Below are 72,089 nucleotides of genomic sequence, written 5' to 3'. Positions count from 1 at the left end.
CCCATGGCTTTTCTCATTGTGCTGTCACTGGGCTGCCTCGATTCCTTGCAACACTGCATGGCGGCGAACACTGGGATATCATGCAAATGAGCCCACGTTGAATAGTTCTGCGGGGGCTCAGCTCAGGGCTATGAAAGTGATTTGGCTGAACAAAGAGACAGGCTACTACCACCAGAGGCCAATGCGCCTACCCTCCATGAGTACCGGCACTCTCCACAGCTGTAGAGAAGTGCCGGTACTAAGTGTGCTAAAGATAAGAAGTGCCGGTACGGTATACGGGTGAGTACCGGCCCATTTAAAGCACTGCCAGTGTCTCGCCATCGAAGGGATGATGCCGGCGGAGACAGGTGCCTCTATGTCGTATGTCAGCTGCATGACGGAGACCATTGTCTTGATTTTGAACGTCATCAGGTTGACATCAACGGAGATCGATGTCGAGTGCCGCTGGGTTGACATCAACGGAGACCGATGCCTCAACGTTGAATGCCAACTAAGGGTGCTAGGCCGACGTCGATCGTTGTCACAATGATGCCATACCAGGATCTTGCGCTGGCGGCGAACACAGATGATGAGATGACATTGATTTTACCACTGTTCTCGATGATGAACGCTTTGTCGTGGAGCGGTGCACCGGCGAATGTTCTGCCGCCATTTTCGACATCGGTGGCAAGGTCGATACCTGTGACGTCGGTCTGCTCTTCTTCGCTGCTGGGGGGATTTTTGATGGAGAACATACATGATCTCACTTTTGGAAGTAGATCTGGTTCTCTTTTTCTTGTGTTTAGAGGGTGACCTTCCTCTGGATCCAGCAGCGGACTTCTGTCTCTCCAGGAGACCATACAGGGGATTCTAGCTCCATCTTTGAGTGCACCTAGATATATTCTTACAATGCTACCAGTACCACGAAGTATATTTTGACAAAAAGTTAAAAAGAAAAGAAAGGGAGAGCTAGAAGTCCTGACTGAAGGAGCCAGAAAGAAAACCTGACCTGTCACCCCTGAGGCATGATTGAAGGTAAGGGGTCATGGCTGCCTTAAAGGCACAGAGCCAGTTCTTTTGTTTTTTTCTTCTGTTATGTGTTTCAATACAGCCTATGAGCTAACAATGACTCTCCTTTTCCATTGCAGTTTGTGCTGCTCTATAAAGGGACTATGGATAGTCTCTTTGCGCACCTGCTGTTTCTTTCTATAATTAAGATTTGAAAGAGTTGAAAGCACATATATGTTTATTGAAACAAATGCAATTTATGGACGCACGGTCTAGCCTTTTAGGTTAAGACTGCATTTTTTTGTTATGTAAAAAAAAAAATATATTTTTAATGTACTACGGGGTCCCCGCACATGGGTGGGAATATTCATTGCTTATGACTACTGAGGAGAAACCCCTGGAAGAGAATCAAATCATAAACAACCAGTTATTAATATTACTAGGAGAGTCAATGTAGGAGAGGGAGGTCTTTGCTGTGGTTTGGGCCCTGAAGAAGTTGAGGCCATACTTGTTTGGTACTCACTTCCTAATTCAGACAGACCATAAGCCCCTCTTGTGGCTCAATCAGATGAAGGGTGAAAACCCCAAACTACTCAGGTGGTCCATTTCCCTACAGGGGATGGACTTTACAGTGGAGCACAGACCAGGGACTGACCATGGTAATGCAGATGGTCTCTCCAGGTACTTCCACTTAGAACATGAAGACTTATCTTGTCACGGTTAAGTTTAATGTCCCTGCGTTTGGGGGTGGTTGTGTAGGAGAGTAGGGTCTGCTATCCTATGGTCACCCCAATTTTTGCTTTTTGCTTCACTGGTTTTCGACTTATTGTGGCCGTGGGCCTGCTAATCAGACCCACAGCCTGCTGTTCTCTCTCTAAATTCACAGACATGTACTATAGGTACATAACCAATTTGGTACTGGACACCTTATCAGCCCCTGTACAGTGCACTATAGGTGCCCAGGGCATAGATGCATCCAAGGCCTACCAGGGGCTGCAGCATATCTTTTGCCACCCCTGGCTGGTACTTAAATCGACACAACTGGCTGTTCACACAGCTGGTGCAAGGTGGTGTACTCACCCCTTGCTTAGATATAGTATACCTATATCTAAACCTATATCTGGACACATATATACCTATAAGTCACTCCTATGGCAGGCCTTTACAATCCTGGAGGCAGAGTGCTTGGTTTTATGTGAGATGGTGCTCTAGCATGAGCTGAGCCTGTCTGTAGTGTTCGGAACCATTTCCTTACTGCTGTTCCAGTGATACTGCCATACCATATACTCTTAAGTGCATTATAATCCTCGCGGTTAATGCTAACTTTGGTTTGGCTTTATCAAAACATGTCGTGTTTGGTGTCCTACACTTTGGAATACTACCCCCCTCGCCAGTTCTCGCGATGGGGGTAGCATTCCACCCTTATAGAGAGAAAAGCCATGTGACTTTACTTTAAACGCTGTTAATCCTAACCAGAGCCTCAGCATCACAAAATGGATGCTGCTGCCCCGACACAAGTCTGACCTCCTGCTGCTGACCGAAACTTGGCAGGGGAGGCCTGGACAAAGGGTTTCCTGTCACAGGGAGGTGTTACACCACCCCAGACAGGAGATAGTGGATTGGAGCAGGGAGGGTTGAAAGAAACTAGACACTGCCTGGGGCACACAAGGTGTTCCATTCGAAATCCAGTCAAACCGGTTCTGGGGCACTCCAGCCCCAGCGCGAAACTGGACAAAGGGAAAGGGGTGTAACCACCCCCTTCCTGGGTCCCACCCATAGGAGGGACCTAGCAGGTAATCCAGCCCCTTGATTTGGAATGAAGGTAGGAGCTGTGCAGATGCACATCAGGTTATCCTGACTGAAACTTATGAAACGAAACTCTGGACCCTTCGACATCCCACTCGACGTGGAAGCCTGAAGAATCTCCCTTGTGGTCAAGGAGTGACCACCCTGTGCAAACAGGCACCATCCAGCACCTCACCGTTTGCTTTGTTGCAGTTCCCGCCGGAACTCGAGCGACAGAGATCGACAAGACGCAGTGTGCCTGCCTTCTAACAGTCCGATCCACAGTCCCTGCAAAGCTGAGACCCGTGGAGGCGACCTGAAGCGTGAGGCCGGCCATCTTGGAAAAACTACGAAGCGCTGACCGTGCAGCATCCGAGGCTCCCTCGAAGCTGTGCATTGGAGTTTGAGAAGCTCCAGCCCCGAGCAGCTTTTGCACCGAAGCTCACCCCTCCACACTCATAGAGTGCTGCGTGGGGCCCTTTTGCATTTTCCTGCTCGACGCGGTGGTCCGGTCGCTTGCCTGTCGGCTAGTGGCCCCAGTACCGACGAACCTTTAAATTTGCTCTGCTAGTCTGGTTGCTCCAGACTGGCCCTCGCTCCCCTGAAAAGGAGCACCCGCTCTGACCTTGCTGGTCCGAGTAAGAAGCGATCTTCGAATCCTGCGTGGGTTGCCTTTGCCAAGGCCTGTTGACTCCGATCCGGAAGCCGACACCGCCGACAGCGAGAGCCTTCGTGGGACAGCTCGTGATTCACTCCAGGACATCCTCGGTGCCCCAGAGACAACGTGGCAGCGGAGACAAGCTTCACGACAACCACCTGATTGTGCCCGACATTGCCTGGTTTCTTCCTGGTTCCTTCCTGGTCACTGGCTAGTGACCCAGACTCTGTCCCCTCTGCTTTCAGGTACTCTACATCTTCGATCCACCCTTGGATCACACCGGACACTTCTCTTCTGGACGCCTGCAGCATCTACATCTCCAGGCACCATAGATCTTCGTGACGAAACCCGACACATCTTTGCACCTGTGCACCCGCTTCCTGTGGGTGAGGTAACTCTTGAACGCCGGTGCTCCTGTAGTGGTTTACACCTCTAGTGTCTAAGTCTAAAGTTTTGTCCTTCTAGTCCAGTCGGAAGACTCTTAAAACTGTAACTCGATAACTTTTACGCACCATTGACTTTGCATTGGTGCATGCGTGTGCTTTTAGCGCTGCACCCGAATACCGCGGGCTACTCCCGTCCTAACGGCTGTTAGTCCAGTGTAGTCCCAGCGATTCCCAAGGCCCTAGACCTTACCACTGATCGATTAGTGATACTTATACCACTTTTTTGATATATGGTTTGAGTGGCCACCGGCCTCATCCATAACTGTGCAACTTTCATATGTTATACTGTGCTTTTGTTTAAACGCTTGTGCTTCTATACTCATAAAGAGTACAGGGGATTATTCTGAGAATAAATACATATATTTTTTATAATATATAACTTGTGTGGTGTCCTTTCATTTGATATTACAGGATTGCATATGGTAAAACAGCTGGCTTCACATGTCCTCTTGAGTTAAGCCTTTAGGCTGCTTAGTCCATGCTACCTCTAGGATAGCTTGTCTTTAAGGTTGACTTACAACCACCACCATAAGGGATTGTTTGGACTGATATAAGGTGCCCCCAGAATTGGAGACATCATACATGTTATGTTATATTATATATGCTTATATAGCGCACGGCTGCCCCAGCCAAGGGGCGTCCCGGCGCTTGCTGTTCGTATCCAGGGGGGGGCTGCTGCTGATGTAAACTGCAGGTGACATAACTTAACTAACAGAAGAGGTGGGTTTTTATGGCTTTTCTGAAGGATAGGAGATCCTTCAGCCCACGTATCTGGGCTGGAAGTTCATTCAAGAGCTTTGCTGCTAGGTATCTGAATGAACGACCGCCCATCCGAGCTAATTTAATGCGGGGTACAGTGGCCAGATTCTGGCCCTCCGACCGTAAAGTGCGTAGAGGAACATAAGATGAAAGGAGTGGGCACAGCATGGGGGGGGGGAGGCAGATTTCAGGATTTTAAAAGCGAGGCATAAGGTTTTAAAATGAATCCTCTTTTCTACCGGGATCCAGTGTAGTTTCATAAGGGTATTTGTAACAGACTTGTGGCGGGGGAGGCCCGTCACAGCTCTCGCGGCGGCATTTTGGACTCGCTGCATTCCAGCTTTCTCTGCTACGTTAGTTCCTAGCAGCAGGGAGCTAGCGTAGTCCAGCCGTGAGAGAATGGCTGACTGTACCACCAGTTGGCGGGTTTGGTGATCAAAATATTTTAAGATAGTCCTTAGGTTTCGTAAAATCCCGAAGCAGGTGGCCGCCACTTTTTCCGTATGATGGGTAAAGTTCAAGGCAGAGTCCACCCATACTCCTAAGTTTTTTACAACATTTTTGGGCACAGGTGGTTGTCCCAGAGTCTCAGGCCACCAGTTGTTCCCCCAAGCCATTGTATCTTAACCTACCAGCAAGACCTCCGTCTTGCCGGCGTTGAGTTGAAGGTAGTTTGATGTCATCCAGCTAGTGATGTCGGCGAGAGTCTGTTTAAAATTCTGCGCACTCAGGCCGCTCTCGTCTTTCAATGCCACCACCAGCTGGGTATCGTTTGCGTAGGACACTAGTGACAACCCGTGTTTCCTGGCTACCTCTGCCAGAGGTTGAACGTAAACATTAAACAAGGTGGGGCTGAGGGCAGACCCCTGGGGCACTCCCTGTTCAATGGGACATTCTTTGGAGAGGTACGGTGGGATGGAGACCCTGAAGGATCTACCCGACAGAAAAGCCTTGAGCCAGCTAAGGGCCTGGCCAGATACCCCTGCTTCCTCCAGCCTGGATATCAGCACCTTGTGTGAGACCGTATCGAAGGCAGCACTGAGGTCTAAAAGGATCAGTGCTGCCGTTCCTCCTGAGTCTAGTATAGTCCGGAGATGTGCTATCACACTCAGGAGGGCTGTTTCGGTGCTGTGCCCAGCCCGGAAGCCATGTTGGGACCTGTCTAGAATGGAGTTAGACACCAGAAAGTTGGTCAAGGTGGAATTAACATGGGCTTCCGCCACTTTGGCTGGCCAAGGAAGTAGTGAAATGGGCCTGAAATTTTCGGGTAGGTTAGGGTCAAGCGTGGGTTTCTTTATGATGGGGGAGACCCATGCTTGCTTCCAGCTGGCGGGAATACTGGCCGTAAGAAAAGACAGGTTTATAATGTCTCTAAGGGGGCCTAGTATTGTCTCGTCTGCTTCTCTGAATTGTTCAGGTTTGAGGGGGTCTGCAGGTGAGCCTGATTTAATTTTATTACAGAGTGTCAGAAAGTTTTCTTGGCTAAGTGCCGGAATGGTGGAAAGTTTGGGCCTATTCGGGTCTGCTGTGGGAGTGAATTGTGAAGTAGCCGGAAAGGAGTTATACATTTTGTGGATTTTGTCCATGAAAAAAGAGGCCAAGTTGTCGCATAATGCGGGTGAGGTGATGGGGTTGTCTACTGTTTTTTTGGCACTGAGCTCTTTCAATATTCTAAAAATAGTTTTGGATGCATTCTGGCTATTGTTAATCTCAGTAGCGTAGTATGCTGCTCGTATCCTACATATGTTACGGTGATAGCTTTTTTGTAACTGGACATACAGGGTCTTGAGCGTAGGATCATAGTCCCTTCTCCATCTACGTTCTGCTTTTTTTAAACTCCTTTCTTTGTAAGGTAAGCTCGTCATTAAACCATGGGCTGGATTCATGAGATCGTGCCTTGATCCACTTCGCTGGGATCAACGTATCTAAGGCCCTGTTGATCCAGTCGCAAAATCTATCATACCCTAAATTAGGGTCCTCACTAAGAATAGGAGGATCAGTAGTGAGGAGAGCGTAGAATTCCTCAAGACGGAGCTTTCTCCATGGTCTTTTCCGAACCTGCTGGGCGGGATTTATGTGCGGGTCGCCCCCGGTGGACAGTATCATAGTCACTAAACAGTGGTCTCTCCAGGTCATGGGGATAGGCGATTCTACAGTCGTATTGGTCAGGTTAGAGAAGATCGGGTCTAGGAGATGTCCGCCACTGTGAGTGGGGCCACTCACAAGTTGGCAAAGCTGTAGGGCGGCTAAGTCAGCTATCAAAGTATTAATCTTGTTATCGGTGGTAATATCAAAATGGATATTTAAGTCCCCGATGATAGTGAAATTAGCAGTTCCGATAACCAAAGAGCGCACGTTCTCAAGGAGAGATGTTATGAAGTTTGTGTCTGCTCCCGGGGGTCTGTAGATCAGAAGACCCGCAAGGGTAAATTGGGAGTTAATTTTAATATTGTATCGGGCGCATTCGCAGTCTTCAATTTCTAACCTCGTAAAAGTGCAGGTGAGGTGGGATTTTACCATCATCGCTATCCCGCCCCCCCTGGTGTGTCTATTTAGGGTGTACGTAGTGTATCCCTTGGGGGTAGCTAGGTTGATAACTGAGTCCATTTCATCTTTCAGCCAATTTTCTGTTAGGAATAAAATGTCTAGGGTGTGGTTGGAAAGTAGTTCATGAATTTCCAGGTGATGTTTCTGCATGGACCTTACATTCAGTTGGCCCAGCCTAATTTGTTGCCTAGTGGCTTTGATGAGAGGCAGTGGCAGTGAGGGTGTTGGCAGGGAGAAGCCACAAGGGCAGGTAAGGCGAGTTTTGCTCCGTGAAAGGTTGAGTTTAGTACAATCACCTTTCAGACATTTGAGAATTAGTAAGTCTTGCCTAGAATACAAAAGTTCACCTTTCCTAGTTCTCCAGGGGCCCTGGCGAGAGGCGACAAACAGGCGCGGACAGGCGCAGACGGGCAGGACTCTGGCACGACTCCGGCGCAGGTCCGCTGCTCGCGTCCGCTACGCGGAGGCATGCCAGTTTCTTTTATGCGCTGTGGACTAGAGCGCTGCAGGTTGAACCTTCCCCCAAGATGGCGGCCGCTATGCTCCGGGTCCGTGTGTCTCAGCGCCTAAGTCGGCCGAGCACCGGAAAATCAGCAGCAAATGCGGGGCACGGGGCCAACAACTGCCAGGAGGTTAGCTGAGGGCAAGGTAGGATCCAAGGTGCAATATTTTCCTCTATATGAAGTGCAAATTACGTAAATCTAAAATGCGGCGATTTTTAAAAAGAGGAAGGTGAGAGCGAAAATAAGAAGGTCCAGACACGCAGGCACACAGCACAACCTCCCGGCTTTACGCCTCAGGAGGGACAACACACAGCAAGACGCGAGCCTGGCTGGGAGCTCATTTATGCGCTGTGGACTAGAGCGCTGCAGGTTGAACCTTCCCCCAAGATGGCGGCCGCTATGCTCCGGGTCCGTGTGTCTCAGCGCCTAAGTCGGCCGAGCACCGGAAAATCAGCAGCAAATGCGGGGCACGGGGCCAACAACTACCAGGAGGTCAGCTGAGGGCAAGGTAGGATCCAAGGTGCAATATTTTCCTCTATATGAAGTGCAAATTACGTAAATCTAAAATGCGGCGATTTTTAAAAAGAGTAAGGTGAGAGCGAAAATAATAAGGTCCAGACACGCAGGCACACAGCACAACCTTCCGGCTTTACGCCTCAGGAGGGAGTACACACAGCAAGGCCAACTTCTCACAGGCAAGTCTAGCTAGACTTACAGCCTCATATGACATAGGTTACCGAAGACCAAAAACCTCTTTACTGGCAAATCTAAACACGTTTTTCTGTGTGCTTTCATGGATATGTTCAAGGTTAAGAAAACAATTGAAAAATCAGTAGCAGAACTATGCAAAAAGTTCCCAATGTATTCGGGTCACTAGACGGAAACAAACCATAATTAGAATAAAATGCCTGTATGCTTTGTTGTTCGTGCTTGATACATCTCTTCCTCGCCCAGTCAGTTCCTGGCACACAACTCTGTTCTTTCTGTCAGCAACACCAAGGGTGATAAAAGACGCCTCCACCGGCTACTAGTGAAACTCTGCATTAGGATAATCTGTCAGCCATTTCCAGTTTTTAGGAAGAAAGGACGCATAACACCAGCAAGAATGACAGAGTTGACAGTAAGATTCTGTCACTGCTCAATCTTCAAGCATGGAGGTGTAAGCTGTGCATATTCAGTTGAAGGACTCTGCCTTGCTAATGAAACAGGAGCTCCTCCCAAAGCGGAAGCCTGCTTGGAGGTCAGATGCTCATGCTCAGGAGCACCAGGTACCACACTCTCCTGGCCAAATCTGCAGCCACCGGGATGACATGGGCAAGAACATACCTGATTTTCTTCAGAATTCAAGAGAGGAATCGGTTGGTCCATTCCAGTTGCAATGCACCTCTAACAAGTGTTCTTGATACTCCAATGTGCAAAACTATTGACTCTTTGCATTGTCAACGGAAGGGAAAAGACGTAGCTAAGTTTCCTCCCATGGCAGAATAGGCCCTGTGCCACCTGACTGACATTCAGGGACTCTGCCAGGTGGTTGTTAATGAGAAAAATGCCCTGGTGCTGCAAGCACCCGCTAGCACAGGACTAGGACCCCACTTTGCCCTGTTTCTGTAAATACTACATGGCAGTGGTGTTGTGTGTGAGAACCTGCGCCAGTCCTTTTTATAAATGGATGGCAGGAAGGTCTTCATGGCAAGAAAAATGGCCCTTCGCTCTAGTGGGTTATCAGAGTTGGTCCTTCACTGGAGACCAGAGTCTACTGAGCTCCATCTCCCCAAGGGACACCCTTCTTTCCCCAACCCAATAGTGATGGGTTCATCACAACTGTCACCTCTGAGTGGGAAACGGAGAGCAATCTGCCACAGGATAAATTGTGACCAGTCAGCCACCACTGAAAATCTTAATCCGTATACTCCTAGACCTGGATGGTGTCAGAAAGGCAGTCTTGATGCTGGACCCACTGGAATTTCAGGTCCCACTGCAGGGCTTGGATGTGTCACCTGGCGCAGTTGATGAGGATACACTAGGCCAAAACACCCCAGGGCCATCCTCACCTTGATCTAGGATTGAGCCGGAATAATGTGTTTATAGCCTGAATTTGCAGGACCCTTTGCAGTGAAGGAAACAGCATGAACTCTAGCGTGTCCAGAATTGCCTCGGTGAAAGAAAGCCTCTGTGATGGAATCAGGTGGTACTTCAGCTCATTTATAGTAAAGCCTACATTCAGCAGCCAGTCGTCGATGTACAGGAACACAGGAGCTCCCAACTGCCGCACTCACTTTTGTGAACACATGTGAGGCAATGGTGAGGCCGTTTGGGAGAACAACAAACTAAAAATGCTACTAGTACACCTTGAACCCAAGGCTAATATCTATGGGACTGTAGGAGACTTATAGGAAGTACCAAGCAGGCCCACAGACACCAACCAGGCTCCAGGGTACAGAGCAGATTGGATCCGAGACAATTTGAGCATTTTGATTATGTCCTTCCACAGGTAGGCATTCTGGGGGCATCGAGGTCCAAGATAGGCATGGGGCTCCTATACTTTTTCAGGACAAGGAAATGGTGTGAGAACCAATCTAAAAGTAATTATAGGTTAAAATTTGTTAGCTTTTCCCCCAGCACACCATACATGCCAACATTAGGACACAATAACGAGGGAGATATGGGAAAAATAAACATCAGAAGGCTGCATTTTGCCCGTTGGTGTATTTTGAAGCAAAGGCTGTTTTATGTGGAAGACATCTAAAATAGAGCAATTTTGGCTTAAAAGAACCGTATCGCTATTTGTGGCATGCCATCTAAGCTTTTATATAAGTGCCAGCAGCAAGAATAATTTTGAAAGGGACATGCTGGCCCCAATTTATCAGTGATCTCTTCGCTAATTTATTGTGGCCGCGTAAATGCCAGAAGCGCATTTCAGTTCAGGGTCTCTGAATGTGACACGGGGTAAATGGTACAATCCTAAAGGAACAAAAAAGGAAGAGACATTTTCCTATGAAAAGTCAGAATAGGTTAGCTACAAGTCTTGATGTAAAGATTGTCTGGCTCTGCATGGGCTAATGCCCACCTGTGCTGTATGACTGTGTCGACGTCTACACAGGTTTGTGAGCACTCCAATTGAAGACAAAATATACTTAATTGTCACCTAAGTTAAGAGTGAGAGCAGGGACATCAAGCATTGGCAGTATTCTATTCAAACAAAAGTGACCACACATACTGGGTGCCACAAAGGTGCTGGCACTCGCAAACCCCTTCAGTACATACCCAAGCCCTGACTAAAAGATTATGTAATGACACTGAACTGGACTAAGAGTAATGAAGATTTCCAGACAGTCATTGGGCCATTACCTCTATGATCCTTGTCATTATCGCAGTCATTTCGTTTCATTTGAGATCAACAAACGGGTGTTTGACAATTTAGGAGGTAAATCTAAAATATGCAACACCAACAAGTTTAATGCATAAAAGAAACCAATCACCAGATATTATTTAAGCACTAAATCTCAACATTTCAGATTTGAGAACTCCAGTACTCAAATAGAACTGGGAGTGTCACATTATTCACCCGATAGTGTCACAAAAGTGTGGTTAGATGACCAACTGGCAGCCCTGCAGATGTCCTGAATAGATACTCCCGGCACCAGAGCACAAGATGCATCCATCGCTCTAGTTCATCTTCATTGAATTGGAAGTTGAACGGTTCCTTGTTGTCCTGCTAGCAGAATTATTGAGTTTATCCATCTGCTCAAAGCCAATTTTGAAGCCTTCTTACCTTTTCCAGACTGACCAAATGTCACAAATAAATTACCTGATTTCCTCTTCTTTTGCTTTCTAACCGGTCAATATAAATCAAGAGAGCTCTTTTAGCATCCAAAGTACTCAACAGTTTTTCCTCAGTCGAAGAAGGTGATGGATCTAAAGAAGGAAGAATTACCCTTTGTGCCATTAGAAAAGAAGAATTTACCCTTGGAATGAGAGTAGAATGAGGTTTAAGAACTACACCATCATCCAGAAACTTGATGAAAGGAGGGTGACACATTAAAGTGGAAAACTCTCCAGTCCTGGGGGCAGAAGTTACAGCAACAATGAATGATACCTTGTAAGAAGAGACTTTTAGATCCAGTCTCCAGAGGTTCAAAATGATGAAGCTGCAATGCTTTAAAGATTAAACAAAGACACCAAGCAAGGGAAATCGAGCACACAGTAGGTTTAGCAACTGAAAAGCTTTCACAAAAGCCCAACCGCAAACCATTGTCTCTTTAATGCAGTGAGAGAGGTTAAGATGGAACCCATCCACGAGGAATTGAAGAACAAAAGAAAGGGTTCAGGATGGAGCAGGATGATTTTGCCCTGAGCACCGTTTGTGAAAAGGCACCTAGTGTTTAGATAAGGATTTTAAGGCAGACAGCCTCTTTGAGTTTTGAATAGCTTCAATTGTGGAGGAGAACCTATACTTAATACCTTAAACCTTTAAACTTATAAACCAAGAGACTTAGTTTGAGAGAAAGAGATACAGATGAAGGTCTGAAAACAGAAGGAAAAAGTAAAAACCCATGGAGGATAAACTGGCAGAAACTTTAAAGAGGAAATTGCGACCTCTGTGGCCAGTAAGAAACCACTATGATCAACTACACTTTCGCCTCTCAAACTTTGGCAAAGCCAGCAGGATTAGAGAAGGCGGTGAAAAGGCATGTTGCCAGGCTTTTGTGCCATTTAACCAAAAGAGTGTCAACTTCCCAAGATCCTTTTTCCAGTAACCTGGACCATTGTCCTTAGAGAGGAACAGATCCGAAAAAGGGGTTTCCAAATATCTTAAATGCATTTGAAAGTACTTTTGAGCTAGGAATGTTCCTGAGACAAAGGGAACCTCCTGCTTAGAGTATCATCAAGCTTGTTGTCTGTCCCACTGAAGTGGCTCAACCAAATGGTCTTTGCCTAAAAACTCAATTGCGTTGCTACTAGCTTGAAATTCCTTTGTTAAGTACTCCCTTGATGGTTGAAACAGGAGACTGAAATTGTGTGGTCTGTCCTGACTAGACCATTCTTGTGAAGTATTGCCTTTTGAAAGTACTTAATTGCTCTGAATATTGCTGTTAGTTGTCTCCAGTTCAATGATCTCTGGTACTCCAACGTAGACTGAATTGACAATTTGTTGTCCAGGGTTGCTACCTATGTGATGTAACTGGCGTCAGAACTACTGCAGTAACAGGATTCATCACAAGTCCCTAGGTAAGACGTTCTGCCTTTACTCACCATTCCAAGTCTTTCCTGGTTTCTGGAGAAAGAGGAATCAGCTTGTCTACTAGAGAAAAGAACCCGTTGAGATGCCACAAAAGTGGGCATAAATGATGTCTTCTCAATTGAACTGTGTATAACAATACTGCCATATTGTGGTTCTGAAATTCTGGACCCTACTGTTGTCCCGGTATCGAGGTCCGATACCCTTGTCCCGAAACATCAACGTACCATGACGAATTTGGTGTCGACGAACCGATAATGATTAGGACATCATTCCTATGCATTTGCGTCATGATCGAGGTATGCTAACACCCCTGAATCGTAGTTTCCGTCCCGACCCCTCAGAATCCATTTTGTAAACGGTATCCATCTTGTGTCTTGCCCTCATGATAAGTCAATTAAAGGTCGAGCTTGATCTAAAAGGACACGTCCACCTTCCCTGACTCCCCCTGACCTGTCCCAACTGACTCCATCACCTCCAGCCGAACCTGTTTGGGCGGCTCCTCGCCCAGTGGCCAAACACGATAGCATCAATGCACAACATACCACAAACCATTCACCGCGTACAGATCATGTTTTCTACACACATACCCACCTGTCCACGCTCCCTGTTTATGGCCAGTTTTATGACTAGGAGGTGCCTTCCTTTATTGGGGTTTCACCGATATCTGATGGGAGTTCCGGGCCTGGCTAGGTAATCTATCACGAATTGGACATCTAAAATACGGGCTTGCCTACATGACTTCGCTCTTTTGTATTTTTGTAGAAATATGTGTATAGCCATATCATAAACTCAAGAATTCTTGCCTGCAGCTATTATTTTTGTATATAAGGAGAAGGCTGGTTCTGTAAAAACGAACAGTCTCCTGAGAACACATGACCCGTGTTTGTCGTGCTTCTAGGACACCTGTTACTTGGTAGCTATCAATAAAACTTGATATCTGACTGCGACTAGAAGACTCCGTGTTTCTGTGGTCCGGAACAGGGAGAACTCAGAGGTCTTCGGGTGTTATCCCCTGGCACCAAACGGGTTCCTAAAAACCCGTTACCTCAGTTGGCGCCCAACGTTGGGCGGTATCAAGCGGCGACGGTCCAAGCCAGATGTTCGTGAGGAGCTTCGTGTGAAAATTCCAGAGGACGGCCAGCCACTTCAGCGACCCCTGTATGTCGACGTGGGTCCGAAGGTCTTTGCTGCGAGGTTCCCCGCGTCCCGACGGCTACGAAGGACTTCTGCCCTGACTATCGCCTTGTTTTGGACCCAGTGATCCTTGGTAGAGCGAAACGATAGACGAGTCTTCTAGCGACGTCACCGATCTTCAAATACTTCAGTTAAGTATAAGTGGAGCGTCTCCCAGTCCTTAGTTTGTCCTTAGTTTTTGGTATCCTTGAGATACGCTTTGATTTGGTACTTGCAAGCCCCAAAGCCGAAGGACTTGTGTATTCACGAGAAATATCGTAACAGATAATCCTTTTAAGTTTGAAGCTAGACTAGTGAGCAAAGATGCCTGGTTTTAGCAGACTTGGAAACTTGTTTTGTCTTGGTTATAGTAAGGACTCCCGATTAGAGGATTCCTATCCGGTTCCTCCGATTGGAACTCCAACATATGAGCTCTATGTAAAGCACGGCGTAGGTCCTATCACATATAATGAAGTGTGGATAAAATACACCCGCAAGGATGGTGTTTTAAAATGGCCCCAATATGGTAGTTTCGACTCAGAAATATTAGATAACCTAGAGGTCAAATTATTTAAGAGAAAAGCCCGGCCGGCGATGTTTGACTCTTTCCGCTTATGGCGCAAAGAAGCCAAACAGAAAGAAATAAAATTAGCAAAAAGGAATAAAAGAGGTATGTCAATGGTGCAAGCTGCCGTTGCATACAGGGATAACGAGGAAGAGCAAGAAAGCGAACAAATACTTAGGAGCAAGAAACTAGCAGTAGATAAATGCTACCCGATGTTACCAAATAAGGGACAAGGTCAAGAGGAGAGATCCGAGAAAGATCCATTAATGTCCCACTTATTAAGCTCACCTCCACCGTATGCGTTAGACGCTACTACAACACCAAAGCATTTTACTATACCGCGCCCCTGCGCACGTAACCCAGCTCTTGCACGAACGCCAGCTCCTCTTCAGCTGGTTTCTACTTCTCCGGCGCAGCCTTCTCAAGGGCCGCCATCTTCGCTACCTACTCCATCTACTTCTACGACTTTGCCTACAGCTCCAGCTATTGTCTATGATACTACGTCTGCTACTACTTCAACTTCATCTGCTTTTGCCTCTACTTCTTCTTTGCCTCAGCCTGTTTTTTCCGATGCACTTGCTCCTCCGCAAGGTTCTCCTTCTATTAGACAAAGGGTGACAGGTACCGTCACTGGTCTGCTTTCACCTTTCTTCGGGTCGCCTAAAACGACCCCTAAAACAGAAGATAGACAGTCCCGTAGTCAACTGCCTGATTACGAGGAAAGAAAAGTGCTGAATGAACTAGCCCGTAAATGGATTACGGATACTGTTAGATATGATGTTCAGTCTGTTATGGAAGTTTTCCGTCAATGGAATGCACCCACTCAGAGATACGTATTCAAAGAAATGTGTGTATATCTGGCCGAAGATGTGAAGACAAATGATCCAAAATACACAATGAACGAACTATGGCGTACACGCTTTAAGTTCTATGAAGGTATGATTATAGGTGCAGATGTTGAGAAAGCGATAGAGTTATTGCTCTCTTATAGGAGTAAGGGAAACGTCTCTAGATCATGTCACGAAGACGATGCACCAGACGGGAAAAGAGCGAGACAGTACACCATGAGATAGGTTCCTCCGGTTTGGAGGGAAGGTGATGCGAATGCGAATCCACCAATTCTGCCTCATTTCCAGCGTGTATGGGTACATGTCCCCTGGAAAAGATCCGATGTTTTAGCACTCAAGCAGACACTGCCTGATCCTCGTAAAATCCCGACTGGGTATTATAAGGAGTTATCACAAACTGCAAGCTCATGTATAATGAATTTAGCGGATATCGACATGTTGTTTGGGAACGTTGTTCCACATCCTTTATGGAGCAAAATACGTCATACGAACCATGACCAAGAACTAGGTGACTCATGGGCGAACATTGCCGCTATAGATGCTAGACAAATAGGTGGTTCTAAACCTGAGCCGTTAATAGCTGAACTTCCCGGTAGAATTATCGCGTACATGAAGACAATAATGCCTGAAGTACGCGTAAACTGGGACAAGCTATCTGCGTGCAAGCAGAAGAAAGATGAGAATGTGTCTGACTTTTTCACAAGATTTGAGGAAACTTTCACCGATCATAGTGGTCAGGATATGGCTACCAAGGGTGGTCAAAGATTGTTTGTAGACAAATTCGTACATAATTTAATCCCTGAACTGTGTAATAAACTGAAAGATTCAGAGAGTGCTTGGGCTGTCTCTACGTCAGCGCAAATTTTAGCTACAGCCCAGTACTACGAAAATAGGCGCAAAGACAAGCTAGATAAAGTCGACAAAAAGACAAAAGATTTAAAAACTAAAGTTCTTCTCCAGCAAGCCTATCCGCCTCGTACGGCTAGTCAGCCCAATTATCAACAACAACAGCAGTATTCGAGAAACGCGCAAGGGAACGAGTTTTCCCATCAGCGTATTGCTTATGGCCCGAATCAATGTGCGTATTGCAAGGAAGAGGGTCACTTTAAAGGTAATTGTCCGGCTCTTGCTCGACGTTCGAGCGGTGCTTCAGGTGTAAGGGGAAGAGGTGTTCAACATGCCCCTAGAGGTAGGGGCCGTGGAAATTTCACCCAGAATACAACTTCTTTTCCGCCTCAGACTTCGATGAACAGCTTTGACCAACAGAATAATGCGTCGTCTAGGTCAGCTCAGTACTATGCTGACGACTATTAGACGGAACACGAAAATGAGGGTAACGATTGCTAGGACAGCCATGGACAAAGAGGGAGTTATTTCAGTTCCAGTAGATCAGAATGGACCTTATGTCAAGGTAATTACCTCAGGAGTGTCAGAGCCATTTCTGCTGGATACTGGTGCTACAAAAAGTTCTATCATGCACTCGAAACTTCCTGGCGCACCTTTGTCTGGCGAAATGAATGTTTCAGTAGGTTTCTCTGGCGCCCCTGTTAGAAACCCGATCTCCAGTCCTATATCCCTTTCTATTGGCCCGTGCGAATTAGAAGCACCCCTCATTCTTACAACAGGTTGCGGTGAAAATTTGTTAGGTTTGGATTTGCTAAAAAGGTTATATGCGACTTTGTACTGTTCCCCCTTGGGAGTACAACTTACTTTAGGTAAGAAAGTCATTTCTCCAATGTATTTGTCAAAGGACAATATTCCGACTGAATTGTCATCACTCCCTGATATACTTTGGGCTAATGGCTCCAATGATGTAGGTCGTTTGGAGATAGCACCGTATATCATAACATTGAAAGGCAACGTTAGGTTGCCACGTATTCCCCAATACAAAATATCTAGCGAATGCGAAAATGCATTATTGACGATTGTTTATGACCTGATTGATAAAGACGTCATCGAAGAAACAACAGGAAATGTTTGTAACAGTCCAGTTCTGCCCGTCTTAAAGCGTACTGATCCTTTACAACCGCCTGTGTACAGGTTCGTGATCGACCTCAGAGAAGTGAACAAGATAGTTATCCCACAGTTTCCAGTTGTCCCCGACATTACTGCTTTATTGACGATGGTTCCAGCTTCAGCAAATTGGTTCTCGGTGATCGACCTGAAGAACGCTTTCTTCAGCATCCCGATTGCAGAGGAGAGTAGAGATATTTTCGGATTCAATTTAGGAGGACGAAGCTTCCGCTTCAAGTGCGCTCCTCAAGGCTACTGCGAAAGCCCATCAATATTCAGTCAAGCCCTGAAAACACAACTAGACACGATTATTCTACCGAATGGTTCAACTCTGATTCAGTACGTAGACGATCTGCTGATCGCTGCAGACACTGAAGAGATTTGCAAGAAAGCTACGTTATCATTATTACGTAACTTATGTGACATGAAGCACAAAGTCTCTCTTTCCAAACTACAATTTTGCCGACAAGAAGTAACCTACTTAGGTCACATCTTGTCGAAGGAGGGAAGGAGACTGACACCAGAAAGAATACAGGCAATTGCAGAACTGAGTGCCCCAAGGACACAGAGAGAGGTTCGAGCCTTCTTGGGCATTACATCGTACTGTAGACAATGGATACCGAATTTCTCACTACTAGCTAAACCCTTGCTGGCACTACTCTGCAAAGACACGCCAAATCCTATGCCTTGGTCTGAAGATTGCCAGACGAGTTTCCACAAGTTGCGTGATGCATTATGTTCGGCTCCTGTGTTGGGAAACCCCAACTACAGTAAGCCTTTTACATTATATGTCCATGAGAAGGAAGGTTGTGCATTATCAGTTTTAACACAACAATTTGGGGACAGACAGCGCCCATGCGCGTATTTTCGGCAACTCTAGACCCTGTGGCTAAAGCCCTACCAAGTTGTCTGAGGGCTACCGCCGCAGCAGCTGTCTGCATTCGACAATCCGCTGGATTAGTCATGAACAATACTCTGATCGTTATGGTTCCGCATGCAGTAGACATTTTACTAAACAGGACGAAGACACAACACCTTACTAGCGCTCGACTATCCAGTTACGAACTTACACTGCTAGCAAGTCACATCCACATAAAGAGGTGCGATACACTGAATCCCGCAACGTTATTACCCATTCCGACAGAAACAGACAAGATTGATAACCATGACTGCTGTTTTAGGACAGAAGAAGAGACAAAAGGGAGAGTAGACTTACAGGACACTCCCCTTCCTGAATGCAACGATACTTTATGGGTTGATGGTTCATGTTTCAAGCTGCCGAATGGTGATACGACTGCAGCATATGCCGTAACGACATTACACACCATTATAGAGACCGCGCGCATTTCCCATAATTCTGCACAAGCTGCAGAGCTAATTGCGCTTACCAGAGCATGTGTGTTAGCAAAAGGAAAGCGAGTGAATGTGTACACTGACAGCCAATACGCCTTTGGTGTGGCTCACAGTTTTGGGAGATTGTGGCGTGAACGTGGGTTTCTTACGTCACATGGTGCAAAGATACAACATGGACAGTTAGTTAATGAGCTCCTCGAGTCACTGACGTTGCCACTACAAGTTGCCATTGTAAAATGCAGTGCACACAAAAAGATTCAGGATGATGTTGGCCGCGGGAATGCATTTGCAGACGAGGTTGCGAAAGAGACTGCAAGGAACACAATGAGTCGGATGTATGTTGTAGGTCCCGCTAAATGGATTACTGATGTGGGAATGTGTGAGGACACCATCGAAAGCGTGAAATCTATACAAGCCGAGGCAACTGAGAAAGAGGTGAATGAATGGAGAGAAAGTAAGTTAGGTTAGATGCGAATGGTTGTTGGGTCAGAACACCAGCGATGGCTATTACCTAACGCCTATGTACTTGCAGTAGTAACAATGGCTCATGGATTTGCGCACATCAGTTCGAAAGGAATCTGTAAGGTATTGGCCCCAGTATGGCAAAATAGCAATATCCCGAAATATGCAGAGAATGTGGTCAGAAACTGTATGGTGGGTTTGAAGTACAATCCCGGTAGGGGAACCCCAACTCCGGCTGGTCATTTTGCGCCTCCAACGTATCCGTTCGAGGTTTTGCAACTCGATTTCATTCACATGGAGGGATGCAACAATCTGAAGTATGTGCTCGTTGTTGTTTGCGCTTTCTCCAGGTGGGTGGAAGCATACCCCCTTAAGGACAATACTGCCTTGTCAACTGCCAAAGCCCTTGTCAAAGAGTTCTTCCCGAGATTCGGCATGCCTAGCATCGTCTGGAGTGATAATGGAAGTGAATTCGTAGGACGCGTGATGAAGAGAGTGTGTGAGTGTTTAGGCATACACCAAAAGTTTCACTCTGCGAATCACCCCCAATCAGCTGGATTAGTAGAATGCTACAATGGCACTTTAAAGCTCAAATTAGCCAAGATCCAAGCCTGTACAGGTCTTAAATGGCCTGACGCCTTGCCCCTAGCACTCTTGTCAACCAGAATGACAGTCCATTCCAGGTTAGGACTTAGCCCCCATGAGATAGTGTCTGGCCGCCCAGCCAACGTCTGGGGCGTGCCAAGGCCAAAGAAACTCAGCGAAATAGAGCACCCCGTACTGCTTGACTATTTGTGCGAATTGACAACTAAATTGCGTGTTTTACACCAACAGGTTCACAGTTCCTCTCCACCAGCCTCTGACGATCCAGGTCACTCCATCGAACCCGGCATGTGGGTCTTGGTGCGGAATTTCCAGCGCACAAACAACGGACAGCCGAGGTGGACCGGACCGTACCTGGTACTTCCTTCCACGAGATCAGCTTCGGGTTGAAGGCAAAAAGAACTGGGTGCACGGGACCCATTGTAAACGGGTCCCTCTGCCCCTTCCATACGACCGGTGGGTCAACGAAGGAATTGCCGACTCCGAGACAGAATCCATACCTCGTTTCATCCCTTTCAGCGATGCACGTTTAAAAGAAACTAGTACCGAAAAGGAGAGTGATCATATTTTACAAGGACTTGTGCCACCGTCTATGCAGTTGGACACTACCGAACCTGAGACATTGTTTGAAGACCACACCGTACCTGGGAAACAACAATATAATCTAAGGTCAAGACAAAGAGACTAATAAAAGGCAAACTAATGTGATTTCCCTTCCCCCAAGAACTATTTTTTGATTTTTTCAGCTCTCTCACTCAGGAAACTTGCTCATTTTTGATTTTCGAACCGCCATCCGGTTCTGCTGCTAGGGTCGCGGTTGAAGTCTGGGAAGTGCAACTGGGGACGTCTAGGTCAACGGTTCTGGTTGGTCCAAGGGAGTTACCCCGGACTGAACAGAGCGCACTCCCTGGCAGAACCAACCTACCACCGCGGGCAGCAACTAGAGGATGGAGTTTCCTAGGGTAAAGAGACCTACCAGACTCACGAACTTTGAAAGACAATTATGCACTGTACTGGCCAAAAGAAGGTTTTTGATAACGTGTATTTTAATGTTGTGTAGCATAACGATGTTTTTGACTGGTTATACTCTATTCGTATTCCACGTTATTTTTTCAAATGACACCCGGCCACCGCCTCCTCCTACTATCTCTCCACACTACTTTCACCCTCTACCTGAACACGAGTCTGCCAGAAGACTCGAATTTGTAAATAACTCATTCATTCAACTTCTACACCAACACCAGTCCATAATGAACACATCGAACTGTTGGGTATGCAGACTCATGCCGCACACGACTGATAAGGGTATCCCATACTTCATCCTGCCATTTAGTTATTATGGTTCTCTGTGGGCTTTCCAGACCATGTTCCTATTCGCCCTAGAACCATACCCGACCCGTTCTACTGAGAGTGATTCCAGTAACAAGGCACTAATAGCAGGGATAAGAAATATGAGTAGAGAGTTCAACACCTATCTTACGATTCCCAAAGATGAACTCACTCCGTACACTCGTTGGAACGTAACTAAATATGGGGTTTACCTGAGTAAGAGCCAGACAGCAAAGAAATCCCGCCCAGTTTGGATAGTACCCAACCGAGGTCACTTATGTTTACAAGGTATCGGCAGGGATCCCAAAGCACAATTAGGAAAGAGTATATGCACGGAAACCTATGTGTTCGCTTCCCGAACTTCCCCTATACTATTAGCAGCCAAAGGCACGTATTTCGTCTGCCATGACCAAGCCTACAACTGGTTGCCCCCTGACTTCTCAGGTACATGTTTTATCTCATTTCTGCTGCCTCCCCCCTACACGGCCAGAGCAGATTACCATCGGACAAGGACAGCTAGAGGTGTCGTGAGTAAAGACGAAACCGCTGGTCAGGAATTCGCTGACTTCGCAAAGGGTTTTCTGCCATTTTGGGGGACTATGGTGAACAGCAGGAATATTCGCCAGTTATCGAGGATAGTTGAATCCGCCGTGATTACAACGGCCGGAGCCCTTGGCAATTTGACGACCGAACTTCAGTCGGATCGACTTATGACCCTTCAGAACCGAGTTGCCCTAGATATCATACTCGCCGATCGTGGTGGTGTGTGTAGAGTGATCCAATCCAGTTGTTGCATTTTCATCCCTGATAACGCACCGACAGTGTACCAGGCCATCTCTAAGCTACACGAGATATCTGGTTCCCTTCACGTAGAAAAAGGGGACTGGTCCTTACTAGGGTGGTTCTGGGAACTGATCGCTACCTGGGGATGGAAAACACTGATCTTCATTGGGATGATCTTAGCACTTCTGTTCATGTTCTGTCTGTGTGTACAGTGCGCTCCTGCACTATGTGGCCTTTGTGCTACCTCATGTGTACGGAAGCCTGTGTCAAGGGACGAACTAAGCAACAGAATGATGCTACAGCAGCATCTCCACGAATTCCTTCATACAGACTTAGACTCAGATTAACATGAATTATTGCCTTATATGAGGGCAAAAGGAGGGTCTGTGGTTCTGAAATTCTGGACCCTACTGTTGTCCCGGTATCGAGGTCCGATACCCTTGTCCCGAAACATCAACGTACCATGACGAATTTGGTGTCGACGAACCAATAATGATTAGGACATCATTCCTATGCATTTGCGTCATGATCGAGGTATGCTAACACCCCTGAATCGTAGTTTCCGTCCCGACCCCTCAGACTCCATTTTGTAAACGGTATCCATCTTGTGTCTTGCCCTCATGATAAGTCAATTAAAGGTCGAGCTTGATCTAAAAGGACACGTCCACCTTCCCTGACTCCCCCCTGACCTGTCCCAACTGACTCCATCGCCTCCAGCCGAACATGTTTGGGCGGCTCCTCGCCCAGTGGCCAAACACGATAGCATCAATGCACAACATACCACAAACCATTCACCGCGTACAGATCATGTTTTCTACACACATACCCACCTGTCCACGCTCCCTGTTTATGGCCAGTTTTATGACTAGGAGGTGCCTTCCTTTATTGGGGTTTCACCGATATCTGATGGGAGTTCCGGGCCTAGCTAGGTAATCTATCACGAATTGGACATCTAAAATACGGGCTTGCCTACATGACTTCGCTCTTTTGTATTATTGTAGAAATATGTGTATAGCCATATCATAAACTCAAGAATTCTTGCCTGCAGCTATTATTTTTGTATATAAGGAGAAGGCTGGTTCTGTAAAAACGAACAGTCTCCTGAGAACACATGACCCGTGTTTGTCGTGCTTCTAGGACACCTGTTACTTGGTAGCTATCAATAAAACTTGATCTCTGACTGCGACTAGAAGACTCCGTGTTTCTGTGGTCCGGAACAGGGAGAACTCAGAGGTCTTCGGGTGTTATCCCCTGGCACCAAACTGGTTCCTAAAAACCCGTTACCTCAATATGAGCTTGGGTGTCTAAGGATAATTTGGCTGGAGCTTCAACAACTTGAGAAGCAAAGTCTGAAGATGTAAGATCCGCTTCTTGATACAAAACATTCTCCCCAGATCAGTCCTGCATCCTGTGCCAATAAAGATCAAGTCTTTGGAAGGATGTAGTTAGCATTTGGGAAAGTGCAGAAGTCCTAGCAGAATGATGGTTGTCCTGGTCTGATTACAAATACAAAAGGTTCCTTTCTCTAATGGAGTAACCAGTCATCTAGATACGGAAAAACTGAGATTCCCTGATTGTCAAGACACACTACTACTGGAGCCACCATTTCCACGAAGATCCTAGGGCTGACTTCAAGCTGAAGTGCAGGACTTTGAACTGCCAATGCTGATATTCCACACAAAAGCTCAGATATTTGTAGTGGCATTTTGAAATAGGAATATCAAGATATACATACATAAGGTGCACAGTTATCAAGAAATGATTGGTAGGAATCAAAGGGATGATCCTCTGAATAGTCTCCATTTTGAAAAAAATGGAATCAAGTTTATTTATGCTTGGGGGGAAGCTAGCGTGCCCGTGGCAAGATGGCCGCACTGTAGTGCAGCTCTGCCAGCCGGGTAATATAATCCAGAAATTATCAGCGGATCGGGTGGACATCAGGTGTAAAAAAAGAATGGCGAGCAACTAGGGAATATAGGAGGACCACCCCCTTTGAGGAGGCTGAAGCGTAACGCCCAGCACACGACTTGTTGCAGGTCGGGACGCGTGGAACTGCGGCCTGCATGTCAGCAAGACGGCGGCACAGGGCCGGTGTAGCAGCTGAGAGGCGGAGGGGCTTGCGGAGTGGCGCACAAATGAGAAACCCCTTGCATACCAGCGCACAGGAGGAGACACTGAGGGTACACCTTGGTGCATCGGGTGGAGCAAGAACTGCGCAATCGGTCGGAAAAGACATGGTGGCTGAGAACGGCTCAGGAGGTGTGTGGAGCCCATCCACCTCGTAACAAAAGTACCGAGGGGAAGGAGGTTGGGGGTGAACCACCGGTACAGAATACATAGCGCAGCAGTGGATGTGTGAACTGGGAGTGCCCCCCTTCCCACGGAGCCATCAGCGCTGTGAATAATGTGGCATGGACACTGTAAATCAATGTAAAGAGGGCCTGATAGCAATAAAACTGTGCTGACTGGAACGCTTGGGATTCCAAGGGCTTCCCAAAGACACAAAGGATCTGAATACAACTAGAGAGCCTGGCTGGGGCTCAAGTGAACTTCCACGATGTTTGACTGAGGGTATTATCTGCTTGCATTGTGTGTTACTAGGCGGAAAGGGCACCTCCGCGCAACCACAATTTTAAAACCGACACCACTATTGTGAAACATCCGAATGAGAGCGCTGTAGCCGGGGACGATGAGGGTGAGGTCCGCTAACGCGGAAACTAGTGTGGGCACTTGGAACTGTATTGTAACCCCTATTTACGGAGAAGAGCGCAAGATGGGAAAAACAGACAAGCAACAGTCTAAGCTCTCATTTGAATCGCGCCAATTGTCCAGGCCAGCAGGCGCCCATCCCGATACCGAACTAGAGCTGGGACAACCACATACTGGAGTCCACCTTACAGGCCATGCATCAAAGCCTCTAGGCCAAAGACGGCAAGATGGACACCTTGACGCTTAGAATGGACATCATGGCTGCCAAGCTGGATAAGCAGGACGAGCGTCTAACAGTGGCGGAGCAGCGCATGTCATCAATTGAAGATGAATCGCATACTACGGTGGACAAGTGCTGCAATATGAAGAAAATACTAGAAATTATAAGGAAGATAACCGAAGACTTGGAGGCGCGCTCTCGCTGCAATAATCTGCGCATAATGGGTGTTCCCGAGAGTAGAAACACAGGGCATCTTAAGGACTATGTGGAGGGGATGCTTAAATATCTGTTCGGGTCTAATTGTTGGACATGCACATCGATCGTTGGCGCCCAAACCGCCTCCGGGCTCGCCACCACGACCCATTATTGCGAGAATTCTCAATTTTAGGGACCGGGACAAAGTGCTGCAGCTGGCAAATGAGCAGAACTCAACCTACCAGGGAAAAGCAGTGTACTCCTTTTCGGATTTTACCATCGCGGTGCAGGTGGCTCGCAGGAAGTACACAGAGGCCAAGAAGAAGCTACGCGAAATGGAGATCCAGTATGCAATACTCTACCCCGCCAGGCTGAGGATTACTGTGGAGGGCAAATTGAAGATATTCCAGACCCCGAAAGCAGCGAAAGATTTCTATCCAGTAAGCAATATAACTGGGACAAATATAATATGTTCCCACTTGTGGAAACAACATACCAGAATATGAATCAATAAGGTGTTTAGGTCTATATATTCACAGAAACCCAAGTGAAATGATTCCCAAAAACTATCGGAGAACTATAGTTACACTGCACTGGGCAAGTAGACAGATTGCTCTCTTTACCCATCTCCATAGCTGGAATAATAATGAAGGAATTATCGAAGACCCCCTGTCTTTACTCCAAATGGCTATTCGATTACCTCTGTTTATTTTTTTCTAACTAAAGGGGAACTACCGGTGCCACCACAAACTATATCAAGACAAAGACTGAATCCATGTGATGGCAGAAAGTTGGTCAACGATGGCACATTCCATAGCCAGAGTGCAGGACTTCTGGTACCCACGTCAAAATTTCTTGATCATTAAAAGGGAGACTCTCCCATTTTCTGCTAGGTCACACTTTTGTCATGTGCCCTACAATTTAGCTTTGAACAAACTTCCACACCCAACAGCAGCTGTATTACAGCATATCTTGATGCATTGGTTTGGCTGTTTTGCACCTCAAACCAGTAGGAGTTGACTCAGTTATTGCTCAAAAAGCATCCTATGCAAAGTTGTTGATGACATAAGGCTAAAATCTTAATGTGCAAACGACAAACACGACAGAGGTTTTAACAGCCACTTAAATGAAAACGGAAAAGGTGCCTTGGTTTCACCAGAATTTTATTAAAGGATTAATTTGGGTTTTGTAAAAAAAAATTCCAAAACATACATAAAAGTCTTTAGACCGGCGAAGACAAAAATAAAAGGAAATCCCAGCCCACCCCACAACAACATAAAATTATAGCATTTACAGAACATTTAGATTGGCTTGATCTTGAAGTGTAAGCCAATTAAACTGAAGACGAGACATTTGAGGTCCTGCACCAGGTAGTAAAATACTCGCAAGCCTTCTGGATCCCTAAAAAAGGACATACAAGACAATCATCAGTTTATCAAGTATTACAAGATGTTCAACAGAAAACGTTGATAATAAAATAACTCAGTTATAGAGTAACCTCTTCCATAATTAGTGGTTCCCTACAGAAGGCAGTAGTAATAGTATGACAGTATGGGTACAGATACACATCTAAAGTAATAGTGTGTTAAGAAAATTAAAAAAACACTCCAGTAAATATATGTAACATGTATCTAACTGTATTCACCCCTAAGAGGAGCCTAGTGCTAGATAAAGAGTCTGAATTTTGTTTTTATTTTTAAAAAAGTAATGATTTTAAATAGTAGTGTAACAAAGCACCACAAAACTACTTCATCATGCTTCACCATCTTAGTAATAAAGAACATTGCACGGTATAGTTCTTTATGCGAAAAAAAAGACAGTATTCACAACATTTACCCCAAAATCTGTTGAATTTCGGAGGGCAACTCTCGGCGGTATAAATTGGTTCCACCCATTTGGCACACCAGTCCATGCCAGACCATCACAGCTTCAGACTGGGCAGTTTCCAAGCACATGCGTTTGTCACGTTGAGCACTTAGGGCCGCCAAGCCCACCAATATCCTATCTCCCGTAGCCCTCCAAACTCATTCATTAGGCCCAATAGGCCATCTTTGGGGTCAAATCAGTCGGTCTAGTAAGGATCGCCAACAGGGCGGGAGTGGTACCTTTCCAGAAGAATTATCGGAATAATGAGGCCACCCAGGTTGAACTACATGTTTGGAATTTGGAGCAGGAAGTTCAGTTTTCATTTTTGGGCTTATACGGTCTGATTGGTGTAGATGAACAAGTTACTTACCTTCGGTAACGCTTTTTCTGGTAGATACAATATCTGCCTGTGGATTCCTCACCTTGTGAATATCCCCTGCGTCAGCAACATTCGGAAATTCTTTTCGTAGCTTCGCGCCGACGTGGACTTGGACGTCATAGAGGCATGGCATCGCTCGCGACTCCGCTGACGTCACAGACGCCTATAATAGGCCCACCTCAGCGTGATGACATCAGTTCCGCCCTTTTTTCCGTGCCTTCGAGGCACACGGACGGACCAATGACAGTAGACATATACACAGTATACGCAGTACAAATATCAAGGTAACACACAGTGTGAAGCAAATGCAATAAAAAAATTTAAATAAACAACTCTTTGACAATAAAATAAATACATAATAGAAACACTGGTATAGAAGAGTGGACAACGGGGAGGCGGGTGGGTCAGTGAGGAATCCACAGGCAGATATTGTATCTACCAGAAAAAGCGTTACCGAAGGTAAGTAACTTGTTCTTCTGATAGATACATCTGCCGTGTGGATTCCTCACCTTGTGAATAGAGTCCCACAGCAGTCCCCACTCCTGGAGGAGGGTGTCCACCCTTCTAGACCAGGAAATCCTGGAGAACTGAATCCAAGCAGTAATGCTTTGCGAAAGTGTGGAGGGAAGACCAAGTTGCCGCCCTACAAATATCCTCTACAGGAACATCTCTAGCCAAAGCAGAGGTTGACGATTTAGCTCTAGTAGAATGAGCCCTTATACCCTCTGGAGGTTCCTTACCGGCCAAAGAGTAGCAGATCTTTATACAGAGGACGATCCATCTTGATAAAGTTCTTTTATGGACCGCTCTTCCTCTCTTGCAGCCAGCAAAGCCAATGAAGAGCTGGTCATCCAACCGACAGTCTTTAGATCTGTCCAGATAAAAAGACACCGCCCTCTTGGGGTCCAGACGGTGTAATCTCTCCTCCTCCTTGGAAGGGTGTGGGGGGAGGATAAAAGGTAGGGAGGGTAATGGATTGACCAAGGTGGAAAGGAGTCCCCACCTTAGGCAGAAAAGCAGCCCTGGTCCTAAGAACCATTCGATCAGCATGAATGGTCAAGAAAGGGGGCTTGGAACTAAGAGCTTGAAGCTCACTAACCCTCCATGCCGAGGTTATTGCAACGAGGAAAACTGTCTTAAGAGTCAAAAGCCTCATAGGACATTTGTGAAGTGGCTCAAAGGGAGCACAAATCAGAAAGGTTAAAACAAGATTTAAGTCCCACTGAGGCACAATAAAAGGAGTAGGAGGGAACTTATTCATGAGGCCCTTCAAAAACCTTAAAACCACAGGAGATTTAAAAAGAGCTGGCTGGTCAAGCAAACAGAGAAAAGCCGACAGCGCTGAAAGATAACCCTTCACTGTGGCAACAGCAAGCCCCTGTTGCGCCAGAGAAAGGGCAAACTGGAGAACATCAGACAAATGGGCTCTCAAAGGGTCTATAGCTTTCTCCCCACACCAAGCGACAAATTTTGACCACCTATAAGAATAGATGGACTTAGTGGAGTCACGCCTGGCTGACAAGATGACATCCACCACGTCAGACGGGAGAGAAAAAGAACTCAGGTTGCCCCGTTCAATCTCCAGGCATGAAGGTGTAAGGTCTGGAGGTGGGGGTATAGAACCTGCCCCTCCATCTGGGAGAGGAGATCTGCCCTGTGAGGGAGACGGAACGGCGGAGGAGAGGTGGAGAAGGTCTGAGTACCACACCCTTCTTGGCCAATCCGGGGCGATCAATATAACTTGGGCCCGGTCTTGGCGAATTTTCCTCAGAACCCGAGGAATCAAAGGTATGGGAGGAAACGCGTAAAGGAGTTGCGAGTTCCAACTCAACTGAAACGCGTCCCCCAAGGCTCCTTGCATCGGATACTGGAGACTGCAGAATGACAGGCAGTGAGCATTCTCGTCCCCCACATCTGAAAGATGTCGTGAACAACCTCCGGGTGAAGCCTCCACTCGTGGTCGGCAGAGAACTGCCGACTGAGACTGTCTGCACGAACATTCGGAACTCCGGCCAGATGATTTGCCATCAGACAAATCTGATGGTCCTGAACCCAGGACCAGAGACGCAGAGCCTCTCTGCGACACTGCAACCCCACTCCTCCCTGCTTGTTGATGTACCACATCGCGGTCGTGTTGTCGGTCAGGACCTGAACCGACTGACCACAAAGGGAAGGGAGGAAGGCCTTGAGTGCCAGACGTATCGCCCGCAATTCTAGAAGGTTGATGTGAAGCAACCTATCCTCTGGAGACCAAAGACCCTTGACCACCAGGTCCCCCAGATAAGCACCCCGCCCGAGAGTGGATGCATCCGTTATTACCGTGGCCATCGATGGAGGAAGTTGAAAAGGCTTTCCTTGTGACAGATTGCCTTCCACGCTCCACGAAGACAGATCCGCTGCAGTTTCTCTGGAGATCCTCACTGACTCCTTGAGATCTCTGTTGTGCTGATACCACTGCCTGCGGAGGCACCACTAGAGTGCCCTCATGTTCCAGCGTGCATGGTTGACCAACAGAATGCAAGAAGCCATCAGACCAAGCAGGCGAAGAACCTTCAAGACTGGAATGACAGCTCCATTGTAGAACAAAGGAATCAATTCCTGAATGTCGCGAATCCTTTGAGGAAGAGGGAATGCACGACAAACAGTAGTGTCCAGTACCGCACCTATGAACAGGTTGCGCTGGGAGGGCACCAGGTGAGACTTGGGTACATTTATCGAAAAACCCAACTTGTGCAACAACTGAGTTGTCTCTTGCAGATGATGGAGCACCTTCTCCGGCGACTCCGCTTTGATCAACCAGTCGTCCAGATAAGGGAGTACATGTATCCCCGACCTCCTGAGATGTGCTGCCACCACTGCCATCACCTTGGTGAAGACTCGAGGTGCAGTAGTAAGACCAAACGGAAGGACCGCAAACTGGTAGTGTTGCGACCCAACCGTAAAACGGAGATACTTTCTGTGCGACTTCAAGATGGGAATATGAAAATACGCATCCTGCAAGCCGATCGACACCATCCAGTCTTCTTCCAGCAGCGCTTGAAGAACCTGTGCAAGAGTGACCATCTTGAACTTTTCCTGTTTCAGGTAAAGGTTCAAGATCCTGAGATCCAGAATTGGCCGAAGCCTGCCATCCTTTTTGGGGATCAGGAAATACCGGGAGTAGCATCCCTGACCCCTTTCCTGCTCTGGAACCACCTCTATCGCACCTTTTCGAAACAGTGCCAGGACTTCTTCCTGCAGGAGAAGCAGGTGGTCCTCTGAACAATAACCCTGGCAAGGAGGATAATTTGGGGGAAACTCCCGAAAGGGAAGAGCATACCCATTCTCTACAAGATTGAGAACCCAAAGATCCGATGTTATCAATTTCCAATCTTGTAGAAAATGGGTAAGCCGGCCCCCCACTGGGCCCACATGATCCGGAATGGCGGACCTAGGGCTGCTTTGCTGCGTTGGCAGGGGGTTGGGAAGGGGAAGAGGAGGAGATTTGACGGCCTCAAGAACGGCCTCTCTGCTTGCTTCTATAAGATCTGTACAGCGTGTTCTGCTGCTGCTGTGGTTGTTGTTGTGTAGATTTGTAGGATCGAAATGAAGATCTACTAAATCCTCTAGTACGCCTTCCAAAAGTACCCCTGGTCTGAAGGCCCAACGACTTAGCAGTCGCCCTGCTGTCTTTAAAACGTTCTAAAGCAGCATCTGCCTTCTTCCCAAACAAACCAGATCCGTCGAATGGTAAATCCAACAATGTAGACTGGACATCAGTTGAAAATTCAGAGGATTTCAGCCATGCAGCTCTCCTTGTAGCAACTGAAGAGCCCATAATCCTCGCCACAGAATCTGCAGTGTCTAAACCACTTTGTATCACCTGCCTTACTGCAGCCTGAGTGTCCGAGATAACCTCCTGGAAGGCCTTTCTATCATCTTCCGGTATCTTTGGCACTAACTGCTTAACAGTGTCCATCAGTGCGTGAATGTAACGACCCATCAAACAGGTCGCGTTTGTGGACTTTAATGCCATGCTGGCAGAAGAGAAAATCTTCTTAGCAGCCTGATCCTGCTTTCTCGATTCCTTTTCAACTGGAACTTGAGAAAGAGCTCCAGTTGATAGTTTGGAACATGCAGCTTGTACCACCAAACTCTCAGGAAGAGGGTGAGTGGATACAAATTCAGGATCATCTGGAGCAGTCCTGTACCTTCTGGCAACAGCTCTAGATACAGCTGGAGTTGACAGCGGTTTCTTCCAGACCTCTAAAATAGGATCTCTAAGAGCATCATTAAAGGGCAGCAATGGCTCAGTTACCGAAGAGGGAGAGTGAAGAACCTCTGTGAGTAGATTTGATTTGAACTCAGCAGTAGGTAAAGCGATGTTCAATAAATTTGCTGCTTTTTTAATAACAACGTGATAAGGAGCCACATCTTTTGAGGGTTCATCTGTTACCGAAACCAAATCCCACTCAGGGGACAGTTCAAGACCACTGGCCACCGAAAGATCCTCATAAGGATCCTCAGGATCCTGTAGTTCACCCTCCTCCAAATACTCCTCACGATAGCTCTCTTCCTCCATCAGTCTCTGTGCTTTACGCCTCGACCTGTGCTTCACTTTCGAAGCCGTCGGATCCACTGTTGACCCCACCGAAGTCAGAGCCGGCGCCGAGCCCGACGCCGTATGAGGAAGACTTCCACGACGTCGTTCAGGATTTGGCATCAGAGATGATGGAATCGGCGTCGAAGGATTCGGTGTCATCGACTTCGGCGTCGATGGCTTCGGAGTCGAAGGCCTCGCCGGTGTCGGAAGATGCCAATGCGGCGTCGGAGCCGGCATAAAGGGCATAAAGGGAGCCGGGGCATAGGATTGGGGGACACCCAGACCAAATGCCATCGAACCCGTGGGACCAACAGGCATCCCAGAGGGGTACATAGCCCTGGAGTAGATACCATACATAGCATTTAGAAAATGCGTCGGATCTTGACCTGGAGCCGGGAAGGTTGGGTACGAACCCCCAGGTGGTTCTGGAGGGTGCGGAGTCGATACAACGTCGACCTCCTCTTCAGGCTGGTGCACCGGAGTCGACAGACCTTCGGGCAACGGAGCCTCTCCCTCTCCAACTATCTCCTCCTCACCTTCATCCTCCCGATCCGGAGAATGGGATGGATTCGCTGTCTGCTTCGGCGAACCCGCATGCGAAGTCGCACCTCCGGCGTCATGTTCTTCCGAAGCTGAAGACACTACTTCTTTTTCTACCAGCTTCACCTGCGACTTCGGTTTAGAACTCGAGTCCTTCTTTGAACGATGTCGGGATTCATGAGATCTTTTTCTATGCTTCTTTTTCGGAGACCTTGAAGCATGGGCTGAGGACGAATCCGAATGCGACTTCGAGCGAGATCTTGACCTCGAGCGTAGAGTCCGATCTCGATTTCTTTTTGTCCTTACTCCCTTTAAGCTTTGCAACGATAAGCTTAGCTTCTCTTTCTCGGAGGGCCTTAGGAGTCATCTTCTTGCAGGAACGGCAGTCTTCGACGTCGTGGTCGGAACTAAGACACCACAAACAGCATTCATGTGGATCCGTAATGGACATAGTCTTGCCGCATTCTCCACAGGCTTTGAAACCCGTCTTCTTCGCAGACATCTTGAAAGAGGAGATAAAGGAACACTAACAATGTAAAGTAACAAAGTTACAGTCAACGCTACGGACGATCTCTAGAAAACCGTTAGCGTCGACGACGCGGAAAAAGGGAACTGATGTCATCACGCCGGCATGGGCCTATTATAGGCGTCGGTGACGTCAGCGGAGTCGCGAGCGATGCCGTGCCTCTATGACGTCCAAGTCCACGTCGGCGCGAAGCTACGAAAAGAATTTCCGAATGTTGCTGACGCAGGGGATATTCACAAGGTGAGGAATCCACACGGCAGATGTATCTATCAGAAATCCAGACTTCTGGTAGATGGGCAATACTGCTTCTTACTAATAAATGACACATACCTATCTGAAATGTCTGCAGTATTTTAATTTGGTATACAAACATCAAAAGTTTATACTCTTTTGGCATTTTTGCCCAATATAATTATACGTAGCCTACAGTGTGTGCGCCGTGGCAGTTGATTGTGCCAACTGGTTAATTGTCAGTGTGCGGTATTTCTTAGAAAACAAAGTGAGTTTCTGGCAACTAGCCATGTTTTTTTTAGCAATAACACCCTTTATTCTCATAAATGTACCATTATCTGTTTATAGCAAAGCATCCTAGTTTTATGGAGTCGAGTCCTAAAAATGTTAATCTTAGAATGCTGCAAGTAACTTACTTTGATTGATTTACATCAATAAGGGAGCCAATTTTTGAGGTGGTGAAAGAAATGTGTTCATCTCCAATCACAATTTCAAGTTCCTGAAGAGTGGGAAAAACACGAAGACCATCATAAATACATAACCACAAATTTTTATTTAGTCATTTTTGCATATTTCATCAAGACACACATATAGCAACGTGTTTTAATAAAAGCCTTCAGTATATAATGCCAATCAAGTGTTTGTTCACTTGTGTTCTTGGATTTTTGAGTTGTGTGCATGCGAACATTTATCATTTATGTATCATCAAGTAAAGTGTCTTGATTAGTTTTGAGCCTATTCAAATCTTCGTCCCCATCACAGTTCAGAATTACATTTTTGCTTTCGTAACTGCTGAATGTTTACGTTTTGGCGCGTTACAAAAAATAACACCCTACAGCCTTTCCTGATCTGTAAAGTGAGAGGAGTCTACAAAGATCAATCTCCATGTTAAACAAGCATTTACAATGCAACGGTTTCGCCTTTGCCAAAGTTAGAGCTATTGGCATTGTAAATGACAACATTTTTATGTGTCTATCGCATCACCACAGCATCACTATGCGCCACCACAGCATCACTATGCGCCACCACAGCATCACTATGCGCCACCACAGCATCACTATGCGCCACCACAGCATCACTATGCGCTACCACAGCATCACTTGTCGCTACCACAGCATCACTCGTCGCTATCACAGCATCACTCACCTTTGTCCTCACGTAAACATGGGTAGCAATGCTATGACGTAGTCGGTAAAAAGAGTGAGTTGCATCAACTCCCAGCCAGCGCCTAACTGTACAGACCGTTTTGGGGGGGGGGGGTCAGATTTATATATTCGACCCGAAGGTGTGGAGTTTTACTGAGCACCAATTGCATTGTTGCTACAGAAAAAGGGGGAAATGGAATGCCTTACAACGGTGTGTCCGTAACGCGGGCATTTACTGTTAGTGGCATTTTAAAGCTCAGAAGTCATCTGCTCGCGAATGGCATGCGGCGGTTTCAGAGGACTGCAGCAGCGCGGGGCCCCACGACCACATCTGCCTGAATAACAGGAAGCCGAGGCCTGCAGCTTCCTCGGCTCTGGGAAGCTTGTCACTTCTCAGACACCGGCACAGAACATGCCACAGTAATTGCTTTGAAATTAAAGACGGACATATGCGGTATGCGCTGACTCGGAGCACGGCTCGAGGAGCTGGGAAAAGAAGCGCGGCACAGCTCCCTGGAGTAAAATGCAATTTGTAAAGCTTGATTACACAGGCAGCAGCAGAAAATGCACTTAATTATTGAGTGCGATAGATGCACTCGCGAGTACACCACCATACTCGCCACAGATGTACTGCACGATGCTCGCTTGCAGCGCGTGTTAACTATGCACTGTATTCGAACTAATACCCACACAACAACTAATCGTACGACATCTGTTCACGAACTAATCTTGCATATGCATCTACATATATTTATGTTACTGGGGGTATTTTTAGATCACTGGCCCACGGGGAGGTTGGGCTACTTAACATATCTCGGAAGTAGGGATGGTGCTGTGCACATGAGAGCTGAGGGTACGTAGTTTCAATGTAATAGGTTTAAATACCGCCTCCGGTGCGGAGTGGGGGTGCAGGGTGACAACGTGCACGGGATTATGTAGCTTGGTCGGGGAAGGTGGTAGCCATGGTAACGTAACATGACATAACGCAATACAGGAATCCATAAGTAATTTGTCCACTCAGTGAGGTCTTTCGGACCTGTAACTGTTTAATGTGAAGTGTACTCAATGGTTATGCTTGTATCTATCTACCTTGGGAGGATGAGAGGCTGAGTAGACCCGCCAAGATTTGCACCCGAGGTGAGGATAAATTCCTCTAGTGGAATCAATACTGCACTAACCCCCTTGAGACCGGGCTTAAAGGTAAGATGCAGGCCCCTTCATGTCTATATATAAACAAGATGTATTCATGAATATAAGTTGCACATAAGCTGCATGTATATTTAACATTTTTTTATCCATGCTACACATTATAAATAACCATACATATATCTACACGCACACACAGCTATGATATTTATCTGCATGCATTTACGGACCTCAAAAATCTAGACACAAATACACTGAAACAATGGTGTGGGGGACGGATATCTGAAATGGACCGCTGTACTATATGCCTCGGCAGTGGCCAGAGTGAAAACGGGTAGGCTAATATCACCTCAATACCCAGTGTAGAGAGGAACAAGACAGGGGTGCTCACTATCCCCGCTGCTGTTTGCATTGGCAGTGGAACCCCTCGCAATGTCACTCCGCACGGGCGCCCTTTATACAAACTTGGTCAGCAACACATTTCGTTATATGCTGACTACCTCCTGCTCTTCCTGGAAGACGTGGACGGGGCCCTGGTGCGGGCCGACAATCTTTTAACAAGCTTTGGCGAACTTTCAGGCCTTAGAGTAAATTGGTCCAAGACATGTCTATTCCCTGTGCACAAAGGCGAAACTCAGCCCTCCACGACCAGAGAGATCAGATGGGAACCCACCTGCCTGAAATACCTAGGGGTTTATGTTTATCATATCCCTGTTGACATATTAGAGGGCAACATTACCCACGGCATCAGAGCGGTAAAGGGCAGCATGTCCTTCTGGGCCACACTCCCATTGTCAGTGGCGGGTCGCATAGCGCTGCTCAAGATGGTGGCGCTCCTATATTATTTCAGGACGCTACCCGTCTGGATTCCTCCTACCACCTTCAGGCTCCTGAAGTCTATGATGGTCTCCTTCCTCTGGGGGACGGGTCGACGCAGAGTAGCATTAACAACGTTAATGAGACCTAAATCGGAAGGAGGTTTAGCGGTCCCCGACTTTGAACTGTACTACTTGGCAGCTTAATTACAGACCTACACCCAGGAAATAGTCCGGGAATTTCGAGGGCCGGAAAACAAACGTGGCTTAGGTATACCCTGCCACGTGCTTTCATTCATAGCATTACAGCAGAAATTAGACCTCAGAGGCCTCACACAAGAGGAGAAGACGATTAGATTATGTTGGAACCGTACACAACGTAGAGCGGGAGTGTCGCACCCGTATGCCCTCGAAATCCCACTGGGAATGTTGACGGCATTACCACACGGCGGGGATTGGTCACAGTTGCAGAGGTGGGAAGATGCGGGGGTTCAGGTACATGGGGACTTGTACAAAGACGAAACACTTCTGCCGTTTACGGCACTCCTAGACCGTTATGATATACCTAGTGGGGACTTCCTACTGCACTCAGCACTTACACGCGCAATACAAGCGCATTGGAAAGGAGGGCTCATGGAACCTCAAACAACGATGGTTTGCCAATATGCTATGATGGCAGCGGGAACGTTTAAGGCGGTCTCATGCCTTTACTCTAGAATGACCAATGAAGGCCTACCTCCTTTAATAGCGCTGAAGGGCAAGTGGGAAGCTGATATAGGCAAAGAGATCCCTGAGACAGTGTGGAAACAGTTGATGAGAAGGGCTTGGAAGAGTACACGAAACGCGCGATTTCAATTAGTACACTTTTATATTCTCCACCGTGCCTACCTAACCCCGGGGAAGATCCAACGATATTTTGCCGCAGACTCTGCGGGATGCCCTAGATGCAAAACAGTTGGTGTTGAGCTAGACCACATGCTCTGGACATGCCCTATGTTAACTCCTTACTGGACGGAGGTGGGAGACACTCTTAATGAGATAACGGACAGGGGATTGGTGTTCGACATGGCCATAGGAGTTCTACATTGGTTCCCTCACACCTCAAAAAACAAGATAACAAGCAAATTCATAGATATGGGGCTTATCCTCGCAAAACGCAAACTTACACAACACTGGAAGGCAGTGACCAGTCCCACGAGCACGAAGTGGAGAAACGAGTTCCTTAAATGGGCAGGTGGGGAAAGCATGCTGAGGTTTCAAGCAGCACGGCGACAGCAAAATGACAGAGCTTCAGAAATGGCGCAAGCATGGGATGCCTTAGTACAAGCACTGCGCGAATATAACACGCAAGACGAACTAGCGACTTAACACCACGATTGGAGACTACCCCCGTAACACGGCAGGCACATAACACGTACCATTGTCAGTTAACTCCTGTACATACTACCCGTTATGATCATAGCTTATTCCGAGTGCCGATGGTGGGAACCGGGGAGGGTTCTTAAGAATAGCATTTACTAAGTTGTTGGGTAAAGTGCCACTATTTGTAGCCCGGACAGTGCAAAACTGTAATGTGGGATGTATGTTGTGTGTAATAAAACCCAATACAATGTGTTTAACAAAAAAAATGATGTAAGACAAGAATATGAGGGTGGTGTTCCAGGATGGATGGTGAGGGGTCTTACAAATTAAATTCAATTCTGTTGAATGTGCGCAGGCTGCGCATGACACTGCAAGATGACAGTTTCTAAGGGCTGTGCAATAGTAATCGCTCTGCCTAGTGATTTATGCAACACACTGTTGCACACAGCTATATCTTTAAAACAGTGTTATGTAGCCTACACCCTTTGATTGAAAAGTTGAAAACTCAAACAAACACGTATATCATTTCTATGTGTCATTTTGAATACAATAAATAAGTAAATAGCAAAGAAAAAAATAATATTAAACACCTTTTTAACAGTAACAGTCATGACAACAGAAAGAGAAGTAACAGCCAATATGAATTCTGACATGCATGATGAGGAAAATGAGGCAGGAAAAATATTAAGTACTGTATTTAGGAGAGAGACTGATGCCCTTTGATCTCTCAGAACAGCAAAATGTTGCTCAAAAGTGGGAGAAATGGACAAGAAGATTTGAACATTTTCTAAATGCAACGTGTAAAAATCATACTGATGAACAGGCAAAAGACTTGCTGCTCAATCTTGTGGGAGATGAAGTAGAAGATCTATTAATTACATTTCCTCAACAAGAACTAAATATTTATAAGGGACACATGAAATGCTTAAATGATAAGTTGGATCCTCACAGAAACTTAGATATTAAAAGACATAATTTTAACACTGCATGTCAAAAAGAGGATGAAACAATGGATGATTTTGTCACCAGACATAATAAATTAATAACGTTTTGTGAATTTGACAAATTCAATAATGAAGCAGCAGTAAGGCTAAGAGTTGTACAAGGTTGCAACTCAAAGAAGTTCAGAGAAAACATGAACTACAAGACATTGTGTGCATGGCAAGAACAGAACTACGGGCTGAAAAACATGTCATGAATATGGAAGAAGGAAAGATAAAAACTTTAGCTCAAGTGAGACAAAATGTCACTGTGAAAACTGTGAAAAAAGAATGGAGAGACGGTACAGAGAAGAAAAGACTGCTACAGATGTGGATTTCAGTTTCCTCATCAAAAATTCTGTCCAGCTATGGGACAACAAGGTAAAGAATGTGGGAGATACATCCATTTTGCAAGTGTTTGCTCATTTTAGGAAGAAAAAAAGGAAAACTGGACAAAGAAAGAAAATGGAAATAAACAATCTAATTTAGATGGGAAAAAAAGAAATGAAAACGTGAAACACAAGGGAAATGGAGGCAATTGAAAGAGAAGAAGAATCTGAAGAAGATTTTGAACATAGTGAAAGGCTATACACGATGCAAGAAATAAATGAAGTTCAACATCTTAACATGATAAGAAAAGAAGATGTCAAAAAGACAACTTCAGTTGATTTGTTAGTAGGTTCTCAAAAAGTACCTTTCATTCTGGACAGTGGAGCAACATGCAAAATAATGTGTGTAACTGAGTTTGCGAAAAAGTTTTAACAGCCTCCTCTTAAACCATCAAATGTAAGTGTTTTTCAATGGGGAGCTAAGCGCCCGATCTCCTGTTTAGGAAAAGCTGAGGAAATTCTAAGACATCAGGAAATAAGTAGCAAAGAAGAAATAAATGTTATGCAGGGAGAGGTTCCAGGACTATGCTTACTAAGTAACATAACTGCTCAGTTAATTGGGTTACTAGCAGTAACCTGTAATATAACAACTGATCACCCTGTTCTCAGGAAATATCCAAAATTATTTGGTAGTCTACAGAAACTGAAAGATATAAATGAAACAATAAAGCCTGTAGTTCAAACTCATAGAAGGGTTCCAGTCCATTTGCAAGCGAAAGTTGAAAAAGAAATCAAGGCATTACTGGAAGACTACATAATTGAAGAAGCAACAGGTCCAATTCTGTGGGTATCTTCCATTGTAATCATTCCCAAAAAGGACACTGAATATATCAGAATGTGTGTGGACATGAGTTTCAAACACTGCAATTGAAAGAGAGATATCCAGGCCGTCATCTAAATTATATGATTAGTAATATCAAGGGTGCTGTTGTTTTTTCAAAACTGGATATACGTAAGGGATATCGTCAGCTAGAGATTGATAATCAATCAAGATACATTACAACATTCCACGCACCTGGTTCTTTTCAGTTATAAACGTTTGAATTTTGGTATATGTTCTGCTGCTGAAATTTTTCAAGAAATTATAGAGGAGCATGATCAAGCTTTGGATGGTGTATGTAAACTACTCCTTAAAGCTGGATTGACCCTCAATTTCAAGAAATGTGAATTAAATAAAAACCAAACATTCTACGGGCATATATTTTCTCATGAGGGAATGAAGCCGGATCCCAAGAAAATAGTTGCCCTAAATGCAATACAAAGGCCCAAAGACATAAACTTGAGATCATTTCTAGGAATGGCCAGTTATTGTGCGAGGTATGTTAACAATTTCACAACTTTAAGCTCGCGTCTCAGACTTGACCAGAAAGGGTCGGAGATAAGAGTGGAATGAAAGTTATGGACAAGCATTCAAGGAAATAAAGTCACAAATTACCATGGCAGCAAACTTAAAGTACTTTTATCCAAATCTATGTACAGAATTGGTAGTGGATGTCAGCCCTGTAGGGCTAGGTGCTATTCTGGTACAACACAAACCTGGAGGAGAAACTCCAAGATATGTCCTTTCTCATGCCAGCAAAAGTCTTTCAGAGATAGAACAAAAATACTCTTAGCCTGAAAAAGAAAGTTTAGCAGTTGTATGGGCATGCAAACATTATTACCATGGCTTCCTATATGGAAAGCCTTTTGTAATAGATCACCAAGCTCTTATTTCCATTTTTGGGAACCCAAAGACAAGAATGCCTCCAAGAATAGAAAGATGGGGAATTAGATTAATGGATTATGATTGTAGAATCATTCATTAGCTTGTAAAAGAATATATTCCAGCATATTTGTCTAGACATCCTTCTGTTTCAAAGGCAAGACAACAATTTGAGGCAGAAGAGTACATCTGTTTAATAACATCAGGAATACCTGGAGTCACCTCAGAAAAGGAACTGGTTGAAGCCACACATTTGGATGACACTATTTAAAAAGTCATTAAAATCATTTTTGAAAATAACTGGAGATTGATAAACGCTGCAAGTCGCTGTAAGCAAAATGTGAAAAAGAATGACATTTTAGCCTTTAAGAACATACAGTCAGAATTACTGGTAGCCTCTTCAGGAATATTACTTAGAAGAAACAAGATAATTGTTCCTGTCTGTTTACAAAAGCGAATTATTGATTTAGCTCATGAAAGCCATAGAGGTATATCTCCCACTAAAAACTTCTTAAGAGAAAAACTGTGGTTTCCAAGACTAGACCAGCAAGTGGTCATGCAGTCATGTCACATATGTCAATGTACACCATGAGAAAGAGGAACAGAAGAACTTCACATGTCAGAATTACCGGATGGTGTATAGATTAATGTGGCAGCAGATTTTTTATGGTCCGTTAGATTCTGGACACTATCTGCCAGCCATAGTAGATGAGTATTCTTGATTGCCTATTGTTAAAATGGTATCTTCAATGTTGACATCAGTGGTACTTCCAGTTCTTGATGAAATTGTCTACGTGGGGAATACCTAATATACTGAAAACATATAATGGTCTTCCGTTCAGTGGAAGTGAATTTAAAAAATGTATGAATTATTTGGGGATTGTGCATCGGAGAGGGACTCCTATCTGGCCTCAAGCTAATGGAATTCTGGAAAGGTTAATGGCCTCCATTAAGAAAGCTGTACAAAGAGCGAAACTAACACAAGTGTCAATAAATCAAGCATTATGCCAAGTGTTAAGAGATTATAGAAACACTCCACATAAGTCTACTGGAAAGTGTCCATCAAAATTAATGTTCGGGCAATCAAGGCATACTCGTTTGCCTCATTTACCAGCAAATCTGCCAGAAAGTCATAATGAAGTACTAAAAACCAGATAAGGAGGCAAAAGAAAAAATGAAATACTATGCAGAAAGTAAAGGAAGATATCAAAATCGAGAATATCAAGTGGGCGATCTTGTTCTAGTTCTACAACAGTAAATAAAACGGTCACAAAGTAGACTTTATTCAATGCCCTTGGAGATAAAAATAATTAGTGGAGGGGGCGTGGCTGGCAGCCGAACATGGCGGCAGCGTAAAGTAGGAGCTCCAAGGACGAGGCGACATCCACCACAAATCCGGCACATTTATCCGCCCTGAAATAACCCCCGACGGGGCTCACCGGGTCTAGGTCTGGGCGGCGACCAGTGGAGCGACTTTAATAGCCGACGGACACCGGAATCGGCAGCGGAGGCGCCCGGCGAGGTGAGGCCTGTGGGAGGAGACGAGCTGCGGACTATCCTGAAACTGCGGCCCGACCGGAAGTGAGGGGTCAGCGGGGTCCCAGCACCGGAAACAGTTGCTAACAGTGACCGACGGAGGTTTGTCGGCGGCGGAGGGAGCAACGACTTGACCCGAGCCAGCGAGTCCTACACCGGTGAGAGCGCTCCTGCATGCGACACCGGTGAGGAAGAGAACGGTCGCAGCGGAGGTTGCAATTATCCGTTGGCCGGCGGGGGAGGCGCGGCACACGCGTGTGTTGGGAGATGACCAAGAGGAGAACCAGCGGAAGCAGGCAGTGGGGTACACAGTTGGATAGCCCCGCGCGCCTCGTACATTGAAGTCGGAGCCCGGGTGGAAGGCAACGCTGGGACTCACGGCGCTCTACTGTGAGCGGGCGCACTTTGAAGTGGCGGCAATCCGTCCCTTCGCCTGGCTCTGGGAACCCCCCACCCGACACCTGAGGAACGATACAGGTCCCCCCCCCCCCCACGGGACACAGGACGCGGACCGCGCGGACCCCGCGCCATATCCGTGAGAGACCTTGAGGCCAGTGGTGGGCCACGCGAGAGGGGAGCCTGGACTTGGCGCAGTGCCGGGGGCCAAAGCCTGGACGTAGGCAGAAGAATGGTGCACAAATATGGACAAGATCATGGTAATAGAAAGGTCAGTATACACTGTTAGAGCCTGCCCACGTAAATGGAACAAAATATGGACCCCGTGGAATAGATTCAGGGGGGACATATGTGAACCATTAGATGAGGACGAGCAGTTGACATCAGATGAAGAGGGGGAGGAAGACTGACGTGGTGGAGAGGGGAGAAGGTAGTAGGAACTCAAGATTGCGCCTTGGTACAGATAGAGGGATGGGTGACGGAGGGGCGGTAACCCCGTATCAGTGAACACGGTGAGGGACTACACTAATGTAGATGTTGGCGGGGGCGGCAAGCCCAATGGTAGGGTAGCTGAGTGTATACACTAGACATAAGGTACCCTAACCCGGACTAGGACTATCACAATTATTGCCTATGTTATCGCCTGCCGTGTGAAACGACTCCATGTTCATGTTGTTCATAGTTATTATATATAAAATTATACCGATTTGATTATATACTCTGATAATGACACGTCTGCATAAGTGTACGGTATCGCCGCCGCACCTCCGGGTTGGCGGCTTATGGGCTGTGTTGGGTCTAAACATGGAATCAACGTGAGATATGATAGCGGCCGGCCCCTGCGGTTGTAGGCCAAAAGCTGTGTTATTGTGCAGAAACAAAATAAAGGTCTTTGAAAAAAATAATAATAATAATAATAATTAGTGGAACAGCACTAACAGCGGAAAATGATAGCAAGACCATAACAAACAATAATAAATTCTTCAAAAAAGCACATCTTTCTGACCATAACATGCACAACCAAACATGTTACAGGACAAAGAAACATTTGGGCAGAAAATCTGAAAGAATTCTAAAGAAACCCGTTTGTTTAATTGAACTTTGTTAAAGTGTGTTTTTTTTGGGAGGGGGGCTTAATGATTTTTTTCAAAAGGGAAGAGGTTGTCGAACTGTAATGTTGTGATGTGCATGTGTACACATGCATAATGATGTACAAGAATGATATGAGGAAGGTGCTCCAGGAGATGGAAGGTAAGGGGTCTTTCAGGAGAATACAGTTTGTTACGGTATTAGGCAGATTATATATATATATATATATATATATATATATATATATATATATATATATATATATATATACTTGCAATTCCTCTCCCAATCTGGAAAGAAGGTGAGTCGAACACGCTGCACAAATGATTCAATCAATTTATTTTGAGCAGTAGAAAGGGCAATCCTGACGCATTTCGTTTGACTTCAAACTTTTTCAAAGGTCAGCCCGGCAATGGAAGGCTGTGCATGAGTTCCTGGGATGATTTTATTAACAATACCGGCCCTCTAGTGGACACCACACTGTGGTATTTGGCGCAGCATGCTGGTCTTTGACGTCTCACAGCCCTCCGGTAAAATAATGCCGATATTTTAAAACTGTCTCACTGGGGCAAAAGTATATATATATTTGCCAATAAATAATTAATAACTTACCGGACGCCTGCAGTAAGTCATTATAACTTGCATCGGTCCATGACCCTGTATTCCCATGGTGCTTTTCTTATATTTTATAAACTGTTATATGCAGGGGGTTGAAACCCCTCATCTTCTGCCCCAAAGGTCTTCAAGTGGTTTCTGAATGATCTGGTGTCTGTCAGCTGCACCATATAAAACAAAAATCAGTTCATGCACCAGGACATTAATCCGTTCTACTGACCTGCCGTCCTACTCTGTCAGGTGGTGGCCACAGGGCATCATCTTCCTTTGTAATTTCACTGTCATCAATAATTCGCTTTAGTTCTTCCATAACACTTTTATGTACATAGGCCTAAAAAGCAAAAGCAAACGTTAGCAATAAGTGCATATAAACACCCAAAGAATCATGCCCCACGCACCCATTTTACCAACAGGATAAAGTGCCTAAAGCAGGGCCACAGGAATTATGAGATTTTGCAGCTGAAGCTGTCACTTAATTATAAATATGTCACCACATAATTCATCATCTGCCACATAATCTGCCGATTTTAATAACTTTTTTTTGTTTTTAACTCACACAGTTCAAAACATACTACAAATGCAGCGACACATGTTGCCGTTCAATGGAAGGCCCTTTGCAAAGCTGGACTGGTCAACTTTATGTTGCTTATTGCCATATTGGGGTGGTACTAGCTAGGTGTACCGAAAGCCCAGACAGTGTTACCACGTTTAAAAAAGACAAAATCATGCCTACGGTCACAAAATGTGCAGTATTACGTCGCATGATTTGCCCTTTCTTGCAGCATAGTTTACTCATCCCTGCCGCATAACTTGGGGGTCTTCTGCCGCATAATTCCAGTGGCCTTGCCTATAGGGATTTAAATGTTTCCTTGACAAGGAATGTTCTTTAATATAGTTTTCATCTAGAGCACTGCTTGAGCAGAGACAAATAGAAAGTGAGGTACAAAGGAAATGATGGAAAAAAACTGATTTGCACAAATGTTTTGAGAAAGATAGAGGTGGGCCACAAATGAAAAAGGGGTACAAAAAAAGAGCTGCACAAAAATATCAGAACTGAGACCCAGGAATCAGGGCAACAGCCAGACTATTAAAAAGGGTTGGGAAATTAGACGGGCATAGGTGTGGGATAGAAGCTAGTAACAGACTGTGCTATTAGGAATATTCTACAGAGATACATAGTGCATACATAAAGGAACGAGTGCACTTTGAAGAACAGTATAGTATGGTTCCAGGATATGACTTAGGAGGGGAACAAAAACTGCATTAGTCAGGTTCAAACTGACCTTTACTCAGGATTTTTTTTAATCTGAACATTTTTACCAGACCTGAAGGTCTAGTGACTTGAATAATCTATTCGCCATCACTGTAATGCGCATGACCCCTAAACTAGACTCAAATTGGGTGATTCTAGGCAAATATTATATTTTGAGTTGCTTTTTTCTTCATTATCTCATACGAGAACACATTCAAATAGGTGAGTCCAACATGTCTGAGGTACACATAGAACCACTCATGTTTGATTTAATAGACTATACTTTTGCTCCATGCATAATAAAACATTAGCCCACTTGACCCCTGACTTGCTTCTTATTTTACTAATAGCAGTCATCAGTACAGGGGCTGGAATATCTCTCAGTACATTGTTTAAAAACTCTCACTTTTGATATATATATATATTACTCAAGCATAATGTGGTAGGAGTGTCATTTACAAACAAACATGTTCCAATGAAAGGGACCAACGTTCGCAACAATATCCAGTTTTACTGATAAAACTATATGGCGTACAAATGATAATGTGTGGAAATTGAGATTCAGCAAATATTTATCATTTGCACATCACCATGTAAAGTATTACAATCTGGTTTGATCTTATTAAAGTCTTTGTTTCCACACTTCAGAATTACAAAAAAGTGATTTCATAACTTACAAAGTATATTTTAAAATATTTGGGCAGTTCATTTACCAGCCATTTAAATGGAGTGTGCTCAGCAACATTTTCAGACAGTTCACTTTACAATATCCTCTAACTTTGCAGTTGGCGAAAGAAAAGTAAACATTAATCTCCAATATAAAATGCCTTTAAATCTAGTCTTTAAAACTGATGCACAATATTTGTAAGAAGACATGCAATGAAATTTGACCTCTGTCTTTGAATGCACAGCAAACGTGACCCGATTTAAATTTGTTTTGCTCATTCATTTTCTGGCTGAACAGTTGTTCTTTGCCTGCTTGAGCTAGCGCACCGGACCAGGCCAGTAGGCCCTAAAAATAGCTCGCCGTGATAAAATCTGGCTCGCCATAGCGAATGGGCGACTACGGGTATCTGATATGGAAAAGATCAGGGTAAGGTGCAAATTTGGTAAGTTATACAACTACGAAGAGGTGCACATTTTTCATGCACAGCTACTCCAGTACAAGACCATACATACATATCCCCATACTCCCGAGCTGCCATTAATTCAACAAACTACGTCCAACAGATATGAGGCTAGCCAAATACTAGAATGAGGCTTTAACATTATACCAGCCCAATCAAACCTTGTAAAGATAGGAACAGTCTACGTTCTGAAATATTTCTGCCTTGAACCATAAGCGATGTTTCACTAAATAATATAGAGTTCAAAATCAATGTGATTTTTTTAATTGAGCCCACTCATCGAGCACCATCTGACAGATACAAAATATATAATTGAACACTAGCCCCACGTCCAGATAAGGATTATCCAACTACGAGAGAGTGATTACTTTGATGTGACGGAGAACATGCTCGTTTTCGTTTAGATTTGACATGATACATTACATTCCTTTGACTATGTCAATTAGCATCGGAATCAATACTAGGGCCATAAAATGATTCACATCTTTTCTAACTTTTCACAAACACAAACCAGTGAAGACAGCTGCAGATTACACCATCCCAAAGAACCACCAATCAAAACTAGGGAGGTTTCATACATACTGCAAAAGCATGTGGTCAAGCAGACAGAAAGTCTCACTTCCCTCATAAACCTTTAGCCTCTGAGCCCAGAAAAAGCTTGATGCTCAGTTGCCCAATCACTTGATTGCCTCATAGATTCAAAATGTGGTTCTGACATGCAGCACTCTCAAAGTAATTCACCATATCACCGCTCATATACTCTCATCTTGCTTCACTATTTTTCTTTGCATGCCTTCATTTATCAGCTAAAATACAACCACCACCAGAACAATCTTCAACACAGAAGCCAGGCTGCTCTCCATTTAGAGTTGTCTACAGTGAAAGTACAAAAACATAGGGGAAAAAAAACCTCATCTTGTGGCACTCAATAAGTACCTCCTCCAACTCATTCTTGCTAGCGACAGCAAAACAATGCCCATCTTGAATACTCTGAAGTCTTCTCCCCCTCCATCTAGTCATTTCCAGGATGTTGTTCTTATAATGCACTATTTGTTGTTGCCCATAAAGCTTTTATTTCCTCTTGCTCTATTTACAACACACATCCAAGACACTGTTGGAGTGTTGTAAAGTGCTTCACTGCCAAGTGGTCTAGGTCAGTGCTATGTAAATAGGTGTGATAAAAATGGTTAATATCATACAATACCTCTTTTCTGATCATGACATCGTTTTTGTAATTGCTGTTGTTGGCATATCTTAATTTACCTGTTGAAACAAAAATACACACAAATGAAAAGTCACATATGCGTAGTCTTTGTCATCTGTGGTTCAAATTTTACAATCCATATGCCAATGAAACAGGGGGAACATGGTCAGACTACTTAAGATTAATATGGTGCGACAGATCTGGCTTCTGCACGGCTTCTATTTAAAGGTTGTGTGTTATGGTGCCTTCACAATAGGTTATTTTTTTCTTTTTAAATGGGGGTAGTTCGGAGCATATAAACAGTTCAACTTCTGTTTTAAAATTCAACACCAAACTATTTAATTGTGGTTCATTCTCTGCCACAAGGATGACCCTTTATAATAATGACGAATGTTTGACAAACATGTTTCTTTGGCCACAAGCTCAGGCACTTGCGAACATTCGTTGCTACATTTTTCAGAACATGGCAAAGATTTCATAAAAGTCTAGAATTATGCACGTGCCACACCTCGACCTATTATGTTTTTTTGTTTTTACAACCAGTCCTGTATACCTGAAACCAGATACTTGAATAGCGTATTAGCAAGCTTAATAACAGCGGTGGTGCTCTTTTCACTTACTTCAGAAGCATACATGCCACTTTTATAATCGCCTTTTAAGCTTCACGCTGCATTCAAATAGGTCAACCAAGGGACAATAGATCCTTAGACCAACCAATTCTGCTCATATGACTTTTCCGCAAGCATGTAAACATAAAGGCAGCAAGATGGTGCAATATGCACAAACCGGTATGTGTCCAATATGGTAAGCAAGCATTGGCAAATGCAACAGAGCAGCCTTATTACTAATATGCTTCTTCACAGACCGCTTGTGTGTTTGTGCCGGCTGACAGGACGAGAAGGATTCAACGGTTGGATGAATGGATAAGTGGGCGAATGAAGGAGGCTTACATGGACGGCTAGAATAGGTGAGTAAATAGATGGAAGACTAGAACAGCAGGCGAGTGCATAATAAATGATGGGTGTGTAAGAAAGTCAAGAGTAACACAGAGCAATAGGAGGATGGCAGGACCAAGAGAGGGGGAGCAGTGTGGGAGTGTAGAGGCAGTGATTAAGAGCGGGTGGCAATTTTAATAGGTGAGATGATCAATTAAAAAAGAAAGGGCAAAGTGGGTTTGGTGGGAGGTTGATGCGGACAGAATAAGACTGAGGTGCGTACATGAATGCAACGTTAAATTGAGCATGGATTTTTGTATTTGTCTTAGCCATGTAATAAGTAACAAAGTGCGGTGTTATAATTGCATTAGGACATGTGTGCGTTTAGGTCTATTCATGAATATATGAAATGCGAAATGCATAATGCATTCTTCAGCAGTGGCATTTGAGCCGTACATTATGAAGCAATAAGATAACGGCGATAGTATATCAGCCACAGGAGCATTTCACATCTGGCTCTGGTTCACACTGACAGAAGATTTGCAGGTGTTTTTTAGCCATTGTTTAAGGTCACCTTCAAATCAGAATTGAAAAAAAATTAAAATAAACTTTATGTTGCATAAGTATAACTGGTGTGTACACAAAAGAAAAGCAGGACTGAAGAGAGTGTAAGACTTGGAAGTGGGTGACCTAGGAAAAAGTGTGTTTGAATTAAGCACTGTGCATGTTGCAACATGTTCTCTCCAAAACCGTTGCTCTGATATTGTTTGGTCTATAAAATAATTTAACTTACGACCCACAAGAACTGGGAAACAACTGCTTGAACTAAAAAGTAGTATGTGGAAATGCACTAAACTATTTAGAAAAGGTCAGGAATAATACTAGCAGAGGCTTTTTTACAAGGCAAGAATCTGAAAAGTATTTCATGTGAGGGGATGCTGCAGAAAGGGTTCGAGCTCCACTGGGCAGAAAGGTGATGTTGAGGGTGAAATGATGCGGATAGCAGTGCCAGGTCCTCTAGTGATAAGGATGCTTTATGCAAGCCCTTAACATTTCACCATTCTTGCCCTCCAGGCCTGTCACCAGTGACCCACTGTGTGTTCTTCTACCGCAGCATATTACAGTTATTTTTTTCAATAAAATTTATTAAAAGCTTGCCTGCCGAAAGTTAGCCAAAATGAAAGGTTTCTGTATGTCTTTCCTACTTCAGAACCTGTGTTGCTCTCAGCTCTGCCGCCATCTGTATTATGGTGCGTCCGTGTGAATGTGGGGGAGCGGTACTACACTACACCTCACCCTCATGTGTCTGCATATCTGAAAGAACAAATCTAGATCTTCTGTAAGAACTTGAAGATCACCCAAACAAGGTGCTGGGGGGTCAGAGACACTGCTAAGTAGACCTTATTACACATAAGGTAGGGTGCACAGTATTTAAAAGAAGAACATGTAAAAGCTTCATATTAAACTTGTTCGTACACTAAAAAGGTCTGTGAAACTATTTTTATTGTATCGGGGTTTGATTGTTCCATAGAAAAGCATAAAGGGATTCAAAATTTCATTAAATAATGTTGTTATCTCTAGCTAGGAAACTGCTATAAATGTAATTCATGGAACTTTAACATATTTATTACAAGCCCAATTCACTGACAAAGTTAGATTTGTAATAAATATTTTGGAGAAGCTACTTTTAGAAAGTTACCTTTAACCCGCGCCTAACATCTCTGGAGGCTCATACATAAGCTACAGCAGACAACCAGGAACTTAATAGCCCCCTTGAAAACTTGCTCCTGGTTGTCGCATCAGTTTGGTCACTTGTGACGGTGGAGGCTGAGGTATTCGCGCTGCATAGCAGGAAGCTAGGAGTCCCGAGAGTTCCAAGCAGTGTTCTGCGGACGGCGGTGTCTAAAGTTAAGAAGAGGATTATCTCGTGCTGGGAGACTGTGAAGTGTGCCATGGCCCCTAAGGTGGTGAGGATTATTAAGAGCACCCAGAGGCAAGAAGAAGCAGAGACATCTAGCGAGCCTGACGCTCCAGCGGCAAATTTGAGAACCAAGGCACAACAAAGGGCACAGGCTCGCAAAGAGGCAGCAAGAAAGCGTGAAGAGGAGCGATTACTGGCAAGTCAGAAGAGGAGAGAAGAACGGCATAAGGAATTACCTGCACCGGACCTGGCCACAGAATCTCTGAGGGAAGCGATCCTACGTCAGCCCCTGATTTTTGAGTCATTCCAGGCGCGTGGACTTTCACCCTCTTCTTCATTGGCGGTGAGAGGCTCGCTGAGAGGTGAGGTTAACCCGGCCCCGGTGCCTACAGTAACTGGGGGCATCGAGTCAGGATCTGAGACGGGCTCGCCGCGAAAGGCTGCGGAGAGTGCACCCGCTGTCACGGACGGCTCTGGATCAGAGTTGTTGCTGTCAGAACTGGTAATGGCAGAGCCGGTACCTGAGGCGCTGAAGGCTGCGGAGTGTTCGGCGGTGGAGACCGCGGGAGGCGCAGGAGGCGGGGTCGAAGACACTGGGCCATGCAAAGTGACTGGGGCGGCAGGAGCGGAGACGGGAGCTGTCCTGGCTCAGCACTCAGCTTCACCTCTATCGGAGGTTACAGAGCGCTCGTCTCAAGGCTCTTTAGTAGGCGGGGTGTTCAATGGAGGCGGAGCCGAGGTCATGGAGGAAGCGGTGGGAGAGAAGTGTCATGGAGACGGAGATGAAGGAGGAGCTGGAGGGGCTGACTGCACCGGGCTACAAATGTGTAATATGGAATGCAGCAAACTGGATATTATTAAAAGCAGCAGAGGTAATGTGGAAAATGCGGAAAAAGAGGAGAATGCGGGGCCACAAGAGGCAATAAGTACGAACAAAAGCCCATATCAGATAGCTGTATTGCCCAAAGCAGTGGATCTGTACACAAAAGTGGGTTTGGGAGCGCAGCAGAGTGCCCCACAGGGGGAATTGCAAACTTTAAATACAGGGCATATTGAATATCGGAGCATGCAGCAAGAATCCGTAGAGGAGGATAGCTCATGTAAAATCGTAAAGGGGTTTGTAGCTGATCCTGAAGCCACGAAAGGTGGTGATGAGCGTGCACCTATTGAGACTATCACTAGCATAGGAGAGGGGCTGAATATCGGCAACACAGATAAACCGCAACCTATAATACCAAATGCTGCAGCAACTGGAGTTAAAAAAGCACCAGTATTAAACCAAGGAGCAGTTCCTAAAGATAAGGGTAAGGGTAAGGATGAAACTAAACCTTTTAAAACGCCTGGCTCTGCTACAGTATCAGACTATTATAGGAAAAACCAGGGAAAAAACGTAACTATGCTAATTAGCCCAAGACGTTCTTTTCTTAACAAAATTTCGACTAAAAGGCTACAATATAGCAATGACAGTGATGACACCGATGATAATGCATTGGTAGAGTGGGAGGAGAAGGAGAAGGAGGAAGAGGATGAGACGGAATCATCGATCACTTCTTCGGTAGAATCAGAATCGGAGTCAGAGAACTTCTCAATGAGTGAATCCGAAGAGTATGAGACTCGCTCCCTGCGTCTAGAGAAGGTGCAGAGCAGTGCGGTGAAAGAAACAAATTCGAAACCCCAAATTAAAACTCTTAAGACTAGGGGAAGATCACGCGTAAGAAATAGCAAGATAGGAACTCTGCCACAAAAGGGAATATCTAAGATGCCCGATCAGGATAAGTTAGGTACAGAGCCGCATAAGGATAGATTTGATCTTTTACTCTCCACAATGCAACAGATACAAGGGGAAGCCCGGCTAGAGAGCCAAAGAGCCAAGCGGGCAAACAAGAAAATACAGAGATCTCTCCACAAAGTACAGGAAATGTGTGCTGAAGCCACAGGCAGATTGACTGAGGTTGAACAGAGGACTGGCAAAATGGAAGATGAGATGGTAAAGATGCAGGAATTTAGGCAGATGCAGGAGAAAACAGACTCTGACATACTTTGGAAGCTGGAAGACTTCGAAAATCGGCAGAGGAGAAATAATATAAGACTGCTTGGAGTGGAGGATGGCAAGGAAGGAGGAGATACAAGAGCCTTTGTTGTAGATTTGCTGAAAGGCGCGTTCCCAGAGATGGACTCATGGGACTGGGACAAAGAGGTGCAACGTGCGCACAGATTTCCCCTCACACAGAAAAAGGGTAGTGCGGGCGTAAGAGCAAGGGCAATCCTTGTGTACGTGGGAAACTATCTATTAAGAGAGGAAGTGATAATGAAGGCTAAACCCATGAAGAAACGAACTTATAAAGACATAACTTTTTTTGCCCGACCAGACTTTTGCCACACAACAGTGGAAAGATGGCGGCGTATGCGGCAACTCATAGCACCGTTTCAGAACATAGGCTGTGAGGTCTACTTACTATTCCCTTCCCGCCTCAAAGTAGGTTTTAATGGCCAGTTCAGAGTCTTCTTTTCTGAAATCATTGCGCAAGAGTATCTGACTTTTCTTCGAGAAGAGAGAACACATAGGGATCGGAATATACAAACTGATCGTATAGAAAGCTTAAAACAAGTAGCTCTTATTACAAAGAAATAACTGAGCCTTTTTTTGAATAACATGAGTTAATTTTTCAAAATGATGTATTAAGGGGGAGTGGCTGGGGGAAACTCCCCTGGGGGGGTGCGGCTGTCACACATAGGTCAGGATTGACCTATTTGCCAGTAAGGGAAGGGGGGGAGGGAGAAGGGGGTGTGGGGTGGGACTTAGGGGGGGAACAGGGCACGGCAGGACACATAATAGAGAGATGGAGTTTAAAAAGGGCATTTTCAAGAAAGGGGGAAAAGGTGGAGTGGCGAAAATTTAAAGGAGGCAATATAAGAAAGAACGTCAATGGAGTATTGATAATATGTTGGATAATTAAATGGGTGGTATACAGAAGAGATTCTAGGAGGGAAAAGATATGTGACAATGTGTACGATGAGCGTTAGGGTTGCATCATGGAATCTATGTGGTCTAAATGATCCCCAAAAAAGAGCAAAAATTGTCTTAGCGTTGAAACAAATGAATCTGGATTTTGTACTTATACAGGAAAATCATATTATGATAACACAAGCACACCTCATGACTCAGTTAGGATTTCATCTCTTAGTACACTCAAGCCAAGGGGTTAAAAAAAGAGGGGTAGCTATTTTAGCTAGGAATAATAATATTTTGACCAGGAAGAAAGCACAGGATAAATGGGGAAGATGGGCAATGGTTGAGTGCTTTATTGATGGAGAGTGGATAACGTTTGTAACTGTCTATGGCTCAACACAGGATGATCCTGAGATCTTTCAATTTTTAGATGTTGAGCTAGCAACATGGGCACCAAAAATTATATTGGGAGGTGATTTCAATATTAACGGAGCAGATGGATTGGGATTGGGTTCCTTTGGAAAATATAAAGGCAGGAAAAAGAAAGTAAACCAGGCATTACATAGTTTAGTTTTAAATAATGCTCTTTCAGATGTCTGGGGGAAAAAGAGAATGGATAGTAAAGGCTTCACATATTATTCTGCTCCACATCGAACATGCGTAAGATTAGATTATTTTTGTATTTCAAGTACCATTATTGCAAATTCAAAGATCGAAAGGCTGCCACGGATCCTTAGTGATCACAACCCCTTAGTACTCACTATGGCAACAAAAACAAATACCAGACAATACACAAATTGGACTTTCGAAAGAGAGCTATTGAAAGACGAACAATATATAGAATGTATGAACAAATGGATTAGGGATTTTTTTATTTTCAATAGGGATACAGCAGAAGTGGGAGTGGTTTGGGACACCTTTAAAGCTGGAGTACGAGGGGAAACAAAGAGCTATAACTTTTATAAAAGGAAACAATCCAGTTGAGGAATTTAGAGTTAGCTGAGAAGGTCCTTAAGGCAGAGGAGAACCTAGAAAACAGTGTTTTGACGGGGAGGGATTTGGGAAAGGCTTTGATAGAACTAGTGAAAGTAAAAGGTGAGGCAGAGGGTGAAATTGCTAGTAAGCCAGCGAAAATCTTTAATAATAAACGAGAGAAGTGCTATGAGTTAAGTGAGTCAGTAGGCAGAATTGTGGCTAGTCGGACAAGGCAACAAGAAGCTGTGGGTATAGTTAGAGAAATTAGGGATACATCGGGCACGGTTCATTCAGAGTCGAATAAAATAAGGGAAGTATTTAGGAAATTTTATGAGAACTTGTATGATGATGAACTAGAGGGCCGATATTCTCAAAGAGATAATGAGGAAATGAAGGAGTATCTCCAAGAGATCCCTATAGATATAATCGAGGAGGAGGAAGCAGATGGATTAGAGGGAGTGTTGCAGACAGAAGAAATCAAGGAGGCAATATGGAATCTGCCCTCTGGCAAAGCAGCAGGTCCCGATCAAATTCCTATAGAATTTTATAAAGTATTTTGGGACCTCCTGATAGAAGAAATAATGAAGGTTATGCAACTGGCACAGCTGGGCAAATCAGTACCTAAGTCATGGGGGAGTGCTGAGGTAGTCGTAATATTAAAAAAAGGGAAAAACCCGGAAGACCCAGGTTCATATAGGCCTATTACTTTACTCAATGCGGACGTAAAAGTTTTCTCCAAGGCACTGGCATCAAGGCTTGCAAGAGTTATTGATAAAATAGTCAGTAGCTGCCAACACGGCTTTATACCAGGGAGAGGAACTACCCACCATATACGAAAAGTAATAACGTTACTTGATGTTACTTCAGTCACAGGAGACCCGATTGCAGTGATGTTACTTGATGCAGAAAAAGCATTTGATCGGGTCTCCTGGAGCTACCTTTGGCATGCTTTAGAAAGAACAGGTATTAAGCACTGTTTTATTAAAGCCCTACAAACTCTTTATTTAAAACCGGTGGCTACTTTACGAGTGAATGGTGGAAATACGGGCCAATTCCAAATAAAAAGAGGTACTAGACAAGGGTGTCCTTGCTCACCGCTATTGTTTGCCATATACATGGACCCATTAATACGGAGTATAGAGGCATCCGAGATGATCGCACCCTTAACAACACTCATCGGGCAATGTAAAATTTTAGCTTATGCAGATGACATTGCTGTAATCTCTCCAAAACCCTCTGAATCTATAGAGCACCTTGAACTTGAGGCGATGAAATTTGGAAAGATATCGGGGTATAAATTAAATACATCTAAAACGCAGATAATAAAAAATTCATTTACTCCATGCGTAGACAATCGGGTGGTGCAGGAAGGTACGTATTTAGGGGTTATCATAATGCCAGATTTGGATACTTTAGTGGAAAGGAATATTAAACCTTTGATTAAGAAAGTAGAGAAAGACTTGGATAGGTGGGACAATTTGCATATGTCAATAGTGGGGCGGACAAATATAGTAAAAATGTTGATACTCCCAAAATTCTTATATTTATTTAGAGCAATACCTTTATTATTTGATGTTAAAATATTAAAAAAATTAGAGTGTATAATAAATAGATTCATCTGGGCAAAGGGGAAAACAAGAAGGGCCCTTAGATTCATGACACTGCCGAGAGAAAGGGGAGGCTGGGGAGTTCCAGACTTAAAATCTTATTACTGGGCGGCGGCTTTACAAAACATGATTGGTATGTTGGGAGGGGAAGAATCAGAAGAGTGGAGCAAATTTGGTTCATTAGCAATTTATGGATTAACTTTGGGAATGGAAGTGAAGGATGTACTATTGAAATTTACAGAGGCTAGCTATTATAAGAGGACAAAATTTAAGACGCTCATAGCAGCATATGACATTTGGAAAAGCTTCTCTAAAAAAATAGGTTTGGGGAAATATAACGTGTATACTAGATTCACACATAACCTAAATCTTCCACAAGAGATTTTCCCGGGACCTATATTTGCGCAGTGGGAAAACAAGGGAATTAGAAATATAGGGGATGTAAAGGGGGACCAGGGGATTCTTCAATTCTCAGATTTACAAACTAGATTTAACTTAGAAACCAGGCAATTCTTCAAATACTTACAAGTTAGGAGTTTTCTATTGAACAAAAAAGGAGGAGCTTTGGGATTCAGGCGTAATTCAATTATGGAGATAATCCAAGGTGGGGAACACTGCACAATTAAAAGGCTCTACGCTGAATTGATAAAATTAAAACGGGATGACTACCAAAACTGGAGCGAAAAGTGGAAGGACAAGCTTAACATTAGTTGTGAAAGTTTTGGTATCTCTCTAGAAAAGGCTTACTCTCTGTTATGTTCAGCACCATTGCAGGCGCAGCACTATAAAACGATATATCATTTATACTACACACCCGCTAAAATAGCACAATGGGGAGGTACAGTGGGTATTAAGTGCTATAGGTGTGGAAGCCTGGACGCCGATTTACAACATGTATTTGCTACGTGTCCTCATCTAGATCTACTAAAAAAAGAAATTGAATGTTTTATAAACAATATTCTAGGAACTGAAATTGTGCTAACTCCCGGAACTATATTATTAGGAGTCAATTTTGAGGACGCACGACCATATTGTGGGAGGGAATTTCTATTTGTTGCAGTATCTGTCTTGAGATTATGCATAGCCTCTGCATGGATTGACCCTATACCGCCTACTTTCCATAAATGGCTGGCTAAGCTATTATTAACATACAACGTGGAGGAAGAAATTTATGCAAGGAAGGGTAAAAGGGGGAGGAAGTTGGGCAAGATAATATGGGATCCAATAACGCGCTGGAAAGATAATTTAACAGTTTAAAATTGAGTTTTGTTTGAAATATGGTTAAATGAGGTTCAGATATGAGATATAAATTGGTATGCTGGTTATAATCGGAGAGAGTTATTTGACTGTATGGAAATCTTAGGAAAGGGTAATTTTGTTTGATCACACTCAGGCTATACAATCTGGAATAATATTTTGGATCAAATTACTTTAATTTTTTTTATTGTAACTGGAAGTTGCTTCCTTTATTATGCCTGCTGATGCTCTTTTGGTTGTTTTTCTCAATGTTATGCATTATTTTTCTTTCTGTCATTAATATTGCCGTGCCCTGTACATAAGTGTAAAATATCTCAATAAAAAAATTAAAAAAAAAAAAAAAAAAAAAAGAAAACTTGCTCCCACTGCTGGGAAGAAGGCATTGGGCATGGTGGGGTATTCTGTTGTGGCAGGATGACCATTTAGGCTATACTCAGGAACTTAATTGACTTTAAAAAGGTCTACTATAGCACAGGCAACTGCAAGCTGAAACCTGTGCAGGGCCTTCTTTGTTCCCCAACATCAATCCTAGTGGGAGGGGAGCTGCCTAAAAAACTGGTTTGAAGTCATCACAAAGGTGAGGTTGCTCATTTCCCTGGCAGCACCTCTGTCTTTGGTAGGCACACAGGCTCTTCAGAAGGTGACAGGAGTTTCATTGTCTTGCAATTAGGCAGAGAGGGATTGTTTGCAATAAGGCTCACAGGAACTGCTGCACACGTGGGCTGTGTTACCCCATGGACTTTTCTCATATTGGTTAGGAGGTGCCAGGAGTCATCAGCACCCACAAGCTAGTGCCAGGAATAGATGTGGATCCCCTGTGCTCCCACCTCAAAACACTACTAGATCTGCGAAAGAGGGACTGTACCTGCTGTTGCGACCTGTGAGGAGGCCTGAAAGTCTACATCTCCTCCCACTTGTACCCAGAAAAAAGTAGTAGACTCAAATGGTCCGTTGGCTGATCTCCTGTTAATCAAGAGGGACACAAGAAGCTGTTAAAGCCCCTATCCTGAAGAATCCAGCTGACCAGTTCCAACGGGACCTACCGTGGACCCTGCTGAGAGTTTCTGCTGGCTTGAGCGAGTCTTGACACCCAGGTGCGGTTCTGAGGTCCTGGGACTCTTGGTTGTGTAAATGCATACACCTCCAAATATCCTGCAAAATCTGGGACTTAGAAACATTTTGGACCCAAAGACCTCTGGAGGATCAGGACAAATCTGCCAGGTAAATCCAACGAAGGTGTGCTGCAGCTGGACCCAAGATCCAGGCTGTTTCCACTTGGAGCTTTTCTGCAGCAACAAATCAGTTTCAGAGGAGCATTGTGGAAAGAGTATCTGGCCCCATGGATCCATGTTGAATTTTAGCTTGCAGCCAAGCTCTGCTGGAGGAATCCAAGCTCCAAAGGAGTTATCAAGTTCATACGCAGAAATCTTCACCAGATGTAGGTGCCAAAATTATCTAGCTGGCAAGGGATCATTCGTGGGCAAATATTTTGAATCCCTCCCGCTCTGAGTTTTCCTGCCAAAAGTCAACAGCTTCACCAGGGCCTCATTCAACAGCCACCTAGCTTTGTAGAGCCCTTCTCAGCCACAGCCTGCTGCTTTGCCCCGTCATATTAGGCAAGTAATAAAAAAAGTGCAGGTCTTGCATTCAAAAAGTGCAGTTCTTGCCTTTTAAGTCAGACTTGTGGAAACAAAGAAAAATTGTATAAATCAGATCCTTTTCAAACTTTTTAGAACCACATTTTTATAAAAAAAAAAACCTTTGTTCCCACCTACCTTTAATGGCCATGAGGGGCGATTTTCAAATGTGCCTAAAGCATTGCATGGTAGAACATTGCAAATTTTCGATTGAAGAGGCCACAAATTTTGCACAGACATACAATTTTACTTGTAAAACTGTATAGCACACAAATGTGTGGAAATTGGGTTTCTTTATATATTTAACATTTGTCACCAAGTAAAGTGACATTGCCACTTGATTGTTTTGCAAAATAAAAGCAATTATGCGTAGCCCAGCCAGTGGGAGCTCTAAGTGCTATTTTCTTTCATTAACTCACAGTAATAGCCTCTGTGTCTCCGGCGCGGCTTTCTAAACTATTTTAAACATTTCATTCTTTAATAGAGGCTGCATATCTTGGAATTTTACTTTTTTTTAACCATATATTGTTTAATCAGTAATCCTCCATACCAAGCAGCGTCACTGGTGTGGCTGTCTGTATAGAATACCATTTCCCGAAGACAGCGTGACACTGTGCTGTACTGTGCGCGCGCCTCAGCGCGTCACAGCGGTGTCTGGAAGAAAGAGTGGGGAGGGCGGCTTGCGGCTGCTGTTTCGTTAGTTTTTGTGACTGAACTTTCCACACCCTCCTCCTTCGGGAGATATGCTGAACCAAGATGTCCTGGGCAAAGCTGCCTACATGATAGGTTCTGACCTTACAGTGGGCGGTAAATAAAGACAGGAAGACACGTTTAATAGACTGTTGCAGTGAGTGGAGAGTTAAGATAGTGACTGAATTTTTTCGCTTCGATGGCTATATCTACGTACACACTACTACATGCCTTCAGCAGCAAAATTCAGCACCTTAATTCTCCGCCTCTGAGCTGTACAGCAACCCCCGTTCCAAATGCTGTCCACTCCAGCCCGCTGATCTTGAGGAAGTCACAAACTGGGGGCTGCTTCTAAACTGCCTCATTCCCAGTCAAGGGAGGGACTGTAGCCGTTACAAAAATATAGTGAACGCAGCGGAAACATATGGGGTGTGGTAGCTTTTGTTTCAGGGACTGTTGTAGTCATCGCCAGTTTGCCGGACATTGCATCGAATTCCGTGAGACTTGGTTTAGAACAAAATCGGAATTGTTTACTTATAATACCAGAACTGGCCGGGCTGCTGGCACCCTCCTCTTCTTTTCGCTCAGAGTAGTACAATACTAATAGCAAAGGGACAGCAAAACCCCAATAAAAGATGCAAGGTTTACGTGGCTGGAACTTGTACAGGAAGCTTCCCACCCTGGTGTCAAGCAAGCATACTTTTTGTGATTTACCACAGCTTTTAAGTTTCCGGGTCCATGTGCGAGGAGCTTATCTACCCCACTCCAATCTAACACACTCTACCCCAGTTTACCCCACTCCACTCCATACATGCCAACATTTCAGAAGAGCAAAGTGGGAGATTAAAAAATCGGGAGAATGGGGCCTTGAATCGGGTTACTGTCATGTATGGGATTTGGAAATGTGGTGCTGCAGGATTGGACAGTTGAAACCCAAATGTCACTTCCTCAAGATCAGTGGGCCGGAGTGGATGGCATTTGGGGCGGAGATTGCTGTACAGCTCAGAGGCGGAGCAGGGAGGGTGGAGAATTACCACCACATCCCTCTCAGGCTGTGAACATAGCGGGTTAGATACAGAACACAGCCGTTACAGGGACCTTCTCGAACAAGCATTGGCATAGCCAATAGGTCTCGCTTTTGGGACCTTATAAGTATTTCGGTATACAGCACAATATCCTTAGTGCAACAACACCAACTGTTGCATGGCTAAACAATTAAAAGGTCCCAAACGCGAGACCTATTGGCTATGCCAATGCTTGTTGTGTATTGCTTCCTGGCGAGTTTGTTTCCTTTGCTCTCTGAGATTGCATGCACCTACATTCTACAGCTTAGAGCACTAACTGCTCCATTACAGTTTTTTGTTGCAAAAAAAAAACAGGCACCAGCCTCACTGGGAGCCTCAAGATCCGTGGCGTGCTCATTGGAGAAGTGGGCGGGGTAGAGCAGGGGGCACAATCCGCGCTTGTTCAGATCAGTGTTTATTTCCTTTGCTCTCCAAAATCATATTCCCCTAATCTGCTGTGTCCTCCTCCCCCACGTGCCTGCAGAGGTACTTAATCTCCCAGTGCCGATCCACTCCTCCCTACCAACCCTGCTTTTCCCATTTTCTAAGTAAGCGCTGTGGCTTCCGATAGTCACTGCCCCTACCCTCTGCCTCATTACATGCAGACACCTGATCCCTGGCTTGACTTCGGGAACTCTGGTCACAGAAACCTCAACTACCAAAGAGCATATTATGTTTGAACTCCTTGTGCTTTCTCTTCTATGTCTTCCCATATTCCAATGCAACATTCACCTACCCTCGCCCTTCTTCATCCTCTTGATCCCTCTCTTTCACCCCATTGCCTTCCCGCTCCCCCAACTCCTATGCATTGAAGTCCAATCTCAGCTCCAGAATCGATCAGGAAGACCTCAATTTCCATTGATTGTGGCACTGGGACCATAGAGTCTCGGAGCTTCCCCTCGCACCGAGGTTTCTGCTCTTCACTAATTACAAGCTACTGCCTGGATCACTGCTGGCGCAAGACACCGCCGTTTTTATTAATACATACGTTCAATGGCTTGAAAAGCAGTCACTGTCCTGCCGGTGTATGTGAGTGCAGAGAATACGTGATGCGATGTTAACCATCTTAAATGTGCTAAAAGTGTTACTGCGCTGCTAGGAGTCTGGATACTCCGTGAGATGGGCCTCGGAACTTACCATCTGGCCGAAACTCAAACTCAAGGAACTCGTGACCGAACTTTCCCTTATGGCCCACGTAGTATCGCAGGTAGAAGTCGCTCCCCATAGCCACCACTCTCAGGCTCGCAAGTGGAGCAGCCCCGCCGGCAGAGCACGCACAGGCAGCAACGGTCGCAGTATACTGACGTCAGAGCGTCTCATCGTCAACACAGAAAGAAGGCCAACAAGCCTTAGAAAAACGTTCGAAAGTAGACAAACGTACAAAGTGACCACGAGAGGATGGAAATTCTTGTCACGTTTCTCAGCAACTGTTTTTGTAACAAATGTACTTATATGAGGCTAGCTAGTAACAAATGTGATCGAATAAACATAAAGGTTAACATTTAAACATAGCTGCTAAGTTTTCAGTACGCACCTGTGATCGACATGGCAACATTTTAGGGAGAAAGAGGAAGATTCTAAAAAATATAATCAGGAGAATGTATTTTCTCATTAACCCCGATTGGAGGAGAAGCAATTTTCAGGCAGAAAACTGCAAAAAGAAAGCAACTTTTTTGCTACAAAAGTCGGGCGCCTCCCGCCTGTATCAGGTCTATTGATTGGCATGTATCCGTCAGATATGATACCTCTACTGACTCTTTATCACGATCAGTGGATTAAGAAATGTATGTTACTCAATTAAAATCTCGTTTTATTAAATGCAGTGCAGTACCTGGATTCAATAAACCACTCACAGCAGGCATGGAATACTGTAGATGAAATAAGAAACCGTCTCTAGATTCTTTTCTTCAGATTTATTGTTGAAAAGCCCACAAGCAACAGGGACAACAGCAATCCATAACACCTCCTTCACCACACTGACTGTGTTAAGGCACTGTACACTGCATTCTTTGTGTGGTGTTTATTGTCACCTTGAATACACCACCGACATCAGCTGCCAGCCAGTGTGCTCCCAGTCTCCAACTGAACTCTTGGAACCCGCATCATGAACATTCTTGGTATGAGATGCTGGCATGCAGATCTTAAAGGAAAATACTTACATGTAACTGCAACACACACCCCCCCCCTTACCCATAATACAAAAAAGATAATAACAAATAAAATTAACTATCTGAAAATAACTATGCATGCACAGAATAATCAGCATAAGAAGTCACTTAAAGGTAAAAGGAAACATGAACACAAAATGAGAAAAATAGATATGCAAAGAGATATAAAGTCATTGAAATCAGCATTAAAACATCACATAATCCTTGAAGCCTTCTGGGGTACTCCGAGGTATCACAGAAGTGTCCCTCCTGGGAGAATCACAAGACAAACAAGCGTGTTGCATATGCCGGTGTAAGGTTGCCGCAGTGCTGGAGTTATGTCGCGGGCGCAACGCAACTCCTGCACTGTCCCAACCTGGCCTATCCACAACATGGTGCGTCACTCCTTACGCCTGCTTCAAGCAGGCGCAGGGATTTGACGCAACATGACCGTAAAAGTGACTCAGTGACATTTTGTAGATCTCACTGCGTCACTTTTACCTGGCGTTCCGGTGACGGAACGCCCACATGACACCTGACGCAAGTTTCATGTGGCACAGGGCTTTACAACATAACGCATCTCCCTAGCTGCGTCACGTTGTAAATAAGGCGCAACGTGGCACAACGTTGCACAACGTGGCGCATGGTTTACGCCGCCGCTGCGTCACAAAAGTGTTGCAAGGGGCTCGTAAATCTGCCCCAGAGTGTCTGCGGACTCTCTGCCAGGCAGTATCATGAATTAGGCTTACTCTTGAAAATGGCTTGAGCTTGTCTCTTTGGTGCAGCCTGAGGACTGACACTTGGTTTCCTTTGTTTGATGTGGTCTGAGGACCAACTTGTATAATAACAAGCATTTGCAATGCACTAGGTCTCACATTAGGAAAGTTTGAGCTATTGGTCTTGTAAACGACACATTTTTTATTTATGTGTTGGTTTTGAAAATAGCGAAATTTATAGCTTTGTCATTTACAATACCGATACTTTTAACTTTTGCAAATGTGACACCTATAGCATTTGTAATGCAACATGTTTTGTATTTACGTGACTTAGATGTATTGATATTACAAATAACAATGGCTTTTAATTTTTTTAAATAATTAATACTTAAATACAAGTTATTGTAATTCATAATGGCAATAGCTTAAACTTTTGTAAATAACTTTTGTGAAGATTATGTTCAGTGTATTTTATTGTGACGAAAATCCAAGAACAGAAATGAAATATTAACATCTTTTTGTGACATTTGTAATAAAGCTTGAAACATTGAGAGAACATATTTGAACCAGTTGTTGTTGAATGGTTGCACAGATTGATACTGTGGTGGTGCTGAGTGATGTGGTGGCGACGAGTGATGCTGTGGTAGCGCATAGTGATGTTGTAGTGCCCCTGATTGATGCTGTGGTGCCCCTGAGTGATGCTGTGGTGGTGCCATAGATAGATAGAGTGAGGGCGATAGATAGCGAGAGAGAGGGCGATAGATAGATAGATAGAGTGAGGGCGATAGATAGATAGAGTGAGGGCGATAGATAGTTAGAGTGAGGGCGATAGATAGATAGACTAAGGACGATAGATAGAGTAAGGGTGATAGATAGAGTGAGGGCGATAGATAGAGTGAGGGCAATAGATAGAGTGAGGGCGATAGATAGAGTGAGGGCGACAGATAGATAGAGTGAGGGCGACAGATAGATAGAGTGAGGGCGACAGACAGATAGAGTGAGGGTGACAGATAGATACAGTGAGGGCGATAGAGTGAGGGCAGTAGATGTGTGTGGTTGTGTGTGTGTGTGATTGTGTGTGTGTGGTTGTGTGGTTGTGTGGTGTGTGTGTGGTTGTGTGTGTGTGGTTGGGTGTGGTTGTGTGTGTGGTTGGGTGTTGTGGTGTGTGTGTGTGGTTGGGTGTTGTGGTGTGTGTGTGTGGTTAGGTGTTGTTTGTGTGTATGTGTGTGTGTGGTTGTGTGTGTGTGGTTGTATGTGTGGCTGTGTGTGTGGTTGTGGTTGTATGTGTGGCTGTGTGTGTGGTTGTGGTTGTATGTGTGGTTGTGTGTGGTTGTGTGTGTGTGGTTGTGTGTGTGTGGTTGTGTGTGTGGTTGTGTGTGTGTGGTTGTGTGTGTGGTTGGGTGTGTGGTTGGGTGTGATTGTAGGTGTGTGGTTTTATGTGTGATTGTGTGTGTGTGGTGGTGTATGAGATTGTGTGTGATGTGGTTGTGTGTTGTGTGTGTGTGTGGTTGTATGTGTGTGTGGTTGTATGTGTGTGCGTGTGGTTATGTGTGTGTGTGGTTGTGTGTGTGGTTGTGTGTGTATGTGTGGTTGTGTGTGTGTGGGTGTGTGGTTGTCTGTGTGTGTGTGGTTGTGTGTGTGTGTGTGTGGTTGTATGTGTGTGTGTGTGTGTGTGGTTGTGTGTGTGTGCGTGGTTGTATGTGTGTGTGCAGTTAGAGAAGGATGTATGTGGAAGAGAGCAGCAGATCAGCACCTGAGAAGAGAACGGAGTTAAAGAGGGAGGCGGGGTGGAAGAGAGCAGCAGATCCGCACAGGAGAAGAGAACAGGGAGTTAAAGAAGGAGGCGGGTGGAAGAGAACAGCAGATCGGCACAGGAGAAGAGAACAGGGAGTTAGAGAAAGAGGCGGGTGGAAGAGAACAGCAGATTAGCACAGGAGAAGAGAACAGGGGGTTAAAGAAGGAGGTGGGGTGGAAGAGAGCAGCAGATCCGCACAGGAGAAGAGAACAGGGAGTTAAAGAAGGAGGCGGGGTGGAAGAGAACAGCAGATCAGCACAGGAGAAGAGAACCGGGAGTTACAGAAGGAGGCAGTGGAAAAGAACAGCAGATCAGTACAGGAGAAGAGAACAGGGAGTTAGAGAAGGAGGCGGGGCGAAAGAGAACAGCAGATCAGCACCGGAGACGAGAAAAGGGAGTTAGAGAAGGAGGCGGATGGAAGAGAGCAAAAAGATCATCACAGGAGAAGGCAACAAGGAGTTAGAGAATGAGGCGGGGTGGAAGAGAAGAGCAGATAAGCACAGGAGAAGAGAACAGGGAGTTAGAGAAGGGGGCGGGTGGAAGAGAGCAGCAGATCAGCACGGCAGAACAGAACATGGAGTTAAAGAAGGAGGTGGGGTGAAGGAGAGCAGCAGATCAGCACCGGAGAAGAGAACAGGGAGTTAAGGAAGGAAGCAGGTGGAATAAAACAGCATATTTGCACAGGAGAAGAGAACAGGGAGTTAGAGAAGGAGGCGGGGTGAAAGAGAACAGCAGATCAGCACATGAGAAGGGAACCGGGGGTAAAAGAAGGAGGCAGGGTGTGAGAGCAGCAGATCAGCAGAGGGAGAAAAGAAGAGAACAGGGAGTTAGAGAAGGAGGCAGGGTGGAAGAGAGCAGCATATCAGCATGGGAGAAGAGAAGAGAACAGGGAGTTAGAGAGGGAGAGCCATAGATAAAGGGAGGGAGGGCGATAGATAGAGGGAGGGAGGGCGATAAAGTGAGGGCGATAGATAGAGTGAGGGCGATAGATAGAGGGAGGGCGATAGATAGATAGAGAGGGCGATAGATAGATAGAGGGAGGGCGATAGATAGAGGGAGGGCGATAGATGGAGGGAGGCCGATAGATAGGAGGAGGGCGATAGAGGGAGGGGGATAGATAGAGGGAAGGCAATAGATAGATAGAGGGAGGGTGATAGATAGATAGATAGATAGATAGATAGATAGATAGAGTGCAGCTAGGTGGACATTTCGGACCGCTTACTATAATCTCGACACAAACAAGCATTGCTAAAGCAATGCGGTAGGTCGAGACCTAAAAAGGCAGAATATTATGGGTGGCGCACCATGTAGAAGAATGTTAAGACATTCTGGACAGGGCTTGTGCAGCATCATTTTAAAAATGTCTGGCATTCTGCACTAGAGGACAGTGGCTTTGATAGTGGAACACGACAGAGTGAATCTATGATTGATGTACCTTATTCTGTATTTGTGGTATTGGATTGGGGTTGGCACTTTAACAATTATATGGGTTAGAGTTATAGGTGTTCTTGTGCTGTGCTGGTAACACCCTGGTCCTTACATCTACATCTTACTTACATTAACACTGTGCATGCCCTTGAATGCAGACGGACTGCAGTGAGAGTGTAAAACAGCATCCCTTGAAAGATAAGTGGCATGTTCGCTGGAAAAGCATACAGAAAATCCGAACGTACTCTCTGGAATTTACCACAAACATGCCTTCATGGTGAGTTGATTTCGGGGGAGGATGACTGCATGGTCCTGTGACGCTCCATCCCTTGCAAAACAGGTAAATATGTGTTGATCCCTAATCTTAGGATTGACTCAGCTGATAAACGCTGTTCAAGGGGCTGCTGATGTTTGCGCCCTCCCTGTAGCAGCATTCCTGTGGCTTGAGGAAATGTGATGAATTGAACCTTTGGTTGTTGACTTCAGTACCTCGAGACAAATAGAAGTAAGCTCTCAGTGAGTGAGTCAGGAGCGTAGTGGCTTGTTATCAAGAGAGTCATGAGGGAGTTGCAGGGTTTTTGCTTCTGGGTGCAAAAAATGTTGCCATAATATTTTACTTAACTGATTTACACTTGGTTAGTAAATGATCACTTTCCCTTTCAAGTGTGTGCACGCTGTGACACGGCCCTCATGCTAACTCATGAGTCATTTAACTCCTGTTTATGTATAAAGCAGTGTAAATCTTTTCGCCCATGCCTTTGATTCAAAAACCCATAGCAATGTAAAAACGAGTGGTGTGCACGCACGCACGCGATGTAAGGAAAACAAGCCCTCACCCAAAGGGAAAAAAAACAAGAGCTGCTGCTGGCTCTACTCCGAAGGAAGCTAGATTACCGCTGCTAAAGACATGATGGCAGAGGAAAAGCCTGACAAAGGAGGGAGAAGGCTGCTGGAGGTGCGAAAAAAAAGCGCTCGCGAGTAAGGAGGGGCTGTTCTGCTGGAGACGGCTGTAGAGTAGACGGAGGGAGAAGGCTACTGTAGGTGCGAAAAAAAAAGCGCTCACGAGGAAGGAGGGGCTGTTCTGCTGGAGACGGCTGTAGAGTAGACGGAGGGAGAAGGCTGCTGGAGGTGCGAAAAAAAAAAGTGCTCGCGAGGAAGGAGGGGCTGTTCTGCCGTAGACGGTTGTAGAGTAGTCGGAGGGAGAAGGCTGCTAGAGGTGCCGTGAGTACGGGTGCCTGAAGGGGAAAGAGAACACGAAAAACAAGTCAGATGGGGGTGGGGGCGGGGGAGAAGGGGAGTGAGCGAGTGGGAGGGAAGCGCTGCGCTTCAAGAGCTTGGTGGAGGGGGGGCGGGGGAGCCAGTGAGTGGGAGGACGGAAAGGAGCATATGGGGATGGGGTGTGAGTGAGGGGGAGCAGAAGCCTTTGATGGTGGTGTGCGAGGCCAAGCGCGCGCTGGAGAAGCGTCACACTTCAAGAGTTAACATGCATTGTGAGAAATCCGCATGGAATCTGCTTGGTCAGAGAGTTTGTTTCAACTACATTACTCTCGTCTATTTATCCCTGCGGGATAGAATAGTCGAGACCTAATAAAAAGGGGGTAGTATATTTGTGAGTTATTTGTTTGATACGAATAGTGACTGTGTCTGATATTAAGATGCCTTGTTTGAGCAAAAGGTGGTGTTTGGGGTGCCGTTGTTGTTCTGCTGATGCTTGACTGGAGGAAAGACAACCTGCACCTCCGGAAGCACCCCAAAACTTTGACATGTATGTAAAGCATGGCATTGGCCCTATTATGTTTAGTACATTGTGGCACAAATATCTTAAGGACAATGCCGAGCTGCAGTGGCCACTAACAGGTACCTTTGATGAACAAAAGCTGAATTTCCTGCAGGATAAATTGTTTGCAAAACGAAGTAGACAGTTGATGTTTGATTCACTTCAGGTATGGCGAAAGGAAGCTAGACAAAGGTGCATGAGAGCACAAAAAGAGGCCCGAGGAGGGAAGATGCAGACAGTGACTCAGAAAGCAGTAGCGTACGATAGAGGGGAAAATAAAAAAGGTAGAGTGTGCTGATGGAAAGTTTCAATTGCAATGTGATTAATCTTTTGTCACCCAAGAGGAGGGCAATACATTTGTGGAGGAGCGTTTAGACACTCGACCGCCACCTCCCTATGCCCCACAGAGAATATACTCTGTTGTCACGACACCTCAGTCTTTTGCCTTTCCTGCCTCCACCTCTGGTTCTTCTGCTCTTGGCCTGGCTGCTTCAGCTACGGCACCTCCTGCTTCTTCCGCTGATGCAATGACTGCAAGTCTCCCAGCTACGCCTATTGTTTCCGCTTATGCTCTCTCTCCTTCCCTCACACCCTCAACACAACCATTATTAACACCCGTGTCTGCCCCTTCATCTATTGTGTCCTCCTCAAATGTCTATTCTCTGACATTGCTGAGCATTGGGACGCCGGTGCATGTACCAGATGAAGGGAATTGGGCAGCAGCTCGAGAACAAATGAGGCGGATGCTGATTCGATTTGATGTGGGAAACGAGGAGAAAAAGATGGTGGTTGACCAGGCTGCACAGTGTGCCCGGAATCCAATTTACAGTGTGGAGGATGTGTGTAGTGTTGTGAAAGATTATGAGCCATTTGTGCAGCAGCATGGCCTCAAGCATATGTTGGCTACATTAATAGGGTTTGGGGAACAGTGTTTCAATGGTGTTGCCCCCCAGATAATTTATGACATCCCGGACCGCGAGTATGCTGCTGACATGACTCCTGATGACGTTTTTAGTTATATTGCCACACTGATTGGCTATCGAGGTAGGTTACAACAAAAAAAAGTCAACAACAGGGTCCCCGTTTCCAATGAGGGAAGTACATCCTATTTTTCACCCTGAGATACCGGAGCTGCGTAATCAGCAGAATGCTGTTGTCAGGCAGCGAGTAGAGGCTCACTTTCAGGAACAATGGGTTTACACTCCATGGAAAAAGAGTGAGGTCTTATCTCTTAAGAGGCAGTTACTGGATCCTAAGAAAAATCCGACTGCATATTACAAAGAATTGACAGAGGCTGCCTCGTCAACAGTGATGACGTTGGCAGATATTGAGATGTTCTTCGGGTTATTGGTACTGGTGGATATTTGGAAACAGGTGCATATGCAGGCCCACACTGTGGAGTTGGGTGGCACTTAGGATGAGATCAGGGCATGGGATAAAGAGAGGAAGCCTGGTGAAAAGCCTAGGGCTGACATACTAGCTTTGCCAAGTCGTATTATTACTTACATGCATTCCCTCATCCCACAAGTCGATTGGGAGAAGTTAGCAGCATGTCGTCAGAAGAAAGATGAAAGTGTGTCTGATTTTTTCACAAGGTTTGAAGGTGTGTTTTGGGATTTCAGTGGACAGGACTTGTCAATGGAGGGAGGTGTCCGATTGTTCGTTAACAGGTTTGTTATGAACTTGCTTCCTGAGATCTCGACTTGGTTATAGGCTTCGGAGAGCACTTGGACTACCTCCTCCCCTTCACTGATATTGAGCATGGCACAGTATTATGAGCATAGGGAAAATGAGGAGACGGAAAAGGTGGGGAAGAAAAATAAAGAGTTGAAGATGAAAGTGTTGATGCAGCAGGCAGCTAAGATGCTGTAGAAGATGTGGCACCGGTTCGGCTCAACAGGTGCCCAGCACCAGCAGGAATAGTGCACCCGTGGGGCTGAATCAATGTGTGTATTGTAAAAAGGAGGGGCACTGGCGAAGTGAGTGCCCAGAATTGCTGCAGAAAGTATCGGCCCCCAAAGGACGAGGCCATCGCGGACGGGCTACCTGTGGTGGCAGTCGCGAAGGGGTTGAGGCAGATGAGTCTTCGCAGAGTCGTTCTGATCAGAACTATTTTGATGATCCTCAAGGAAGACAGTACTATCATGATGATTATGATATGTATTAGGCGACAGGGATGTCTTACAGATAGGGCAGCCAGGGATAGGGTGAGGGGCCAGTCCAGATACCTACAGATCAGCATGGTCCTTATGTCTCAGAGGATTTGCATGGCTGTGAGAATTTTTTTGTGGTGGATGCAGGTGCAATGAATAGCTCTGTTTCTCGGTCACTGGTCCCCGGGGCAGCTCTGTCTGGCCAAAGTAATGCTTCGGTAGGTTTTTTTCAGGCGTATCGGTCATGAGCTCCATTTCCAAACCCCTTGCTTTGACTATTGGCCCTTTTACCGTAGATTCACCATTCTTACTGACAACAAATTGCAGAGAGAATTTAATGGGACTAGATCTGTTGAAGAAGTTGCACGCTACAATTTCTTGTTCCCTGGATGGTGTCTATACGATGATAGGACCAAATGTGGCTAATACCAAACAGAGTTTTTCCAAAGATGTGCCACTCACTGCTGAATTCAAGGATGTGCTGTCCACGTTGTGGGCTACAGGTGATACGGACATAGGGTTGTTGCAGATACCTCTGGTCTCTATTAAGGTAAAAAAAAACACTGTGTTGCCTCGTATTCCCCAGTACAAAATACCACAGGCAGGGGAGCGAGCTCTGTTGCAGATTATTCAGGATTTGATTAAGTCAGGAGTTGTTGAGGAGACAGCAGCAAATGTGTGTAATAGCCATATTCTACCCATCCTTAAGAAAGCACCCTCAGATTTCCCTGATGCTCATCCTGATGTCTATCGTTTTGTGATTGATTTGCGAGAGGTTAATAAAATAGTGGTTCCTCAGTTCCCGGTAGTCCCTGACATCACCGCCCTTCTGACAATGATTCCCTCCACTGTAAAATTATTTTCTGTGATTGATTTAAAAAACGCTTTCTTTAGCATTCCCATTCACCCAGATAGCAGGCACCTTTTTGGGTTCACTCTGGCCGTCATAATTTGCAGAAGTCGCTCCTCAGGGGT

General features: G+C 45.2%; 1 protein-coding gene across 1 annotated transcript; it reads right to left on the bottom strand.

The window, feature by feature from the left end:
• Positions 1 to 26,326: 26,326 nt before the first annotated feature.
• On the bottom strand, positions 26,327 to 62,417 carry MAGOH (mago homolog, exon junction complex subunit). The gene is made up of 5 exons (XM_078670500.1): positions 62,236 to 62,417; positions 48,063 to 48,121; positions 44,700 to 44,810; positions 33,721 to 33,803; positions 26,327 to 26,581 (listed from the first exon to the last, which is right to left on the bottom strand). The coding sequence occupies exons 1-5, from the start codon at positions 62,321 to 62,323 to the stop codon at positions 26,482 to 26,484; spliced, it is 441 nt and encodes a 146-aa protein (XP_078526626.1). The 5' UTR covers positions 62,324 to 62,417; the 3' UTR covers positions 26,327 to 26,481.
• Positions 62,418 to 72,089: the final 9,672 nt, after the last annotated feature.

The sequence above is a fragment of the Lissotriton helveticus genome, chromosome 1_2 (assembly GCF_964261635.1).
Source record: "Lissotriton helveticus chromosome 1_2, aLisHel1.1, whole genome shotgun sequence".
Classification (NCBI taxonomy): Eukaryota; Metazoa; Chordata; class Amphibia; order Caudata; family Salamandridae; genus Lissotriton; species Lissotriton helveticus.
Note: the sequence above shows the minus strand (reverse complement) of the source record. Positions and strands in the feature narration are given on the sequence as shown.

Excerpts from the sequence above, each read along its gene's own strand:
- MAGOH (XM_078670500.1), bottom strand. The coding sequence starts at position 62,323 with ATGGGGAGCGACTTCTACCTGCGATACTACGTGGGCCATAAGGGAAAG. Across the intron at positions 44,811-48,062 it reads ATGTCATGATCAGAAAAGAG|GCCTATGTACATAAAAGTGT; the intron begins GTATTGTATGAT and ends TTTGCTTTTTAG. Across the intron at positions 26,582-33,720 it reads ATTGATGTAAATCAATCAAA|GGATCCAGAAGGCTTGCGAG; the intron begins GTAAGTTACTTG and ends GTCCTTTTTTAG.